Raw genomic sequence first — 72,089 nt, 5'->3', positions numbered from 1 at the left:
ACTGCTCGGTGTCTGTCGTGGCGGCGACAGCCAACTCGTATGCTTTGAGTTTTGCCTATCAAATGTTTTCTGTATCTTAAGTTCAGGATCTCATCTGGTATGTTTTTGTCTGTTTGTTTGTATTTTCTTCTTCCAGAGCGATGCTCAAACTCAAGCGCTTTGCGCTTTTGCATCCCTCTGCTGCATTCTTCCGGAATCTTTCTGTCTCTGATAATAAACTTTGTGTGTGTGTGAACTTCGTCACATTTGCATGGGCACCAACACTACCTCTCAATTGCTCAAATTGCTGGTCAATTCGAAACTACAAAACAAATTTACAAACTTCAAAACTACAAAAACTACCGTATATATACGTCAAATCACAATTCCGGCGTGACATGTCTCGAAAACAGGTCACAGGTCAAAGGTCATTGGGTGCAGGGTCTTGATTTCTTTTTGCTATGCAAAACTGATAAACTCTGCTGCACTGAATGCTTCTTTTCTTTGCGACCAGCCGGTATTCACGAGAGCTATTAGCAAAAAACAGAGGGTGTCCATCTGACCCCTATAAGTACGAGGGTTAACCCGCTCCCCGTAGGGGGGGGGGGGGCTAAACGGCCCCATCTCCCTTTCCGTCGATATCTCGTAAAGTATAGGTGCAGATATCGTCACCAAACTTTCAGAACCCATCCGGACATCAATTTTACATCTTGTGTCCAAAAATGTCCAGAGTCTATGATAGGTTGGCCTTTGAAGATGCCAAAAAATGTTCGAGACATTAACCCGAGGTCTGGCAGGTTCCACGTCCTGTTGGGGGAGGGGGGCCAAACGGACCCCTCGTATCTCCGGAACCAATAGCCGAATCGAAAAAAAAAAAATCAAACGGCATTCTGAAGAGCTCATCGAAATGCACAAGATAGGATATCGATGACCTTGGTATTTGAACTGTGACGTCACAGGGAGCCGGGAGGTCAAAAAAGGTCAAATCAGTCAAATTTACAATGACGAGAAATCGGTCATAGAAATAAAAGCTGAGCTTCAAAAATGAGTCTGGATATGATGTATATGATAGATCTGGCATGTGGATGGTCACCTGAGTGGATGATGACCTGTGACGTCGCAACAGAGGTTAACCTCGACCAATCAGAAAACACTGTCGTGAATCGTAAGGAAAGGCATGTTAAATTGTGAATATTCGAGTCTTCGAATTCTAAACATATGTCATATATGTATATGCAACCACAGAAACCTCATTGACCATTTTTCTTGGACCTATGATGTCACAGGAGGGTCAAATAAGGTCAAATTGTACCGGTTTACAACAAAAACAATTTTTTACGTAAAAGTGACTTTACTCACGTAAAGGATCATATTCAGTCAGTAAAAGGTTGAAATGATAAGTATCATGAATATTACTCCTGACTGATTTCAAGCACAAATAACGAAAATATTGTGACGTCATAAGCACAGTCGCTACTTTTTCAGTCATTCAAATGGCTATGTCTCTGGCAGCTTTAAAGATATTTTGTTAATTTTTGGCATGTGTAATAGAAATACAATATAATTAGGGTAGTGTTATACGTGTTTATGGTCCATTTTACATTAAAAATTCAATGATGTGGCCTGTGGGTCAGACGACTGTAAGGACCAGTTTAGGTCACGTTCTGGTGAAGGTCAAGAAAAAAGTCAAACTTTGGGTTTATGTAGTTCCCGTTGGGGCTATCGAACGCTGTTGGAATTTTGAAAATCACTCCGTGGCCTTCCGAGATTTTAGGTTGGGGGGGGGGGCTGAAAAGGCCCCTATACAGCTAGCAGGGTCCGCCAATAGCCCTACGGGACGTGGGAGAGCCTTCCACTGATAGGTCAGGGGTCAAGGAGTTGGGAACCACCACGGCTCCCCGTCGACGACCATGGGGCACCCAATGAGATAGCGAGTGATTGTCAGTACTTACCTAACATGACATGTATGTACGGACCCGCACTAATACGTGCTAGGATAGGACGGTCGCCACTAGATAGTAAGCGCGACGCAACTACCAATTCCGGCATTGGATCAAGTGCCCTGCTCAAGCTGTTTACCGTCATACAACAGTCCGACAGATGGGATGAATAGCTGCAGCATTTGACTCCTCTAACCATCCACTCCGCCTTCTAAATAGCTGCAACATTTGGCTCTTCTAACCCGCCACTCCGCCCTCTAAATAGCTGCAGCATTTGGCTTCTCTAGACTCTAACCCGCCACTCCGCCTTCTAAATAGCAGCAGGCCCGCAGCTGTGTGCGGCGACTGTTAGGCGCTGGGTGGCCTGTCCTCGTGATGGATTTAGCCCCGACAAGTCACCAGTGTGCTCGCTACCAGCGTGTCCTCCTACGGCCCAGATGGGACCAATGACTCCCCCTAGTTCTTATCATCCTTCCGGCTCTGCAATGGTCTCATTAGACCTAAAGGGCCTAACCAAACAAAACAAGCAAGCAAAATGGATAGGCATCAGCAGAACGAGTGTCACGTCACTATGTAGTCTGGCAAACCTAAGAAAGAACGGAGTTAAAGCGCCTGAATCAATTCGCACGAGTTTTGATCACTTGAAAGGAATGGTTCGGAGAAATTTGTGTGGAAAGTTGTGACAGAAAATATGCTCTCTCACAATATAAATGCACATGCATCAACGGCCGCAGCACTTTAAATCCATTCTTTCTTAGGTTTGCCAGACTATCATTCGATTCTTCGAGAAAAGCTACAACTTATAGCTGTTTTTTTTTGGGGGGGGGGGGGTCGACCCTCACTGTAATATGTTTTTGAACACAGCAAGAGACTGCTGTTTAGTGGCCATCATTTACACCACATTTGATAGTGTTGTCGTTGTGGTCCGAATATTGAAACACGCGCCCAACAGGCTGTTTTTACAGCCAGGTTCATTTGTGTTTTTGATGGTCCGGTCGGTTGTTTGTAACACCCTGATTTTAAATGACGGCATATTATAGAAAATGTTGTGCAGTATGGCCAGTATGACGCAAATAATACACCAGCAAATACATCAATCCAATGTGAATGCATCGGTTGATGATAACCAATGACTGAAGCGAACACACTACACCCAATCAGACAAAAATAATTAAACTCGCCGGACCTATTGGTTTTTCTTCATACTCGCCGGCCGAGGGGGTGGGGGATTGGTGCCCCCCCCCTCGGCCTACCACGTACTTGGCATAACACGTACTTTGATGACACTATGAATTGCACCATCGTGCTCTACGCCTAAAAGTACCCATAAAACATGTGTCATATAATGTAAATGCCAGGAAAAATTTAGCAATTATTCCATTTTCGAACCTATAGGCATCGTAAAGAGAAACGTATTGCACCGTTGGTGAGTCAAATCGATCTGATCTAAATGAAAAAACAAACAAAACAAACACAACATAAAATCAACGTGAAATCAATGCTGGATCGATGTCGAAAGTCGGTTGATTCTCAATGTTGACAATCAGCCTGGATTCAACCAATTTTGATGTCAGTCGGGGGAGGTTTGGTCAATCGCTGTCATTTTTAGCACATGCCATTTTTGGCAACCATGTGCCAAAAATGACAACGCTATCAGCTATTTTTGGCAACGATGAAGCCGATTTCACTGCTCAGCGAAGAAATCGCGATTTTGGAAATACAGGCACTGATTTTGGAAAAGAAGTGCTGCCACCTGGTGCAAGAAGAATAAATCAGCTTTAATATGGCCGTTGTTTGTATGGTAGTCCAACGTTGACGTATACCCTTTTTTGTGGCCTGAAGTTGGAACCTCAATTTGCAGCATCCGAAAATGATCAATATTGTTCGAAAACATAACTTTGATGAAAAAAAGAATATGATAAGTTGAAAGAGGAGGAGAGTTCCTCCAGATGCAGTTGTTTAGGTACTTCTTGAAATTATTTTTGTTTATGACGACCGCCATGTAATGACGGATGATGCGCGGCCGTCAATTAGCAAAAATAATTTCAAGAAGTAAACCACCGCATCTGGATAAAATGACCTCCTCTCTCAACTTAACATATTATTTTTTCATCAACATCATGTTTTCTATTAATATCGATCATTTTAGGATGCTTCAATTTTAAGTTCCAACTTCAGGCCACAAAACAAACTACCTACCATACAAACAACGGGTATATTAAAGCTGGCTTCTTCTTCTTACACCAGGTGCACTTCTTTTCGAAAATAAGTGCTTATGTTTCCAAAATCGTGATTTCCTCGCTGAGGAGTGAAATCGGCTTCATCGTTGTCAAAAATAGCAGAATCGTTGCCATTTTTGGCACGTGTGACAAAAATAGCACGTGTTAAAAATGACAACGATTGACCAAAGCTCCCCCGACTGATGTTGAATTAATGTTGTGTGCTATTAAGGTTGACCTGACATTGACATGACCTTGACCCTTCCCGGCAGTTGCTGGGGTATTTCCGTATTTCGCCACCCGCCGTCTGCTGGTGGGGGGTAGGGGTGGGGGAGGGGGGCGCTAAGCGCGCCCAGCCGATAACTCGAGAACCAATAGGCGCAGCGAACCGCAAACAAATGGATTGTTCATTGTATTGGCAGTCTAACAGCGTATACCGCATGTCTATGTATATGTCCATCCTGTGATTTTATATGATTTTTCGATGATGTGCTGGTTTTTGTCGAAAACTCATAAATTACGACATCACTAAAACCTTGATATCTAAAAAGTTTATGACCGACTTTTTGAAAATTTATTACAATGAACCTCAATCAATTCCTTACAGGTACAAAAAAATTGGCGCGCCTGTGGCATGCCGTTTTTCTATAGCGCTGCAAAAAAGTGGGGGCGTTTAACGCTCCCCCAGCAACTCGCGGGTGTTCAATGTTCAATGTATTTACGGACAATTCCAAGTGCTGGCTTACTGTTTGGTCTGAGTCATAAGGGCACAAGGATAAAACAGTAACACATCATAAGATAAAAATCACTACAATACTGGTACTCATATCTTTCTGAGCTACGTGACATCACTTTTATGCCAATTTATTAACTTTTTTTGAAGGTGGGATGGTCTCTTTAAACGCCCCCTCTCGCAGTCATTGGTTTTTGTCTGAAGGCTCAGTCAAGCGCGGATTAACCCATTAATGCCCGAGCATATAAACAAGTATTCACTATTCAATCATAATGATTTTTGGGATTTTATGTCGAATTCGGGCGATTAAGTAGCCCTGAAGAAGTCATTTATTTCAGGTCAGCTCAGGTCAACCAGCAGGCGTCTTGCCGGCTATCCAGCATGTGTAACTGTCAACCACCATTGACAGCCTTGTGTCGTGTTACGTTACTTAGTAAATATTCAAATGGGTGCTTAATTAATTCGAGATCAGCTAAAAAACGAGAAACATATAAAATTAAATAAGTGGAGCAAGGTCATCAAAGGTCATTGACCTTGACATGACCCTCACGTGACCTTGTCACCCACCATAATGCATTTGATAAACATCATTTCACATATTTGAACGTTTACAAGCATAGGCAGCGGAACGGGGAGGGCACCGGGGCACCGTGCCCCCTTTTGATTAAGACATTTTAACATTAGCCCTATAAGCGTTGCATGGAAAGAATGGGACCAAAAGTCGGCAGTGCCCCCCTTAATTGAAGGTGTTCCGCCGCTACTGTGTACAAACACAAAAGAATGGAACCACGCGGTTGTGAGCTGACATACGCCGAATAGCGATTCCAGGCAAACATGGTCTCAAAAACAGGTCACCGGTCAAAGGTCATTTGGGTCAGGGTCATGATACTTTCAGGGTAGGTGTAAAATGAAGCAGCACGAGGGTTAAAAGTTATGTCACGATCCGCCGCTTTTGCGCGAGGTATTCGCGAAAAACCCAGGGGAGCGTTGGACCCCCTATAAGTGCAAGGGTTAACCCGCAGCCCGCTGGTGCTCCTGGATTTTCACGCCCTGCTAAAGGTGTCTGAACCCCCCCCCCTCCAACTCGCCCCCCCCAACTTCGCTCCACCTGTTCCGGTCACCATGTTGCTGCCGCTGAGTTTTTGTATTCTGTTGGTATCCAGGGGCCCCTTGTCGATTGGGAGCTCAGCGTACGATTGCTCATTTGTGAGCGGAGCGCTGACACAGGAACACAGTGCTGCCGACTTCGCTATTATAAAGAAGGCAGCTATACCTACATACATACAAGGCACACAGACAGACATAAAGAAGCATTTTTAGTTCATAGTCCCGTCATGGCAATCACCACCCTACTCATCTATCTTCTCATTTATTCCTGCACTAACCCAGTCCGAGGCGCTGTGATCTTCCATAGGACCAACAACACGTTCAAAGCTTCCCTGGGCTCCTCGACTTTGGCGACATCCGGCACGACATGTGCTCTTCTCTGCGTATCTTTCCAGCCATGTCCTTGTACGGGGTTTACATATCACACCAACGGTACTTGCTGGCTGTTCGGAGAAGATGTGGACGCTGGTTGCTGGAATATGATTGGTGGATTGGTGTTCACGGAAGGTGGAGGGCGCAGTTACCGAACAGAGATGGAGGCGACGGAGGAAATTACGGCGGTGACACATGAGCAACAGCAGGAAATGAGTGTGACAGGTGAGACAAGAGACAATAAGACACGTGAGACAAGAGACAATAAGACAGGTGAGACAAGAGACATAAGGCAGCCGACAGGTGAGACATGAGATATGAGACAGGTGGGATATGATATATGAGACAGGTGAGATATGAAATATGAGACAGTTGGTATATATGAGAAAAGTGAGACATGAAATAAGTACTTGCCATTTGAGACACGATATATAAGACGGGTGACACGTGACAAATAGTTAAGACGGGTGAGACAGGAGGCATGTGAAAAAAGACAAAGCTGACACAGCGTACAATAAAACATGACAAGTTAATTAAGACAAGGGGCGGTGTAGAGGGAGATTTTAGATCTCTCAGCTTATGAAGTGGGTTTTTAATGCATCAGAACCGTCTAACTCATTCATACGGCATTGACCTCGGACCAGTAAGATGTCACATTGCAGCAATATATTCCGCATTGTGTTCATGTAACCCCGTCTCCTTTCAGTAACAACACCGCCCCCTACTGCGGCGAGTACACCAACGTCCTGCGACTGTCCAGAGTTCTTCTCCGCCTGCGCGGGGATCTGTTACGAGCATGTCGGCGCCCCGATGGACCACGGCTCTGCCCAACTCCACTGCGCCACCCGCGGCGGAATCCTAGCCGTACCCCGCTCTCAGGAACAACACGACTGCCTCAGCACCATTGCACCGTCCACCTTTCTCTTCATTGGTATCAGCGATCGACTTGAAGAGGGCACGTACGTGGCAGCTGATGGGGGAGATCCCTTATCAGCTAGTTCACCTTATTGGGGTCCAGAAGAGCCCACTGATTTATTTGAACCGCAAGATTGTGCCATACTGTGGAACGGCACCTGGTCGATCGATCGCTGTGACTGGGGCTGGGAACTTGTCTGCCAGATGCCACCGTTATTCCTTAGTGAATGTCCCTGAGAGGTCAGAAGGCGGCGGGAGTGATAATCGGTTATCCTGAGGGTGGCTGATCCAAGGGGTGGTTTATCTTCAGGGTGGATTATTCCTAAGGAGATTTTATTCTGTGGGTGGCTGATTCTGGGAGCGGTTTATTACCAGGGTTGATTGTTTCAAAAACATCTGAAAGAAATCTTATCCTTGCCCTAATGGTGGTTTATTTAACCTGCGCCCTGATGGGGGGCCATTTTGGCCCCCTGTGGTTTTTCTTAAATAGCGAGAAAACGGCGGCGCGCAGCGCCGCCAAATTTTGGGTACCTTACCTGACATCAAGTTGACACCACAAAATTTCAAGTCACAGGTCACCTCAGGTCAGGAGTTATTGAGATCAAACTGAGGTCATGTTCGAGTAAAAATGAGCAAAAAACATGACATCTTGAAACGCTCACCAATTCTACAGTTAAAAAGCAATTTTAAAGTTCTTTATGTGGTTGTGTAGAAAAAGACGGTGCTACAAAACTGCTATCTCGGATTTTCGAAATTCAGGGATTTTGACAAAAAAAAGATTTTTTTTAGAAAAACTCAAAAAATTTGCAAACAATTTTCGAATTTCGAAAAAACCGGAATATATGTGATAGTCCCTGCGCTCTTTGATATACATACCAAATTGTAGATCGATACCTCTTTTTTTGGCCAAGTTATAGCGAAAAAAACTGTTCAAAAATTGATGACGTCAAATTTTTGAACTCAATTTTTAGCAATTCTAGACCTCGTAAAGCAAAACAGAGACCACCATTGAACTCCCCGTGACGAGCTGCATCAAATCGATACCCATTTTATGCAAAATATTAACTTTGAAATTTGACCTAATTTGACCTGACCTTGACCTGACCTTGACCTGACCTTGACCAACACGTGATCTAAGCTAGGCCAAAAGTCTGCCTGACCCACATAATCGCATTTGTCATGTAAAATGGACCATAAAACATGTATCACACGACACTTTCATGTTGTGACCCCCCCCAGTGACCTGACCTCTGTGACCTGACCTGGTATCAGTGACCTCAAATATCAAAAATATGTGTTTGAAGAACATTTCCCCATCGATGATTTTCAATGAAATGCATTTTACTCGATTTTACAACGCATTTCTTGAAATGCCTTTAACCCTCGCCCTGGCAGGGGGGGTCGATGCGACCCCCCCTAAGGTTTTTCGAAGATAGCGTAAAAACGGCGGCGCGCAGCGCCGCCAAATTTGGCACAGCCTATGGGGCAACCTTTTTACATATGACCTGAAAATTTCAGGTCCGAGTGACCTAAGGTCAGGTCACCAGGTCAGAAAAACCGGTACAAGGTCATGGTCAAATTTCAATTTTCTTTTTGCACCTGTCCAACTCACAGTTTTGGACTGATTTCCTTCAAACTTTCAGGATGTGCCAAGTTCACCGAGTTGTATAACATATAGTTCGGGTTTTTTGAGGTCACTGACCTGAGGTCAGTTAGAGGTCATTACGTCGTAATGTTAAGCCTATGGGAAAATACTAAATTCGGAAAATACTGGAGATATCCGCTTCATTCCATCACTTTTGTGCTTTGAAACCACAGTACTTAACAGCAGGTCACTTGGTGCTTCTTTGTTTGGTGTACTTATCCATGGGTCAGGTCAAATGAGGTCAACTGAGGTCAAATGACGTTTTTGCCAATAACTTAGCACACAATGACGCTAGAGCTTAAAAAATGGTATCATTGTGTTCCTGGTGATCAGCCGAATCGAATGATATGCGATATGATGCAATTTGGTTAACTTGAACTTAATTTATAAATTTAAGTTTACTTAAAATTTAAGAAAAACTTTAAGTACACTTAAGCAAGCTAAAAAGTATATCATTCGACGCGCCTTGACGTGCTGAGTTCACTGGTGCTTTTCTTTTTGCTCTATCTTAATTAGATCAAAAGTTATAAGCGAAAAACTTTTGATCTGTTTTTAGCGAAATTTTTACATTTATACCCCCCAAAACCCCCCTAAATATTGACCTAGAGCAACCAAATTTGCACAGGGGCGAGAACTCCAAGGGACCCACCTACCTACCAAATTTGGTGTTTCTAGGTGCCATAGGAGCCAATCGCGAGGGGGGGGGGGTCGCATCGACCCCCCCCCCCCTGCCAGGCCGTGTTATGAAAAATGCCCTGCCAGGGCGAGGGTTAAGCGGTAAAAATTCGACCTTTGACCTGACCTGCGACGTCATCGGTTTGACCGAGGTCAATGAAATTGGGTCACAAGGTAGTTGCCCGTTGGGGCTATCCAACGCCGTTTACCGCTTGTCGCTATGTTGCGTGGTTCATGCCCCCCCCCCCCATCAGACCGCGTTGCTCGGCAGACCCCATCAGGGCGCGGGTTAAAAGGTCGCAGAAGATGCTACCTTATCGAGAAGACGATACCTTAGCCCAAACATAGGTGGATAATTGTAAGGAACTGTGGCATGCGGGTGTTCGAGCGTCGCAAACCCGCCGCCCAGCGCGGGTGACCTTGACCTTGACCCCTGTCGCCTGGCGGTGAGGGAGGGCTTATCTGAAAACACCCTAGTTTTCTGAGAGCCGTGACACACTAGGAAGTCAATCAACCATCGATAACTTTTTCCAAAGGCAATATCTTTAGTGATCTCTGGATATCTCTGGATATAAATATCTCTGGATTGGCGTTTGATAACGGAATTCCTTAGACCGTGACTTTTCCTGAGGAAAAATAGTGAGTTACCGTATTTCATCCGTGAATAAGGGTTAAGTCCAATAACCCTGCAATGAACGATACTTAAGTGGCTTATCGAGTGGTGGCCACCCCTCGAGGGTTCTTTCAATCGAGTGCAAATTGGTCTGTACCTACTCTGAGATGATGCCTTGGACATGTGTCATGTATGAAACAAAAAGACTTATCTTACTACTTAAAAACTTAAAAAGATTTATTATGGAAATAAAAGACTTAATTAAATAATATCTACTATTACATATATTTTTGCGTGCTAGGATGGTGTTACTAATATCAATATCGACAAAAGCTATGAAGTCTAGCGACACCGATGTAAGAATATATCTACCTTTCACGTGTGCTTAGCAGCTTTCTGCACTTTTCACGTCATGCCCACGGCGCACGTGTAAACAAAGCTGTCTGTAGTCTGTAGATGTTCTGTGCGTAGATTGGAATGCAACTTTGTTTGTGGTCAGTATAGGAAGCGTGGATTTGTCACATCATCTCGTTCTTTTTTATTTTTTTTCTCTTTCTATGTGCATGATTGCCATCTACTAAAAAACTTGCTCATTGAAAAGTGTGAACTACTGGCCTAGAAGGAAGAAAATATGTAGATTAGTTGCACATAGGTACACGCTCATAATCGCTCGTGTGTGGCATTTCCTAGCTTCTAACGTGTGTGTGGAGGGGGAGGGGGGTGCGGGTGGGGGTCGGTTGGACCCTCTCTGCCGTTCGGCCACTGATCGAGATAAAGCTTCTCAGAAAAAGAGCGAGTTGCCCGTGACGAGAGGAAGCCGATGATACCCTATTGTAAGGCCCTAGGTATAGTTGACCTTCGGTCAGGTCAATGACCGGGAAAATCGGGACCTGCTATAACTTTACCGTTATGGTTTTTGTCGGGGTGCTGATCATGTATTTGATGTTCGTTTTGATCCCAGATGATGTCTCATGCATTTAGGCCAGGTCGGGTCAGGTCAGGTTAGGTCAACCAGAAGGCGTCCTGCCGGCTATCCATAGTAGTTAGTACCTAGGTGTCAACCACCACTGACGGCGTCGTAACATGTTACGAAGGCACTAAAACTACTTCGTAAATGTTCAAATGGATGCTAAATTCGAAATCAGCTCCAAAAAATACCCTAGAAATGTGCAAAACTCGAAAAAGTTAACCAAGTTCATCAAAGGTTAATGACGTTGACCTGACCTTCACGTGACCTTGACACCAAGCATAATGCATGGAACCAACATCACTTTACATGTTTGAACGTTTAAAATCACAAAAAGACTGGAAACGCGCGGATAATGTGAGCTGACATAGGCGCAATTCCCGCCAAACATGGTCTCCAGAAATAGGTCACAGGTCAAAAGTCATTTGGGTCAGGGTAATGAACATTTTAGAGAAGATGTAAAATTGATAAACTCGAGAGTACTGCTGAAAGTTTCGTCGCGATCGGCCGCTTTTTGCGCGAGTTATTTGCAAAAAAAAAACAACAACAAAAAACGAAGGGGTCCATCCGAACACGGTCGAAGGATAGTATATGTAACGTATAGTGTAAGAGTACCTTTACTTGTCATCAGGGCTGAAAGTGCATCAGATTCTACTCGACACTGATTTTGAAACGTCTCTGCACTCATTGATGAAGTAAACAAGGAACGGGGATCTGCGTGCTTGCTTGCGACTCGTAGCTGCCTTTGTGCTGCTTTTGACTGTGTCTTCCTTCTCACCGCGTGTGTCGGGAATAGATGAATTTCTTATTTCTTATTTTTACTCTGCATTTTACTGTGCATACTAAATATGAATTTCTTATTTCTTGCTGTGACATATTTCTCCTCTGTATCGTTACGAACCAGTTGCACAAAGTTTGCAAAGCGTCTCGTCGAAAAGACGAATAAGATAAACGTAAATCGGCAGATCGGAATTGAGAGAGAGAGAGAGAGAGAGAGAGAGAGAGAGAGAGAGAGAGAGAGAGAGAGAGAGAGAGAGAGAGAGAGAGAGAGAGAGAGAGAGAGAGAGAGAGAGAGAGAGAGAGAGAGAGAGAGAGAGAGAGAGAGAGAGAGAGAGAGAGAGAGAGAGAGAGAGAGAGAGAGAGAGAGAGAGAGAGAGAGAGAGAGAGAGAGAGAGAGAGAGAGAGAGAGAGAGAGAGAGAGAGAGAGAGAGAGAGAGAGAGAGAGAGAGAGAGAGAGAGAGAGAGAGAGAGAGAGAGAGAGAGAGAGAGAGAGAGAGAGAGAGAGAGAGAGAGAGAGAGAGAGAGAGAGAGAGAGAGAGAGAGAGAGAGAGAGAGAGAGAGAGAGAGAGAGAGAGAGAGAGAGAGAGAGAGAGAGAGAGAGAGAGAGAGAGAGAGAGAGAGAGAGAGAGAGAGAGAGGAGAGAGAGAGAGAGAGAGAGAGAGAGAGAGAGAGAGAGAGAGAGAGAGAGAGAGAGAGAGAGAGAGAGAGAGAGAGAGAGAGAGAGAGAGAGAGAGAGAGAGAGAGAGAGAGAGAGAGAGAGAGAGAGAGAGAGAGAGAGAGAGAGAGAGAGAGAGAGAGAGAGAGAAAGAGCAGAATGGAATATTGGTACCTTACTGGATCGGATGAGACTGTAAGATTCATTAGAACGGCGAGGCCTGCAGTCATACATACACAGCGGCGCCGTATACGCTCGTACATGCTCCGCGTCGGCGCTGCGTAACATTACTGACCTGAAAGTGATTCAACTCTAAGTAATTTCCTTCCCTAAATCGTCTACGTATAATGCTTGTCAAAAATGCACAAATACAGAAATAAATAGAAAACGAGGTAAGAACATCAGTATTTACCAAAATAAGTATACCAAAAATATTGATGCAAACGACGGCGCCGCACGAGCTGCACCCTTCCCTTTGCTGACAAGCCGCAGAAGGAACAGCATTCCCCACCTCCTCCCCACTCCCCCACTACTACCTCATCTTCCTCACACACCCCTGTCTCCTCCTTTCATCAGCCCATCTGTCGGTCTCTCGCCTTTCGGAGTCTTTCAGCGCGAAATCATGGTACTGACCCTATTCAGAACACTGATCGAAGGAGGGCGTGAAAGGAGTCGAGACCGTGTTGCGCCAAAATTAGTACCTATACGAAGGTCACTCTTACCACCGATCGCCGAGCACGTGCTAAAGGAGTATTCTGTAGACTGTTGCAGACATCAAGGCGACTTTAATGTGATATCGTATATTTGCAATGATTACAGATAATGTAACGTCGTCAGTGATTTGCAAGCTACTAAGCATTGCCAGTGAATAGCCCTAAACATAGGCATTGATCCTATAAAACGGATCTTGGATCTAATCCCACACTTTTTCAATGTGAATACACAACTGATTTTCTGACTAATTATATCGAACAAGCACAAGTAGAAACTAGGGAACAGGCAGGTTACAGGTAGCTACACTGTAAAACCAAACAGCTAGCTCATAAGAACACACCGAGTGTCCAGATAACAGCCCGGCTCTTGGTAAATCAGAGTGTCAATGCTCTGCTCGATCTCGAGTCCTTGTGCCGTGAATTCTGTGGTCCTACAATTCAATGCCTCATCCTTAGATTTAAATGCAAGAAAAAGCAATAACATGCTTAAAACACATAGCTCACAGCTCTTACTCAGCATGCACGGGCACATATTCTTGGTTTAACGCTGTCAGTCTGGTCAGCTTTCTTTTGGTTCAAGCCCGCCTTTTCCGCAGCTTCACCTTCCAATTTCGGTGACTTATAGTTGGCTTTCATCTTCATCCATACCTTCATTCCAGCCCATCCGACTGCAGCCAGAGCCAAGACCACCATCAGTGCAATGGTGGCCGACCGCCATCCTGCATCCACTTCTTCATTCGTAGATGGTTTTTTCCTAGCGTCATATCGCTGGGGACGCTTTCCGCGAAGAAGTTCCATCTCCTCCTCTTCATCCCAGTACTGGTCGTACTCATAGGACACGTCGTACGGATCTTTCTTGGTTTCGTTTGGCACGTGTTTTCTGATTACATGTTGGGTCGCATCTTTTGATTCAGTCTTTTGTCCTAATGTAGAATACTGATCACTTGAGCGAAGTTTTAAGGAAACGCTGTTTTCTGGATTAGCAGCATGTCTGTGATTGTGAACGTTGTAGCGTGCAATGCCACTGTCAGGGAGTTCGGTGTCAGTTTGCTCGCTGGATGCAACATCTCTATTCAGTGTTGTAGCTGACTGCCATCCAGCAGCTACGTTTTCAACCTGAGCTTCATTTTGGTCACCACTGGGACGTTTTTCGTTAGAGCTAACTCCTTCGATGATTTCTTCATCGCTGACACCACCCTCATTTGCGATGCCCATGCTTCCGGTGTCATGTACTTGATCATACTCTCCCTTTCCTTCATCTTCAGGATGACTTTCTTGATCAGGTTGGTCTTCTTTTTCCTTGGGCTTCAAATGATCTTTCTGTTCATTAACATTTATGTCGTTCCTATGGCTCTCCATAGCATCACTTGAGTACAGGCATGACGTGTCTTCAATTAGTACTACCAGTGTAGGTTTGTCTTTCTTATCACAACCTTTGCTGCATTCGCGCAGACTTCTGTACAGCTGATCAATCTCCCAGTATAGCACCTGCTGATCCGTAGCTCCCAGAATCCCTCGGGTCCAACGCTCTGGTTGGCATCTGTCCTCTTCAGACAGTTGAATGTGAAGCTCGGAGGCATCCACGTACAGGCAGCGTTGGAAAGACAACGATCCGGGTTCGGCGGCACCAACTTCAAGGGATTCCAGGCTTACTTCAGGAGTGCTTTGCTGCGTCGCCCGAACGTCTTTGAATGCGCCGGTGCGAAGATTCTCGATGTTTACACCCTTGAAAGTAAATGTGCCCTTGCATTTGACTGCAAGGCTTTTAGAGCTTAGGGTGCCGATCTGAGAATTTTCGATGATGAAGTCGCTGACCTGCACATGGAAACCATGCTCACTCACTTTTCCGATCGCGGTGTTTTGCTCTATTTTGATATTTGTAATGTTTCCAGAAAATGCCTCCTGCTTCACAGTTCCCAACATGCTGTTTGTGATGTGGACTCCACGATCTAGACTGATGCCGAGCTCCCCGACGCTGTGGAAACATCGCTTTTTGACATCCGGTATGCTGGCCGTTTTCAACGTGAGAGCGTCAATCTTGTTGTCAAAAGTTCCCCAGTGACATTGTGCCATGCTAACGTTTTCTAGTTGAAGATCTCTGATGCGGGCGTCGAAGGCCTCTGAAGCCAGTGAGAGGCTTGCGACGTTACTGATCCTGACAGTGGGTCCATCTTCCGAAGTCGCGTAGCTGAGTCCTCTGGACGCGATGTTTAGCTTTTCGATGTCCTCGAATGTGATCGTCGTTTGTGGAAGCTCTCTCCATTTGCCTGTCAAACCATGCTGGTCAACATCCAAGGACCCAATCCTCCTGGCGGTAAAATAGTGAAGTGAGTTTTTGGGATGCAGACGCAAACCACTTCTTTTGATTTTAACAGCTCCAATGTCGCTCACGGTGAAGTTGATCAGTGAGTTCAGACGATGGAAGGAGTCTCCTCCGATGGTCAAGTTGGACAGTTTGGAGATGCTCAGATCAGTGGTGCTGGCCGGAATGGAGTCGGGCGTCAGTGCCATCTGAAACCGGGCAAACGGAAACAGGCTATCAGACGAATGGTCAATCACCGCATATTTGAAGGCTGCTAACGACCGGAATTGGGCGGAGGAAAAGTTTGAGGTTTTTCTGCTTCTTCAACGTTTGATTTTTTTACCTTTCCTTATGCATAAAAACAAGCCTCAGGTAGAAAAGTACATTGAAATGCACAGGAGGGCATATCTCTCATAAAGATGACGCATATCTCTCATAAAGATGATCGCTGATGTGTTATTAGCTATTTGTTTTATCATGCAGCTGCAGTTGAAATACTGTTTCTCTCACCTCATCTAGTACCGGGCAGATGCAGTCAATGCGTTCAGCCTCGTCACAGTTGGGCACAGCAGTGCAGCACGAGAATCGGCAGATGGAAGTGTCTTTGTAGCTCAGTGTAGATGGTAAGAGTGACGTCACCACCAGGAACGTCATCAATGACGTCAGAAGACGGGTGGTGACCCTCACCGGTGCCATCTTCTTCTGTTTGCGTTGGATCTTGACTGGACTTGCACTTAATCTCAATATTGGGTAGATTGACAGTCGTACGGTCTTCTGCTGTCACGGCCTGAGTTCCCAGCTGCTAGAAAAAGCTCCCCTCGGCGTTCAGTGGGGTGCGCGAGGTGCGACCCCACCGACACTGAGCCGGTAACTACTAACGTCAAGAGCTGTCGGACCATCCCGCCCGTCGAATTAGTCATTCAGGTGTGCGATAAACAATCAACGACTTCAAGTGATAGTCACAAGACCCGTTATCGGTAGCATTCTGCAACGTACCTGCTAGGGCTGCTGTTATCTAGCTGGGTAGGGACTAGGGAGCTTTGACATTGAAACCTATGCAGATGCAGTCGGGGTACATTACAGCAATAAAATCACTGATACACCAGTATGTCTATGTGCTAAGAGTATCCCCTGCCTATACATTGACCAAATCTTGTGTTTGAACAACTGCACATATCAGTCCACAATCTAACGGTCATGGAGCGGTTTGAAGTTGAATATCCTTCGTCGTTGAAAGCAGCTGTTGTGCACTTTGCACTGTACAGTATCACACTGTACAGCGCACACTGTAGGTACAGTGCACACTGTTACGTAAATGTCGTATAAGAGGTGGCTACTAAATAATGAAAAAAAGTTTAAAGGCTTATATGACGGTTATTACGTAAAGATAATCGAAAACTCGCGTGCTTACTGCTTATGCACCTGTAACGAATGAATGACGGACTGCCGGCCCCGTAGCTCAGTTGGTAGAGCGTTGGACTCCGCGTGGTGAGAGCACGCGTTCCCGGTTATAACAGTACGGGTTCTGAGCGCGACGGGCGCTCGACATTTATGGGCCTCCTGACAGGTATGATGGTTGCGGTTCGTGGCAGGCCTTAGTCAGGCGACGTCAGTGAGGGGACCGGCCGTGCGCGGTTATGTGCGCACTGCGCACGTTAAACTTTGGACTCTAAATTCTGCCATGGAACCGGAATTGTGCGATCGGAGGGTAGGGCAGGGTCACCGTAACAAGCTTCGCTTAGCGGTGGCTCTGTCCTTGTGAATCCTTCCCATGAAAAGGTTCGGACTAAATTTATTAAAAAAAAAAAATAAAAAAATCCATGACAGATGTAAAATGACGATAATAACTCAAGTTTATGGTACAAGACAAAGCTTTCGATGCATAAAGTATCTTGATCACCGTCAATGAGATGTAGAATTGACAGTGATCAAGATACTTTATGTATCGAAAGCTTTGTCTTATACAATAAACTTGAGTTATTATCGTCATTGTACATCATGCACCTGTATATAAGTTATCAAGAAACTTCAGAGCATCTCACTGAGTGCATCAATCACCATGTCCCACATCACGTCGCACGCGCCACGCGCCACCCAACCCCCTCGATCAAACGTCGCGGCACCTCTGCGTTAAGCGAGACTGATAATTTCTGACTTGGCGTCCTCAGCTGTCGGTTGGAAGCCATGATCTCGTCCCTGGCTATATTTCTCTCATGGCAAAGCCTCACAACCTAAGTCTTCAATCGGCCGCGGTTGCGACACGCAGGGTGGATTTTCTTCGATCTTCCACGGGTACGCCAACCCCCTCCAACACTGATGGTTTTCACGGCGAATTGGGAAAAACTAAGTCGAACCAGAGCGTATAGCCGACACTTGGGTAGTATTCGTCTTGTATGACCTTTTCGACACCCAAAAATAGGTGATTGACACCTTTATTACCGTTTCCCGCACTACAATACCACATATGACTGGCAGTACGATGACTGACATGGCATGGTATGACTGGCAGTACTGTGTCCCTTACAGGGACACAGTCTACGTCTATAGTTCGTTTTTTTCTAAGTTGGACCCTCACTGTAAACATCTTTTTGGAAACAGCACGAGAATTGCTAGCTGAATTACTGAGAAAACTGGTTAGCGCACTTTGTATTGGAGATGTGAACGAATATTTTCAAAATAAGTTTCTAACACCGATGATATACTGTTACGTTTAACGCTGCGCGATTTCTTAATTAAGTCAGTTATACTTCCTGACAAGCCCTCGATCCGGTTGCAAATACCGAGCCGCGAGTCTGGGAAAAAGGAGCCAGGTAGAAATCATTTTGATACAATTGATATTCTGCGAAATCATTGTGCGCCTACGACAGGGCGTATTTTAACATGTTAACTGGGTCGGCAATTGCCGACCCAGTCACGGAGAATGCCGACCCAGTGACAGCCGTTTGCCGACCCAGTTGCCGCCCCCTCTAGGATGCAGCACGCACATGCAGGCTAGGTGCCGTCATTCATAGTGAGGCTGCTGCCCTCCGAAATGATAATGCCGCATCTTAAAGTGAAGCAGCCGTCTATAGAAAGTGATGATCCCACAACTCAATGTGACAGTGCCGCCCTTAAATCTGTTAGTAGTCCCACTCAATGTAATGGTGCCGCCCTTCTAAGCATCTGTGGAGCCCCTCAATGTGATGATACCGCCCCTCAAGAAGATGATGCCGCCCCTTTCAGTATCGATGGCGCCCCTCAATGTGATGGTGCCGCCCTCAAAGTGCCGGTGGCGCCCCTGAATGTGATGGTGCTGCCCGCCAACGAGTCGATGGCGCCCCTCAAAATGATGCTGCCGCCCCTTAAAGTGTTGGCGCCGCCCCTTATAGTGTCAGTGACGCCCTTCGAAGTGTCGGAGGAACCCACCAATATATGTAATGGTGCCGCCCCTCTAGATATCCACATAGCCCCTCATTGTGATGGAGCCGCCCCTCAAGCAGATGATGCCGCCCCTGAATGTGATGGTGCTGCCCGCCAACGAGTTGGTGGCGCCCCTCAAAATGATGCTGCCGCCCCTTAAAGTGTTAGTGCCGCCCCTTATAGTGTCAGTGACGCCCTTCGAAGTGTCAGAGGAACCCACCAATATAATGGTGCCGCCCCTCTAGGTATCCACATAGCCCCTCATTGTGATGGAGCTGCCCCTCAAGCAGATAATGCCGCCCCTCAAGAAGATGATGCCGCCCCTTTCAGTATCGGTGGCGCCCCTCAATGTGATGGTGCCTCCCTCAAAGTGCCAGTGGCGCCCCTAAATGTGATGGTGTCTCCTGTCAACGAGTCGGTGGCACCCCTCAAAATGATGCTGCCGCCCCTAAAAGTGCTGGTGCCGCCCCTTACAGTGTCAGTGGCGCCCTTCAAAGTTTTGGAGGAACTCATCAATACAATGTTGCCGCCCTCTAACTTTCTGTAGCGCCCCTCCATATACATAATGGTACCGCTTCTCAAACCATCCGTGGCGCCCCTCAAAGTGATGGTGCCGCCCCTTACAGTGTCGGTGGTGTCTCCTCAAAAGTCAAGGTGCCGCCTCTCAAAGAAATGCTGGTGTCCCTCGAAGTGTCGGAGGCGCTCCTCCATGTCATGTTGCCACCCCTCAAACCTTCCGTAACGCCCCTCCACGTCATGGTGCCGCCCCCCAATGTGCTCACGGCGCCCATATGTGATAGTAACGCCGGTCAAAGTGCTCCTGGCAGTGTCGGTGGCGCCCCTTATAGTGTCGGTGGCGCCCCGAACAGTATCGGTGGTGGCCCTCAAAGTGATGATGTCACCCTCAAACAAACGGTGGCGCCCTTCGAAGTATCGGAGTCCCTAAATATCATACCTATTGCTGCCCATTAACGATCTGTAGCACCCCTCCATATGATGGAGCCGCCCCTTAAAGTATCCATGGCGGTCCTTAAAGTTACAGTGCCGCCCCTTACAATGTGGGTGGCGTCCTCAAAATAAAAGTGATGTTGCCCCCCCCCCCTCCGAGTAATGTTGGCGTCTCTTTCTTCTCGGAGGCGCTCCTCATTGTCATTTTGCCCCACATCACTGCTCACATGGCGCCCTTCAATGTAATGGTGCCACCCCGCAACGCTCAAAGACATAATTGCGCTCCTCACAGTGTCGGTGGCCCTAAAAAAAATTGGTGGCGCGCCTCAAAAATCAAAATGATGCTGTCGTCCCTTAGCATATCTGCAGCGCCCCCAAAATGATAGTGCCTTCCCTTAACCGGCGCCGGGCTGAGTTTGTTTAAACCCCCCTCCCGACCCCTATAACTTGGCTACTTAGGCCACGTAGCGCGGTAAGCGGTATTCGAAAGAGTGTCAAAAACTGCTTGGGTTAGTTGGTTAACCGTGCTTTGGTTAGGTCAAGTCAAATGTCAAATATCAGGTGACCAGAGGTCATCAAAGGTGAAATGTGGGTGAAATGTTGTCTGTTTCAACATTTATTGACAAACTGGCGCATAACTCGGGGAAGAATAGAACTACAGCACCGCGAAAAAGCGCATTCGATAGCTCTTCAACGTTCCTATGAAGTCCTCAGACTTGACCTAACATCAACGGCTCAACCTACAGAGCACAACTTGTTTAACCCGTGCCGGGCCGGGGAGGGTTGGAGGGGACAGTGGACCCCCTGCGCCCCTCTACTGAGCTGTTTTAATGAAGAACCTTTTTACTGTAATGATTATTGACTCACGAAAGTTATGACATTGGTTTTTCAGTACTGTGCTCCTCTCGTCGTCGAGATGCGTCGAATGAACTATAATTTGACATTCACAAACGTCATTTGGGAAATTTGAGCTCAGGTCCAGGTCATGACCTGGCTGGTAAAGGTCATGTTGCATATCAGTCGATTTGTATCGTCAAACTGAAATCATCTATGTAAGGTGTTTTCATCGCTCAGGCATGTCGCATGTCTCTATCAGAAGTTATTGGGAAAAAACTGCTGGAGGCCTACCATGACCTGACATGACCTCAAGGACATAACGAGGGGTCGTGGGTGGCAATTTTCCGATTAAGTGTGTCATTTTTAATTGTTTTCTGATGTTTAAATTCGTTAACTTTGACATTTGTCTACCTATAAAAAGAGGCACATGCCCTGATTTTCTCCCATTTCCTTTTACCTAATGGAAGGGTCGCAAAATTGTCCTTACATTTGGTCAGAGACATCGCAATTTCGAGACTTACATTTAACCCTCGCCGATTGATGCAACCCCCTAAGGTTTATCGCGAATAACTCGCGTAAAAAGCGGCCGATTGCAACGAAACTTTCAGTACCCTCGAATTGATCCATTTTACACCTACCCTGCAAATTTTATGACCCTGACTTCAATGACCTTTCACCTGTGACCTCTTTTCCGTGACCATGTTTGGCCGAAATCAAGATTCGGCGTATGTCGGCTCGCATTAACCGCGCGTTTGCAAGCTTTTCGTGGTTTCAAACGTTCAAACATGTGATTTGATGTTGCTCCCATGCATTAGGGTGGGTGTCAAGGTCACCTGAAGGTCAGGTCAGGTCATTGACCTTTGGTGACCTCGGTTTACTTTTTCGAGTTTTACATGTTTCTAGGCTAGTTTTTGGAGCGGAATTCGAATTTAGCAACCATTTAAATATTTACGAAGTAGTTTTGGTGCCTTCGTAACATGTTACGAAGCTGTCAGAGGCGGATGACAGGTACTACGAATACCCGGTACGACCCCTACCGGTTGACCTGACCTGACCTGACCTGACCTGACCTGACCCGACCTGGTCTAAACGCTTAACGACATCATCTGTGATCAAAACTAACACGATATTTGTGATCAGCACCCCGGAAAACCCCTTAGCAACCACAATTTACGACTTTCAAACAGGTCCCGATATTCCCGATTTTTGGGTCATTGACCTGACCTGGAAGGTCAACCGATCAGGGTTGTGCTTGACTCATGAGTCGAGTCAGAAAGTTGACTCAACTCTGACTCAAATGAGTCAGATTTGAGTCGAGTCGGATAAAATGTTGAGCTGTTGAGTTGAGTCAGAGTTGAGTCGGACAAAAATATTAAGGCGTTGAGTTGAGTCAGAGTTGAGTCAGGAAAATAACTTTTGACATTGAGTTGAGTCAAACATTAGGAACATGAGTTAGCTGACTCAACTTTCTAGAAACAAGCTTTTCATTCCCCCCCCCCGGTTAACAACTTCGCCCTGGCCCTGCTGCCGGGATTTTTTTCACCCCCCCCCCGCTCAACAACTTTTTTATCTGAGTCAATTTTGAGTCAACTCACTTGACTCAACAAAAAATTTGAGTAAAGTTTGAGTCGACTCATATTTTCATTGAGCCGCTTGAGTCATGAGTCGAGTCAAGGGAAAAATTCAGCTCCTTGTTTGAGTCAGAGTTGAGTCAGGTCTTTCTGAAGTTGAATGATGAGTCGAGTCGGCAATTTTTTTTTAGTCTAGCACAACCCTGCAACCGATGACCTAGGACCTTGAAATTGGGTATCATTGGCTTCCTCTCGTGACGGGCAACACGCTCGTTTTTTCCTGCGAAGCTCTAGCTCCATCAGGGGCCAAACGCGAGGGGGGGGGGGGTCGTACCAACCAACCTTGTGCCGTCGAAGGACTCAAAATGGCCTGTGCCGGCGAGGGTTATATATACAGTTACACACTGTTTGTCTTATCAATCGCTGAAGTTATAAAGGGATCGTTCAGTCGGTATATCTATGGTGAGCATTTGCCTGTTCCGTGGCTCAGTTGGTAGAGCACCGGACTCCCCGCATTGTCTTCGCTTGCGTTTTGTCCGCCGGCCGAGCCGGAGAGAAAGTTACCGAGTGAAGGTCATTCAAATTTTAAAAACTCAATGACAATGTCACTGGGGTCACGAAAATGTTTGAGTAAGTAGGTATAACATTCATTAACCTGGGGGGGGGGGGGAGGGATGAATGTATCGTTGCAATACGCTGTTCATTACGCGAGTAACTAATAAATAAAAAATGTATGAGTTAATCCTTACTCCACACGCTCTCCCTCTCCATAAAAAAGAGAGTTAATTGTGTTGCATTTTATTTATACCTATGCAGAAAAATAGAGGCGTCAAAGGATATGGCCGAATATCAGCGACCCTTGCTGTGTAAGCAATGGGGTATGACAAGTGGGGGTAATGGCCCCGTCCAGCGCCCATAAAGTGGGCACACTCGTGCGACCTGCCGACCACTGTTCTAGATAGAGCCATAAAACGCCGTGAATATTTTAAGCTTGACGATACGAATCGACTGGTATGTAACATGTTTACCTCAGGTAAAATTTTAAAATTATTTTTTGTTAGGTCAAATTATAGTTCATTTATCGCATTATGATGAGAGAAATACTATATCCCGGAAAAATAAACGTAATACCGCTGAGCTTAGGTTGAATCTGAAATCATTACTTAGGAAGAGTTATAAAAGAACCGTCGAACGTGTCTTTTTTGGTCATTAAATATCAGTAGGTATGCCGCCCCCTCAGATGCCAAGTGCCGCCCCTATGAGTGCAAAATGCCGCCCCTAATTGTGATTGCCGACCCAGTGAAAATCCCTTAAAATACGCCCTGGCCTACGAGTTTTCTCAGCAATTCAGCTACCAATTCTCGTGCTGTGTTCAAAGAGACGTTTACAGTGAGGGTCGAACTTAGAAAAAAACGAACTATAGCTATATCACTCATCAGTAAGCTGGAAACCGGCAAGGAAACTTGTGCTCAGGCTGCAGTTGTATCGCCTCTTACAGGAACATACAAACCGACAATAGATCACATTTCTGTTCCTGGGTAGGCCAAACAGCTTTCGTCACCCATTACCATCTTCACGTTCTGACCAGTTGACAGCGTGCCCCTAAAATTTACCATCCCACCTTAACATTAGTTTTGAGTTGAGATAGCCAAATTGGGGTCCTTGGCTTGCACTTTCCGGTTTGGGCAGTCACAACATCGAGAATCGGAGATATTTAAGTTCAAAGTTGCAGCACTTTGATTTTGGAGGGGCTAATGCATTTGAATGCCACCTCTGAGTTTGTGACGTCAGCGCAGATCTAGCGATTTTAAAACCTTATACTAACATCTCTCTGAAGCGGTGGTGGACGGTTATTTGGGCGTGACATCTCAAGCACTTATACCAAACCAGTATAACGCCTTTTGGGGCGACTAACGGAGCGAGCGAGAGGGTGAGCCTTGCACGTGCGAAATTTCGAGGGGGTACCTCCAGCTGACTTGTGCACGGCACCCTACTAACCGGTCTCTAGCGATGTGCCAAATTTGAGCACAATCGGCCCAGCCGTTCTCTAAATCTGGAAGCGGCACCCTGCACGTGCGCACGTGCAAAATGGGTCCCAACTGACTTGTGCACGGTACCCTACTAACCGGTCCCTAGCCATGTACCAAATTTGAGCGCCTTCGGTCCAGCCGTTCTCGAGATCTGGAATCGACCCCTGCACGTGCGCACGTCCAGCAGCACCCCAACCCTGGCACATGGATATGCATTGCCTAGTGCGTGCCTAGTGCCTACCTACATGCCAGCTATCAGCGCAATCGGCCAAATAGTTACCGAGATATTGCAACAATTACAAAAGTAACACCTCTTCGTTTTGCACGTGGCACGTGCATAAGGGGTCACCCACATGCATCGGGAATAGTCCAATACTTGGTAGAAGGAATAAAGCTACCCTACAAAAATTACCGCGTGTAAATCGGTCAACTGGTTGCTGAGATATAAGCGTCGCAGAATCGTGACCACGGTCGGCCGGCCGCTCATACTCAGAAATTTCCGTTAATCTAAGGAAAGACTACGCTCGCTTCGCTCGCTCCGTAACCAGTATAACGCCTTTCGAGGCGACTAACGGAGCGAGCGAGAGGGTGGGCCTTGCACGTGCGAAATTGCGAGGGGGTACCTCCAACTGACTTGTGCACGGCACTCTACTAACCGGTCTCTAGCGATGTGCCAAATTTGGGCACAATCGGCCCAGCCGTTCTCGAGATCTGGAAGCAGCACCCTGCACGTGCGCACGTGCAAAATGGGTCCCAACTGACTTGTGCACGGCACTCTACTAACCGGTCCCTAACTGTGTACCAAATTTGAGCGCAATCGGTCGAGCCGTTCTCGAGATCTGGAAACGACCCCTGCACGTGCGCACGTGCAGCAGAACCCCAACTCTGGCACATGGATATGCAGTGCCTAGTGGGTGCCTACCGGCTACCTACATGCCAACTTTCAGCGCAATGGGCCAAGTAGTTACCGAGATATTGCAACAATTACAAAACTGACACCTCTTCGTTTTGCACGTGGCACGTGCATAAGGGGTCACCCACATGCATCAAGAATAGTCCAATACTTGGTAGAAGGAATGAAGCTACCCTACAAAATTTACCGCATGTAAATCGGTCAAGTGGTTGCTGAGATATAAGCCTCGCAAAAGCGTCCGCACGGCCGGCCGCTCATACTCAGAAATTTCCGTTAATCTAAGGAAAGACTCCGCTCGCTTCGCTCGCTCCGTAATTATTGCTTCCCGTCTCCAGATGACGTCGTAGGAAAAGCGAAGGCTCTGAAAAATATACAAAAGTAATTGTCTATTTTCTCAAAATTTGGCTATTATTTTTAATCAAATTTGGAAGCTCTTCATTTTTGCTCACTCTGAACCATGCGCTACCACTTTTATGCCAATGCATTAACTCTTTTTTTAAGGTGGGAGGGCCTCTTTAACAGCTGACGCAAACGCTGTCTCTACGTCCCAGCATTTTGGTGATATCAGGTGTCTGTGTGCACCTCAGGTACTCATTTGCACATTTTCTAAAGCAGAAACTACGGCATGATGGTAGCAAATATAGTGGCGTCATGCCAGCAGGCACATTAACACCCCTCCCTTTGTCCTTCGCACCCCATAGCAAGGGATCTTGTTGCTGTGGCGAGGCTTCAAACTACTTCAAGCACATGGAATCGTGATTTCATACACTTCTTGCAAGTTTGGATTTCACTATTGCATCGTTGACCTTGAGTCACGTTATTTTTGACGTCACTAAGACAATAAGAGTTTTTCGTCAATAACTCCCCTATTCCGATCAAATAATTCCGATCGAATTGAGCTAGCGAGTTGGGAAAATCACAAATGCAGGTCTCGGCAAGACCTACCAGATTGAGTGATATGCGGCATAACCTCCTTTTATGACCTGAGTGGCTCTCTCCTGACCTTGACCCAAGGTCAACACCCTAAATTGACCTCACCTGGACAAAACTTTATATAGGTATGATTCGACGCACCTGAGCATGGAAAATAGAATACAATGATGTCCTAATTGCAGCTCCGCAAGTTTTTTTTGCGAAACTATTAAGGTACCAAAAACCAGTCCTGTACCTTTTCGTACTTGACCTGACCACAGAGGCAACCGCTTGACCTGAGACCTTAAAATTGGGTACCAGTTGCTGCGTCATAACTGGTTTCACGCTCATTTTTTTCCGCGAGGCTTTAGCTTAATTAGCGACGAAACAGCGACGTAGTTCGCACCCCCCCCCCCCCCCCACTGTCTCGGCCGGGATGCATGGGGAAAATGAATGGGTGCGGCGCGGATTTATGTCCTATATGGCTCAATGCCTCGCTAGTTCAGTTCAGGGCTACCCAGCCAGACAAAGGCAGCCCTAGCAGATGCGTTGCAGTTGCAGAATGTTACCGATAACGGGTTTCGTGACTATCACTTGAAGTCGTTGATTGTTTATCGCGCACCTGAATGACTAAACCCGACGGGCGGCAGGGATGGGCAGCTCCTGGCGCAAACAGTTGCCGGCTCGGTGTCAGTGGGGTCGCACCTCGCGCACCCCACTGACCGCCGAGGGGAGCTTTTTTTAGCAGCTGGGAACTCAGGCCGTGACAGCAGAAGACCGTACAACTGTCGATCTCCCCAATATTGAGAGTCAGAGCAAGCCCAGTCAGGATCCAACGCAAACGGAAGAAGATGGGACCGGTGAGGGTCACCTCCCGTCTTCTGACGTCATTGATGACGTTGCTGGTGGTGACGTCACTCTTACCATCTACACTGGGCTGCAAAGACACTTCCATCTGCCGATTCTCGTGCTGCACTGCTGTGCCCAACTGTGACGAGGCTAAGCGGATTGACTGCATCTGCCCGGTACTAGATGAGGTGAGCATTGAGAGCAACAGCATTTCAACTGCAATTGCTTTACTTGACAAGTAATTGTAACCTAATAATGATGCTCCTACCAGCATCATGAACACCTCATAGTCATAAGATAAGTTGGTGGTCATTCCGTCATTTTCCATCCTCAGGACAGCCAAATCCTTTTTCTCCACAACTCAAAGGTCAAACACTCGTAATCCGGGTTGGAGCGTGGTCTTGATCCCGCAAGGACCCTCTCCAGGAGCACTCCTCCAACTGTAGGCAGGCTCCTCTCCAGAAGCAGGCCATGGCCGGGTGCGGCTACCGTTTGCGGAGCCATGGGTAGCTTGTGCGCGTGAGGGGCGGAGCTCCGGTGGAGCATCAGGGTGCCCACCCGACCAATGTCTTCCCCAAATTCCATCATACTCCCGGCTCTGCAATAGTCTCGTCAGACAAAAAGAGCCTAACCCAGCAAAGCAAATAAAAGAGATTCAGGGAACAATCAAAAACATTACTTATGTCCTTAGCAAATCATCGCTGGACTAACAATTTCATACACTTTAAAAATCAGAGGAGGTATGGCCACGACTCTTGAGTGGTTCATAATTTATCGGTGGAGTCGGTAAACTTCAAGTCTGAAGTCGCAACCAAATGGGTAAGCTGATAAGGGTTGTCCCTTACTATGCAATATCTAAACAAAATAAAAGCATAGGATAACTTAATTACAATAAATACGACGGATAGTTTTCACATCTTATCTTGCACCACGTTTGATACGAAGAAAAAAAGGTGTGCTGGAGCATTACAATAATTTCGGTGGCGGATCTAGGACTTTGCATGCCTTGGAGGTGGGCCCACACCCCAAAAAGGATGGTTCCCGAAGAGTTCTCTTTCGCTTGTCATTCGCTGCAGTGCAGTTCAAGACCTTTGTCATGCAAAAATTGTTCATTCTTCTTTTAATCTTATAACTGGTGGGGGCCGGGGGGGGGGGAATCGGCTCAACCTGTACTTTTTTTTTGCTCTCGACGGGGAGCCACTTAAGCTAGAGGCTCGAAATTTAGTGACTTTTCTTTACTATTCATTGAGCACATTATGTCAAATTCTTTAGTTTCTAGCTTGCGCAGAGGCGTCTCTAGGACGAGTTTATCGGGGATAATTTTGGTCCAGCTTTGACTGTTCCGACATTCGCCGCTAAGCAGCGGCTTGCTTAGGTTTGTACTGGTGATGTGGCACCACCCGTCATATATGTGCACCTAAAGACTATGTGACGTCATTTCACATCATCATCATCATCATTCTTTATTATGCACCGCTTTTACAGCGACAAATACAAATATATACATGTTTGTGGTCACAAATGATGGGAGCCTGAAAAGCTGGTATCTCAGGTATAGGTGCTCAATGTGAGCACGTGAGGAGCCTCAATAGGCGCCTGGATGCCTCACATGTTCCTTGAAGGACCAGCCGAATGCTATCCGCCAAGCCGTCCTCCAACCGCGGAGCCCGCACACGGTCAGGGTCCACGGGCCCACCAGCCGCCAGCTCCATTACTGCTCGAAAGTCCCTGTTGTACATTTCAAACACTTGTAGGAGGAATGAGCCCTCAAGTTCTCTGGGGCACATGGCCAGCTTTGCTAGGGAGGTGATCATGGTCTGTTTTAAGCGGTGCTCCGCTACCATCGCTGACCTGAGAGCAGAGAATATTGCGCCTCTCAACAACTCTCGAACCGGCGCCAAACCAGCGGCCGTCAGGAGGGCAGAGTGATGTGCGAAGCGGGGCAGCCCGAATGCCGCCTTCACACATCCGGCTTGAAGGGCATCCAGGCGGTCCACCTCGGATGGACGAAGAGGAGCTGTGCTACACCCGTACATCAAAGTAGGGAGGACAACAGCCTTCCATAGGTAAGCTTTGTCAGCCGGGCTTAAGCTTTTGGCCAGTATGCCAGCTGGTGCTAGGCCATAAAAGGCAGCTCGAGCCCTTTTGACACGCTGGTCGACGTGTCGGGAAGCCGTGGAGCGGGCGTCGAGCGTCACGCCGAGGTGCTCGGAATAAGGCCGTATTTGGAGCGGTTGGCCAGCTAGCTTCCACGTTGGTGACTGCGCCAGAAGCTCGCCTCCGAAGACGATGCAGTGGCTTTTTGTCTTCTGATGGTCTGGATGGACGAATTCTAGTCGCCAGTCCCGCGCAAAGTCACCGACCTGGACCAATAGTGCACTGAGATGAGCGGCGTTCGTTGACAGTAGGAGCAGGTCATCAGCATAACACACTCCCGGCACGTGGTGCTGATGAAAGTAAGCGCCGTCGCCGCTGCGGTCCAGCGTCGCCAATAATGGACGCAAGAACACATTTGCAAAGGTCGGCGAGAGGATAGCGCCTTGCCTGGTTCCTCGTAAAACCTCAAAAGTTTCGGAGCTGGTGCCACCAAATGTAACTCTGGCGGATAGATGCCGATACCAGTAGACGATCAGGAGCCAGCAGTTGACGCTCATATGTTCTGTGAGTCGGTAAAACAGTCCGTCATGCCAAATCTTGTCAAAACATTTGCGTGCGTCCAGGTTGGCAGCGAACACAGGGAGACCAGCGCGCCGGTTATAATGTACGGTCTCTTCGACGAGCATAGAAGCTTCCGCTGTGCCACGATTAGGGATGAAGCCAAACTGCAGGTCGTGCGGGTGAAAAGAAGACTGCAGTTCCTCCAAAATCAGCAGTTCCAGGAGCTTTGAAGCACACGTTGTGATTGAGATGGGCCGGTAGTTATCAAGACAACTGGGATCGAGACGACTATTCTTCAAAAGCGGCACCACTATACTCTCGGTGAAAGAAGCCGGGACAGTGCAGGAAGATAGGCAGCCAGTCAATAGGCGAGCCAGCGCGTCTCGAAGAGGGGGAGAAGAGCCGAACATCAAGTGCTCAGCTGACACTCCATCCACACCAGGTGCCTTGCCAGGATGAAGGCGGTTCAGCAGATGAGTGACCTCATCTGGCGTTACAGTTCGGTGGGTGATCTCCGCACGAGCTCCTAAGACACGAGCTTCGACAGCGTCAGCAATGAGCCGCTGCTCGTCGCTGAGCTGCTCCCGGCTGTCGTGGTGGACAGTCTTGAAGTGGGTATAGAAATCAACCACAGAGCAGGCAGAGCCGACCGCAAGGCCGCCTCGCCGGGCCAGCTGGACGCGGTGCCAGAACTTGTTCAGCTTGCGATCACGACGCAGAAGACGGAGTAGCCGCGCCTGCTTCTCGATGTGTGAGGTGGCGGCCTTACGGCGTGCGTGACGATACGATCGTCTAGCTTCACGGTAGCAGTCGGCGACAGGAGCTGAATCTGGGCGACCGGCACAGACCCAGAGTCGGTACCAGAAGCGAGAGCGATCCCGAGCCGCTGCAGCGCTTGCAGTCCACCAAGACTTTGGCGAACGGCGTGGCTTCGAGCATTCGGCGATGCGAGCAGCATCATGGGCGCATTGCGAAATGGCTGCGTCAAGGGCATCAAGGGAGTCGTCGCAGGCTGGAAGAACTTCAGACAGCAGCCCGCTCAGTACTGCTCTGTAAGTTTCGTTCTTTTTAGGACAGCTCCAATCGAGGATGTCTGGATGCTTTGCAAGGCCGACATCCTGATGCAGTAGTGGGTTCCTGCTAGCAGGGGCAGAGACGGCCAGCCTGCAGATGAGCGGCAGATGAGGACTCAGGTTGTTCAGATCTGGAGGCACAATCTTGCAGCTTAGCACTTGCGGCATGAGAAGTTTGGGCACAGCGACATGGTCAATGTGTGACCGATTGCCAGCGCGTGAGTATGTATAACTAATCGGTTGGTTAAAATTGAACTCAGCAACCGATAATTCATGATCATCCAGGAGCTCCTGCATGGCCATACTGTTCGGCGTGTAGCCTCGAAGGCGGTGCCAGGTGGATGGACGAGATTCTCGAGGCAGCGGGCATAAAGCACAATTGAAGTCGCCGAGCAGCACTACGGGCGCGCTCGGCCGAAGAGAGGAGAGAATTGCGGACAATTTCCCCGTGACGTCAGCATATTCACCTGTATTAGCGCCGGACGAGTCCCAGTAGGGCATGTAGCACCCCACAACGCTGAGTAGCGGGCGGTCGTCAGCAATAACGGTGACACCACAGAGGCGCGAATCACCACAGTCCACAGAGCGGTAACTGAGACCTGGGCGACGGCGGCAGATCAGAGCCACTCCACCCCGCGGCCGGCCCTCTCCGGCACGCGGGGGTATCTCCATGGCAAACTGCTGCACGCAGTAAAAATCAGCAGGTTCTAGAGACGACAAAATGGTGGGCAGGTATGATTCCTCAGCACGTGATAGCCAGACTTCTGCCAGAAATAGAATGTCGCACTGGGACAGTAATTCATCAGCGATGTAATGCGCTGCTGAGAGGAAGCCCTCGCAATTATATGCGCCTATAGTGAGACTGCTGCCGGCGCTGCAGTTCTCCATTACCGGGCCGCTGGTCCCAGTACGTCTGCTGTGCGTGGCCTCTGTTGTTGCCGTTGTTGCCGATGTGGTGCTGTCCTCGGTTACGGCGGTTCCTCGCAACTTGCCACTGGCCGTGCTCCTGTCCGTATCCAGTGACAGCGTCCGCGTACGTATGTTGGCGCTGGTGAGCTGCTGTAGAGGCGGCGGCTCTGCGCAGTCCTCCGTCCTCCTCGTGGATCTGATGACGGACAGGCCCCGCCGGCGGCCAGGCTGCGGGGCTGCGGTCGGAGAAGGTCGGCTCTGAGGTACGAAAAGCACGCCTGCGACGCCGCCGATTCAGTGGATGTGTACGAACTGTGAGGCCAGCAGGCCAGTTACACGGGTCCATAACACGGCCTGCCTCATCAGCGTTAACTTCGATGATGTACGCTTTAGGTGCGCCATCTGTGCCGTGACGTGGCAGCTGGTGGAGGCTGTGCAAAATATGAACAGCTCCATGCACCAAACCGAGCACGTCTCGGTCAGAGACATCAGGTCGGAAGCCATCCAGCATAAACCTCTTACGAGGCTTAAAACGGGTTGCAGAGCTCATCACCAGAGCCGATGCCGTCCCAGCACCTGTCACTGAAGTAGGGCGTGCAGAACCAGTCGCACGAAGTTCCTCCTCAGGCTGATCAGCATCGGTTGCGACATGCTGAACACCCACGGCTACACCCAGTGCACGGCCGGAGTGACCGGCACGACCGTGCTGACCGCTCGGATGACCAGTCGTTGGCGCAGGCAGATCCGGCTCGCTGTCGGCGTCGGAGTCGCCAACGCGCCACTGCAGCGCGTCCGCGATAGCGCCACCCAGTGCACGGAGGTCAATACCAGCAGCAATGTCCGCTGCCAGACTGGCCTCCGGGTGAGGCTCAGGAGCCCCGCTAGCGTGAGACGCGGCGGTGTTTGGGGAGGACCTGTTCTGTGGCTGGGCTTCTCCAGCCGCGTGATCATCACCTGCAGTGCGCTGGGGTGGTAAAACCACATCCCGGGCAAGAAGATTCTCCACCAATGCCACTAGTTCGGCAATGCGTGTATCGCGTGCCGTGCATTCTTCGCGCAGTCTAGCAGTCTCTGTCTCCATGAAACGGAGGCGAGTATCAACGCTGGACTTGTTGCGCCTGAGCTCGGCCACCTCCCGCTCAAGGCTGAGCTGCATGGCAATGATTGCCTCCATTGAAGCCGTTGCTTCAGAGCCACTTGACGAATCAGTAGAAGGCGGACGAATCGGACCGGGAGGAGGCAGCGGATCACGGCCGGCCGACTTCAGAGTGTTGCTGTCTGCGCGTTGGGTCAGCACACCCTGAGCCACAGAGTACCCGAGGGCCCAACAGTCCTCAGCGAGAGCGCTGGTGTTGCCCGACACCCGGCGGCTGAGCTGACGCCCTGCGACGGCAGGCATGGCGGAGCACAGCGCGGTGTACAGCTGCTCTCTCAGTTTTCGCAGGTCGCTCTCCTCTAGAGTCAACAAAACTCCACAGACCTTGGCGGGCTCATACCGACCGGAAAAGATATCGTTTGGCGCCGATAAGATGGCCGCCTTCTCAGCGGAAGAGGCCTGGGCGGGGAGTAGGACGTCTAGAGGAGTCAGAGCCTGACCACTAGACTCTAAATTGTGGCTAGCATAGATGCTTACCGGCTCCTGTGTTTCCACTCTTTTCGGAGCTGTCTCTTCCATGGCTAAACTAGGCCAATGAACTAATTCAAAGCACCGCAGAATCGCAGTGATTCGACTTACACGTATTCCGAGAGAGAAGTGTCCAAAATTAGCACGAGAGTCACTGAAGAAAATCAAGAGCAAAGTCGCTGAGCGGAAATTCGAAAATTCGGTAACTGGGTCAAAAATTATCAAACTTTACAAGCTTATAATAGGGTGTTTTTCATATTAAATTAGATGCGAGTAGACCCATCTTAATCTACGTTAAATTAGGAGCTGTATGATATTAAGCACATATCACAAGGCGGAATAGGACCGCAAAAATATGCAAAACCATAGAGCACTTCCAAACACGTCCGACCCGGACCACAATCCTTCATTATTGTTCAAATTGCAGTAATAAGCATGTGAGGATAAAACCATTCGTCTGATGGGCTGTTTCGGTTTGTACGGTTTCAGATGATACAATGAAAATGTTTGAATAGGCGGATCCAGGTACCTGAGAATGTACTGTAAATGTACTATCAATGTACTGTCCCCGTCTTAGCGTGCCTGAATTCGCCTTTGCTTAACGAAATCGTGCATTTTGTGCTCACGTTGCATATTTCACATGATATATCACACATCATGTCAAAAGACACATGACCTATTAAGACAAAAAACATCATCCCAAGTTAGCTTACCTGAATTCGCCTATGATTTTTGAAATATCCAAAATACTGGAATATATATGAAGGCCCAGTTCATAAAGAAGGGTCCCCTAAAGTTTCCTCAAAATCGGTAAAAAAAAGAAGTTATAGCTTTTTAGTAATGAGGTGTGAATCGTTATTTTTTTTTTGCTTCCAGGAACCCCATTTTGACCTTTTATAGTCAATCTGATTTCTGAAAGTTAACGATGAAAGCAATCAAAAGACGTTTGTCCCATTAAAGATCAGGCATTTAGCTTTTGAGATATCTAAACGTAGTCTAGAGAGCCCACCATTAGGGCTAATGCAAGGAAAACGTCCACATTTTGTCAATTTTGAGGCTGCTGGAACAATTATAATGTCCAAAATGTTCCGTTCTCGTAGTTCCACCAGTAATAAGCATGTGAGGATAAAACCATTCGTCTGATGGGCTGTTTCGGTTTGTACGGTTTCAGATGATACTGACGCCCGACTCCATCCCGGCCGGCACCACTTCTCTAAGCATCTCCAAAGTGTCCAACTTGACCATCGGAGGACACTCTTTCCATCGTCTGAACTCACTGATACACTTCACCGTGAGCGACATTGGAGCTGTTATCATCGGAAGAAAAGGGATGAGTCTGCATCCCAAAAATGTGCTTCGCATTTTCATCGCCAGAAGGGTTGAGTCATTGAACGTTGACGAGCATGGTTTGACAGGCAAATGGCAAACCGAGCCTGAACAGACGACGATCATATTCGAGGAAATCAAAGAGCTCAACATCGCTTCCAGAGGACTCAGCTATGCGACTTCGGAGTCGGACGAAGGGCTCACTGTCAGGATCAGTAACATCGCAACCCTCTCGCTGGCCTCAAAGGCGTTTGACGCCCGCATCAGAGATCTCCTTCTAGAAAACGTTAGCATGCCACAATGTCACATGGGAACTTTTGAAAACAAAATCCACTCACTGGAGTTGAATAAGGTCACAATACTGGATGTCAAAACGCGATGTTTCAATAGCGTTGGGGAGCACGGCAACGGCCTAGATTGTGGAGTCCACATCACAAACAGCACGCTGGGAACTGTGAAGTCGCAGGCGTTCTCCGGAAATATCACAAACATCAAACTAGATCAAAAAACCCTGGTTGGAAAAGTGAATAAGCATGGTTTTCAGGTGCAGGCCAAGGACTTCATCGTCAAAAATTCCAAGATCGACACCCTAAGCTCCAAAAGTCTTTCGGTCACTTGCAAGAAAACTTTTGCAATCAAGGATGTAAGCATCGGACGTCTTCGCACTGACGCATTCAAAGACGTACGGGCGGTGCGGCAGAGTGTCCCTACAGTAAGCCTGGAGTCCCTAGAAGTTGGTGTCGCCGAGCCCGGATCGCTGTCTTTCCAACGCTGCCTCTGCGTGGATGCCTCTAAGCTTCACATCCAGCTGTCTGACGAAGAGAAATGCCCGACAGAGCAGTGGGCCCGCAGGATTCTGGGAGTTACGGATCAGCAGGCGCTATACTGGGAGATTCGTCAACTGTACCAAAGTCTGCGTGAAAGCAGCAGCGGCTGTGATAAGAACGGGGAACCTCAATTGACAACGGCAGTCGAAGACGAGTCGTGCCCGTACCCAGACGACGCAGAAGAGGTAGTGGAGAGCGGCGTGAGCGGTGAAGAAACCAGCGAAGGTGTCATCTCTGACGAAAAACGTCCCAGTGGTCAGAATGAGACAGGTTCGAGTGGAGGAGTGTCTGCTTGCTGGAAGTGGGCCGCCATAGTACTGATGGTGGTGGTGGTGGTGGCGGTGGTGGCGGTGATGTTTGCACTGAAGATGTGTACATTTTAACCCGCGCCCCACTGGGGTCTGCGTATAACACTGGGGGGGGGGGGGCTATTCATAGCCCCCCTCCTAACTCCGAAACTACTGGGCCGATCATCAAAATTCAAACGGCGTCTGATAGCTCCGGAAAAACTGTCAAGCGAAACCTAATTTCATTGACCTCGAGGTCACTGATGACGTCACAGGTCAGGTCAAAGTAAAAATTATTAGCATTTTGGCTTCTTCACGTTTTGGGCTCTGGCCGCCGTCTTACAAGTCAAATCAGGCTCATTTTTGGTTCACACACTCGTGAACAGATGCTCTAGATACTCTGAGGGTACCAAACTTGTACTTTGTTTTTCAGGTCAAGGTCAGGTCATCACAGGTCACGAAAATATTATATCATCCGTCGGTCACGTGACACATGTTTTATGGTCCATTTAGGCCAAACATTTCGAATTTGATGTCGTTTGTGTCATTCGAGGTCATTTTGAGTCAAATTTAGCTTAGGCCAGGTCACTTTCAGGTCAAAAAAGGTCAAATTTCGAAGCTATAATTTTTCAACAAAAAAAGGTATCTATTGAATGCAGTTTGAGCTCAGAAACACGATGGTGCTATTTATATTGGCGTACGATGTCAAATTCGTGCTGAAAAATTGATTTGAAAAATTAATAATTGTTAATTTTTTGCAATAATGCGTATAACTTGGCCATTTTTGAAGATATTTAGCTAAAACTTGCTAGAGTTAGTCATAATAAAGCGTTCTATCACATATATTTCGTTTTTTTTGGAAAAGTAAAAAAAAAAAATTGAAAAAAATGTAAAAATATAAATTTTGAATTTTATTATATACAATTTTCGACATTTTCAACATTTCGAAAATCCGAGATAGCAGTTTGATAGCGCAGTCTATTCTGAGTACTCTCATGCAAAGAAATTGGATCTAGCTTAAAAACTGAGCTCTTGGGAGCGATTGCCGTGGTTCAATGTTTTGCGTCGAAATCGGCCGAACATGACGTCACTCTGACGTCATTTCCGGCCGACCTATGGTAGATACGAAGTTCAAATTTTGACACAAGGTGTCAAATTGATGCAGCCGAAGGTACTGAAAGTTTGGCGTCGATACGTCAAGCGGTTTGGAAGGTATTGCAGAAAAACGGGAGGGGGGCTATAAATAGCCCCCCCCAGTGGGGCGCGGGTTAATACATATTAAGTGCTCTTTCTTGTAGTTAACTCAGGCAAGGATGCGGCGTTTACCCCGCGACCCATTGGGGGAGGGGGGTAAAGGGCCTCCGTGGTTTTTCGCAGATAACTCAGAAACGGCTACCAATGGGGATGTTCGGCTTATTTCCTCACCAGGTGGCAGCACTGCCTTCTTTGGACACAGAAACTGTGGCGGCGAATGCGCCACTGTGTTTTGCACTGTGTGGAGTCCGTGTCGGTTCGAGGGACTGAATTTCGGTGAATTTGATAGCAATTGATTTGAATTTTGCTCAGATGGGTTGTGAATTTATATTCAGCAAGTGTCACAAACATGGAAAGGCGAGTTAACAAAGGACAGGAGACTTAGAAAGGCTTCAATTGACGTAGCCGAAGAGAGGCGAGAAGCCGAAGATAGACCGACACCAAACGGTAATTCCATGGATTTGCCATGGATGTAACACGTTTCCAGACATTTTTTTTTTGGTGAGCATGACTAAGAATATAAATAGTCTTACTTAACTCATAGCTGGATCTTGTATTGCGGCTATTGCCCATATGAAGTAATTTACCTGTATAAGTTTGTGGGCATATCAATATAGGAAATTGACCTGCCCTTTGAGAAAGGCATTGAAAGATGATACATGCTGCTGAGAATGATCATATAAATTCAATGCATTTTTATAAGATTCATTGCAAGCATTTTTAGCAGTGTTCTACTTTGTCTGGTACCAAAGATGTTGCATGCAGATAAAGGTTTTGATGGAAAAAGACAAATAGTATCTATTTTGAGTACACCAGCAACCAGGAGGTAAATGTAATAGAACTTTAAGCTACCTACTATTTATGAATTGTTACAAGTATTGATCATCCTACATGGTGTTACAGGTGCCCAGTGCAGTCATGCTTCTGGTGCGGTGTCAGTTTTAGACCACTTCCATTTACGGTGAAGGATCGTTGCCTCATGGGTTGATGGCGAATTCAATGAACTTTGATATTCTATATTTGCGATTTCTTTCTTTCAAATATTTAACAAATGAGAGCAAAAAATCCACTAAGTGCGTACTCTTATACGACTTCACCCTATTTTTCTTTTTTAATGATTGGCTCGTAAAACATTGCGCGTGTGCGCCTTACGAGTTCCTATTGACTAATTATCAAGTCCCGGAACCGTTCTAGAATTAGAACAAAAGTTCCGTGCAGGGAGACAGTGAGCTATTAACATTACACAAACACCAAAATGCTTAATTCACCTACAAGAAGCACACATATTACTGATTCGTAATACACTCTCAACCCACCAAATCAATATCTTCTCAACTACTGTTCCACTAATGGTGCTGGTATGCGATTATTCTATCGGTTAAGCCGGAAGATCGTGGCAAAATACGGTCTGACTCCTGCAATGTGTTATCGGTATTAAGTGGAGGGGGGAGGGGGCCACCGATAAAGACTATCACACAGGATGTAAAGAATATGCACATTTATTACGATAGCAAATGGAACTGCCATTACTTAGTTCGACAATACAGACGTAACACATAAATAGATGACAGGATTGGGCAGGATAGGATGGGGTGGGGATAACATGGGGTAAAAGTTGAGTGGGACGGGGTATAAACATGGAGTTATAAGGATGAGACAGGGTAGGCAGAGTAGAGGTGGGGTGGGGCGGGGGTAATATTGGGTAATAAGGATGAGGCAGAGTCTCACAGAGTAGAGATAAGGGTGGGGATAGCATGTGGTAATAAGGGTGAACTAGGATAATGCAGAGTAGGTAGAGGTGGGCAGTGTAACACAGGGAGGGGATAACGGTTGGGGTTACGTGGGGTGCTATTAATGGTGGGATAGGATAACGCAGATGGAGGTGGGGACAGAGTAACAGAGTGGAGGGGTGTTTGTGGAGGAATGGAGTAAGAAGGTAAATTGGGTGATGTATGGAGGGTAGAATAGAGTGAGGTAACACGGGGCATGAGCGATGGAGTGGGGTAACTTAGAATAGAAGGGATAGGGAAAATGTGGGGTAACATGGGGTTAGGAAGGTGTAGTGGGGCGGTATAACATAGGGTGGAACACTTTGGGGTAACATGGGACTGAATAGTGGTGAGGAGAAGTAAGAGTAAGACATGGTAAGATTTGTTACTGCGAGGAACGACGGGTTTAAGTTGCGGTAGGTAGGGACAAGGTCGGGGCACAAAAATGATGGCGTATTGCGGAGCGCATTTCTCTCTTCTCCCTCCTCTCCCACTCTCTTTCTCTATCCCTGCCTCTTTCTTTCCCTCTCCTTACCCTATAGGTATCTCTCTCCATCTCTCTGCCTCTCTCTCTCTCTCTCTCTCTCTCTCTCTCTCTCTCTCTCTCTCTCTCTCTCTCTCTCTCTCTCTCTCTCTCTCTCTCGCTCTTCTCTCCCGTTACCAGTGTGCTGGAGTGTCACCATCATTCTGCATCCTCTGTTGAGTGTTTGATTCGAGTGTAAGAAGACGGGGAAATCAAATTCGTGTTTCTGTTTGTGAAGAAAATAATACAAAAAAAGAGAGCGAGAGAAGGAGAGAGGGAGAGAGATAGAGAGAGAGAGAGAGAGAGAGAGGAGTGGGGGTAAGAGAGGCTGGCGACCACTACCCACAAAGACAAGACGGCACCTTCACAACAACAATATAGTATTAGCTGCATCAGTACATTATTAATCGGTCTGATTCAAAGACCTGCTCAAAGACAGACATACAGGCATGCGAATATATACAGGCGCTCTGTCGGTGACGTCATAACATCACCGACCATACGGCACAACACATTGAGCAACAAAATATTATAGTTTTAGTACCGAACGGTAGCTGAGGCCCGCGACTGGCAGAAGAAGAAAACAAAACCGACATGGTCACGTGACATAGGAAACTTTCTCAGCCTCTGGCTGGCACACGCGTTCGATTCATCGAACCCGAAGTGAACAGTGCTCGCAGCGACCGGCCGCGGCGATGCCAGATGCGAGAGTTGCCAGATTCTCGGCCCTGGCACAGATATATCAATTATCGAGGACATTGGTGACTAGATCCACATCGCGGCGAACAACGCAACCAGTAGTTGGCGTTCTCGCCGCCAGAGGCGCTACTAGCGCGTTGCATCCGCGCCAGGCCGTCTAGGAGCCACGCCGCATTCAAATGAACTTTGTACAAATATAGGAAAATATCTTCCAGCGAAAAGATATTTCAGACACCAAAAAACATGAGGCCAACATCACATCCCTGCAAGACACCGTCAATGGTTTGGCCCACCCGGCCATACCACCCACAACTCTAGCATTTCACCACTCACTAAAAATACTCATCTCACACAATCTTCCGCAAACTTCCTTCCCTTCACTTCACACCTCTCACTTTCAACTAATAAATATCACTTGCGGTACGCATCACCGTGCGTCGAACTTCCCATTCACTTAGTCATGGAATTCAAAATAGAAATATCCTTGGTCCTGCGAACGTGCTTCAACCACCACTACCACCTCGTCTCACGCATGGCCTAATGACTAAGCAAGCCTCTTTGGTATTGACTCATCAGGGCCGGTCACCAGGTCTAGAGTTTGCAGAAGGACATCCAGTTCCTTCACACTCTTTTGCGTTGGTAGCGACACAGCCCCGTCGCGGGCGACATCGGAGCCGGCGGGGGGCGCCCGACGTAAGTCCGTCGAAGACGACGAGGACAGTTTCGTCGTTTCCGACGGCGGCGACGGAGGCGGCGAGAGGTCGCTGGGACGACTGACCGGAGTGGCAGCCGGGACCTGCCGGGACAAAACGACAGTGTGTTATCCGGGGGCTTCAACAGCCGTTAGACGGGCGTCAGGGGCAGTATGTGAACTCAGGGAACAGCAGCCGTTAGACGGGTGTCAGGGGCAGGATGTGAACTAAGGGAACAACAGCCGTTAGACGGGTGTCAGGGGTAGGATGTGAACTGGGGAACAGCAGCCGTTAGACGGGACAGTACCTACATACGTGAAATGATGAGGGAACAACAGTCGATAGGCGGGAGTCGGGTTCAGAGTAACATGGGGACCGGGAGGACCAGCAGTATGCGACCTAGGGACCTGCAGACGAAACAACAGTAAGTGACCTGGAGGTACAACAGCCGTTAGACGGGTGCCAGGGACAGTATGTGACCTCAGAAGTCAGAACCTTGAAAACAGCGGCCGGGATCTGCGGGGATGAAACGGATTTCAGGGGGGGGGGGTTGAGGGACAGAATGGGTTCCCGGGGACCAGCGGCGGGAACCTGCGGGCAAAACCACCATCAGAGGCAGTAGCGGCGGAACACCTTCAGTTAAAGGGGGCACTGCCGACATTTGGTCCCATTCTTTCCATGCAACGCCCAAAGGACTAATGTTAAAATGCCAAAATCAAAGGGGCATGGTGCCCCGGTGCCCTCCCCGTTCCGCCGCCTATGATCAGAGGGGTGTCAGAAACAGTGAGACGATAGAAGCGACTTGAGGGAAACGTAACGACAATTTTATACATACAATGAAACGCTTCGATTTAAACAATTGAGCGGTTGGAGAGAAATGTCCGTGTCCTCGTAATTATGTGACGATGTGACGCAATTTTCCGAACAACACTAGATAGGGGAGCATTGAAAAGACAAAGCTGAAAGGGCTGAAACGACTAGTCAAAGCGACAAAGAAGAACGATGCAATGGTACTGGGAAAACCTCTCTTCATTTTCAAAGTTAGTTAACAGTAATAAAATTAGCCGCAAGAAATTATCAAATGGTGAATTAGGCTCAAGAAAAAGAGCACGCGAAATAAAAAAGAACTGTTGTCATGACAACCTGCGCGCTGACCTGTTCGCTTCGGCCCGCCGGCAGCTGAGGTGGCCGTCTCATCGACGTCGGTGCCGCCTCCGCCGGCTTCGAGGCTTCGTCTGTTGCCATGGCGACCGTACCGTTTCCCGTTGCCATGGCGACCGCACCGTTTCTGCATTGGGCTCGACCCCGCGGTCTGAGGCGACAGAAGAAAAGAAGAAAAATGTTATTAAAAATACATAGATAAGGCGAAATTTACAGGCATGGGGGCCGCTTGTCTTCCAGAAAAACAGCTTTAACTTTTGTGGAAAGGGAAGTGACTCTAGGCACATTACAAAAAAGCTCTTCTTTTGTCACAAGTTAAACAAGATGGAAATAAATTATGAGTATTTTTTAATCATTTATATATAATGCCAAAACAAACGGTAAAGCTCTAATAAATATTAAATGAACCAAACGTTATAATTGAAATAATCGTCCTTCCATCAAAGGCGTCAAACGACTGTATCATTCCTCTAATGACGTCAAACATCTGTATCTTTCCTGATTCCTCCAATGACGTCATAATACCTGCTGCGGCGTCGCCAGAGTACAGCAATCAGTAGAAGCAGCAGCAGCAGCACGGATAGCCCGCCCAGAACCAGCACCAGTGGCTGAAACTGGCCCGCCTTCAGCAGCGGCTCGTCCGGACGCTCTGGAACATGCATTGTGCGCATGCGCGTGCAGAAGTTAGCAGGTTAGCTGGGGTTAGGCGGGTTAGTGGCAGGCGTTAGGTGTGTTTGGTGTAAATAGTTGTTGAGTGGAGTTGAGGGTTTGACGTGAGAATGTAGAGTTGGTTTAGTTATTTGGGATGAAGTCCTGTGAAACGTGATTGTTTTTTTTTTTTTACTCAGGCGTTGTTGTGCGTATACGACGGTCGTTAATCCTATTTTGTCTCTGCGAAGACTATGCAATACAAATTAATTTATGGCCCAGACACGAGGTCTAAGTAAAAGTGTTAACCAACCTAGGACATAGGGTAGAGTGGGGCAAAGCGCCCAGGGCGGGTCAAACGCCCACCCCTCTTTTTTATGAAATGCTCGACTTTTTGAAGAATTCTCGATAGCCATTTTCAAGAACGAGCAGGAATCTACTTTTGCCCCCTTTTTCGGTTCTACAAGTGGGTTGTTCTGGACGTAAGATAAAGATTAGTTTATTTCAGACAATTTTTAGATATTACATGTTTCCATACTACTAAAAACTTTGTCTGATAGAGATTAAAGTAGGCAATGAAATTTAGCTACGTAGAACTTGCGGATTTAAGCTATGTTTTGAGCATTTACTGGTTTGCAACACAATCGTCACACGCTTAATTTTGGTGGACTTCGTTTTGAATGTGCTGTTGGGGTAATACGCCCACTTTGGTGTGGGGCAGAACGCCCATCATGGGCGTTTTACCCCTAATGGGAGTTATACAGTACGGGTATTTGCGAGCATTTTTGGCTGAAAGTGAGTGTCGGGATACGTTTCTAATGCTCAGGATTCTTATGAAATATGCAATATACTGGTTAGTATCGCCTGGAACAATTTATTCGCACGAACTAATCTCCGCTCACCAAGGCGGTGACAGCCCGTTGACTGAATGAGGAGTGGGGTGGTAACAACAGTGTTCAAGATGTGTTTAGTGGTGTAATCTATCGATTTAAAGTCAAACAAAATGAGAATGGATAAATACTGCATTCTTTTGTCAGAGTACCGAGCGTGTAATGAAACGTTCAGGACTGGGCGTTATGCCCCACTCATATGGGCGTTATGCCCCATGGGTGGGGCAAAACGCCCGATTTGTAGTCCTCTCAATTCGGATGGCATATCTAAAAAACCATGCATGCCACTTGTTTCTGATGTGTTATTCGAAGAAAGCCAAGGTAATGAGCTACCAGATCAGCTGCCTAGTTGTCTTTCAAATTTGTAAGATAAAGAGATACTGGGGCTGGAAAGTTAGGGTGGGCGCTTTGCCCCACCCTACCCTATCCCGAAAGATTTTTGAAGATCAGTCAATTCATTCGAGTAAAAAATATGTTTCTGTTTCACACATAGATCGGGTGTGGGAAATTGCTTATGTATATAGCTGGTAATTATACCCAAGCCCTACATAATATTTATTGCGTGTGCAAAACGATATTTTATGTAAGAGAGCCGCTCAAGTTATCCTGAAATATGTGTTGTGTGTATTGCTTTCTACTTTTACGAAATGTAAAAGCGATCACAATCACTATTGACAGGTAAACTGAGCAAGCTGCTCCAACAAAAATTAATCTACAAATATCTGGTCTAGAACAACTAGGCAAAACCTCGAAAAAAGACCACGGGAATATGCATGCCAACTAAAAACGATGTGGTTCGTTGGGTTCCAGGAAAAGTAAGCACTGTTGCTACCAAACGAGCCAAAATTGGCCGTCTCTTAGAACAAATAATAAGAGGCAATGCTATCAAACAAAAACTAGTCAAACCGCTCTACTGGCTGGCTTGAACTCAAAAGTCACGGTTAATTACAATAGCGCACAAACAACCAAACACCAGCTGGTTACATGTAAAGCTCTGTCACACCAAAACAATCTACAAGTTTATCTAACACCTATCGCATTCGACGCTTTGGCCGCCGGCGATCTACACATCAACCACAACGTGAAAAGCATGCGCCGTCGGTGGGATTCGAACTCACGGTCGTTAGCCCCAATAACCGGCCAGAATACGTCTAGTGGCCGCCGGGCCTAAGGTGTGGCCCCGTGACAGTACTGTGCGCACATACACACAGACAGACGCACAAACAGGGCATAAATGTCAGCTGTGACGGGCACACTGCCTTTTACGAAGAAATGAGTTAAGGGGACATAATTATGCCCCCCATGAGGGTAGTGAATAAGCATATCTGCAAAAAGCTCTTCTTTTCTCAAAAGTCAAACAAGATAGAAAGATAATATGAGCGAAGACATTTTTATAATAGATTTACGCGAACTTAAGGACTGCAAACGCAAACTGCAAACACCATCTGAGCCCACTTACTGGGTTGGAAAACAGCGATCCAATATGCCAGCTATTCACATTATAGTTTACATGACGTAACCGCAATAGAAAACAAGTAGTCAGATTTCACGATTTTTCTTACGATTTACGACTAATGAAAGATGTAAGTAAGCTCGTTGAACGCCAAACCTCGCACTTTGTTCTCAATATTATCACAAAAATCTTGACAAAATCGGCCTCGCTAACCAAAAAAAAAGAGCAGCAATTTAACGTTAAACACTGTATTCCAACGATCAGTTATACGATCAAATGTATGATCAACTGTTATTACCTGAGTGGACCATTGTTGGTTCCTCTCCCTCCATCTAGCAGCATGTAAATATACGGCATGGGCTGATTTTACGCATATGCACCTCTTCCCTCATACCTACCGGTTTTCAGATAAAACATTTCACTGGTCTCATCAGCACAGTATTGCAAGATACGTGGAAGAACATGTCTCTCTCATACTTCACTGCCTATCATCAGCCTTCTGGACACGATAAGATTCACTATTTGTACATAGTCAAAGAGGAGCTTGCATTATTTTGAAAATGATGGGTGTTCGATATAGTTTAACACGACTTAGATGCAGGTTTGACGGACAGTGACGTGACTTTTTGTGGTAAGAAAAAAGGCTCCATTTTAACATCCGATGGGTCCTTGTGGTTGACAATACAGTGAGCTATAATAGTGCTGTGAACAGCCTGTGTTGCACTTCTATGTATGAATGAGGCATTGCCAGAATGATTTATAAAAAAGATACAATTGCATCAAAGCAAACACGTTTATATAAGGAATGCAGTTTACGAGAAAAATGCCAATGCAGAAAACAATTATAATTAGGTTCAAAACGTATGCATTGTAGTTGCTGAGCGAAAGATTTAAGAGTAATGGAATTTATCAAAGTTGTAGAAAACAGTAAAAATATTGAGGCAAAAGAAAAAAGAAAGAGTAGCATAGATAGGTATGAGAAAGTAGGAGAAACGTAGCGACAGAAGGAAGAAGAGGGAAGGAAACTCAGATAAAACAGTGCAGAGAGAGAGAGAGAGAGGGAGAGAGAGAGAGAAGAGAGAGAGAAGAGAGAGAGAGAGAAGGAGAGAGAGAGAGAGAGAGAGAGAGAGAGAGAGAGAGAGAGAGAGAGAGAGAGAGAGAGAGAGAGAGAGAGAGAGAGAGAGAGAGAGAGAGAGGGAGGCAGAAGGGAAGAAAGTTGTTATTACGTTTGCGTTAGGCTAGTACTTTTTACGCAGCATTTTCCTTTAATCCCGTTTGCCATGCTTATTATTATCACCCTCACCAGGCACCAGTACTTACGTTTAATCGCGTACACAGTTTTTCTTTCACATCGTTTGCCCTTGAAGCCCTCTGCGCATCTGCGAAAAATCATGAACACGTTAGACGAAGTAAGGATTTTGCACTTTATCGGATACTGTAAGAATCAAAATACAAATTTTAACCACTCACGGTAAATAAACGGTGATGAGGAACGGATAAGGCTTGTAGCTAATGCAAATGATTTAGGTATGAGAAATACCTAATTCACACTGCAATACTGTATGATGTGAGTGGATTCCAAACAACTGCTGTTGATGCAAAGTTTTATTAAAGATAGAATAATAATAATTTGAGTTCAGCCATATTGTGATCACATGATATTAACCAAAAGTGCACACTTAAAAGTCTTGTAGGATCCCATGCATAAAAACACAGCAGCTGAGCATATTCCATGTTTGTTTCTGATCTCTAGCTTCCTATTTTCGTTTTAAGCACTGTTTAGTGTTTACAATCAAAACATACTCACTGGCAAACGTACTCCATGACACTTCTATAGAGCGTACAGGAGCCGCCATTGAGGCAGTACGACGGTATGTCGCACGCTTCAGCTGCTCGCCACGAGTCCGCTGTGAAACAAACGCACACACACGTGACGTCACAAGATCCAGCCAATCAGCGTGCTGGGTTTGATAAAACACCGCATAAAACATTTTCTGTCATGCTGTTTGAATGAACTGATATAAAGAAATCGCACAGATTACACTTTTTAGATGATCTAGGCACCAATCCCATTTTTATTTTCATAAGTTTCATAAAAGCCATGTTGTAAAAACCATCCCTCGGTGAAAACTTTGACGTCAAATGCTCTACCAATCATCGCGTTCCATTTCGCCACCTGTCACCAAAGGGACTGACTGATTTTTCGTTTGAGTTATTGGCAACGGAAATTGACGTTAGTTCATCAATTGACGACACGTCAGACGAATCCAGATGAAGCGTCATTTTGGGCTTGGGAAGCAGCCAAGAGGCATCCGGGACCTTTCCCTCCCTACCCCACATAGGGAGTGGGCAGGGTCACACAGGTCAGTTAACCACATCATTCCAGCTTAATCTTTCTCCTTATCCTATCATATCAACGCCCATTTTGGTTTAAATAAACTGAAATGACCTAACGCGACAAAAGCAAAACAATACTACCAGCATTTCTGTTACTTTTGTAATTTTTTTGTATTATAAAAAGGTAAACATTCAATGACATGATCATTATGCAACAATGAAATCACCATTCCCTGCTTATTTTATGATCATGCCAAACAACCAACGCATCCCACACCCCAAGACTCACGTGGTTTTGGTTTGTCAGGTCCGGTCGGTTTAGGAGTCGGCGGCGGTCGTACCCGCCTCTGGAATACGGCCACCCGGGCTCGCTTTGAGCTCTCGCCGGCTCGGTTTTTCGCTCTGCACTGGTACGATCCGGCGTCACCCGGCAGGACGCGTCGAATAATCAGAAAAGACTGGAGCCGCCTCTTCTTCCTGGGGACGGATAGAATAGTTTAGCGCGAGAGCGTAGGTTCGAATCCGAGGATGGGATATTATTTATGGTGTGAGTGATGACGGATTGAAAATTGGCTTGCTTCTCATTACAGCAAGTAGTGACATTATCAACAAATGGCATTGCTTGAAGAAAAAGAGGTTTATTGTTTTATTCCATTTAATAACTATTGTTGATTATTTATTCCCTACATTTTACAAAAATACCTTCCAAATGCTTGTTTGAATAACGGACAGCTTGTGCGTTACATGGTAGTAATCCCACATAGCTGTCATTTGGCAAACTACCAGTGTCTGTCTTATTCCATCATACAAGGTAACTACGAATTACGATCACTTTTCGGCCTGAACTTTCACTCTGAGAACTAATTAATAGTCATGACGTCGGACAACCCGAGACGTTCTCACTAAACCAAACTGTCTAGCTAAATTTATTGAAATCTATGGAATCTCACAATACTGAATAATTGTCTTACTAAACCAATGCGACCCTGAATATCCTGTGTAACCTTGTCACGGATAGTCCATTAACGAATACATTCATAACGTATTCAACAGCGAACACCTGCCTTGCTTCCGCAACTAAATTAGATCACCCTCGCTGTTATTTGTCCTCACAAAACACTCGCCAACATTAATTTTCTAGATCCCAGCGTATGACTACCATTTATCACCAGAAGGAAGCAAATTTGACATCTTGGCTGGCTGCCAAGTAGCCCCCGGTCACTTCATGAAACTGGTGTGGGATTTATTCTCAGAAAACATTACGTCAATAGCTGGCGGCAGTTGTTGATTCTAGTCAGCGTTACGACATCAAAGGGCGCAAGATTGAATGGAAATCTGTTGGCATTTAGCGTTAGTGCTTTGGTCAACAGGTGAGGTTTCCGGCAGCTGAACCGCCATTGTCTTGGTCTTGAATTGAGCATGAGTTTTTGATGGACGATCTAAGCCAAACATATAAGAATACTACAATACGTGTTTTATAATAGTAAACAATTGTATTCTGAAGGAGCGAGGAGGCATGCACATATAATGGCAGATGTGTTCCCACACAAAATGTTATCATCTGTCTTCACCACTCTGCTCACCTGTGCCTGTCTCCCTCCCCCTTAGACGCTCTCTCTCTCTCTCTCTCTCTCTCTCTCTCTCTCTCTCTCTCTCTCTCTCTCTCTCTCTCTCTCTCTCTCTCTCTCTCTCTCTCTCTCTCTTTCTCTCACTCTCTCTCTCTCTCTCTCTCTCTCTCTCTCTCTCTCTCTCTCTCCCTCCCCCTCCCTCCCCTCTCTTCACCCTAGCACAAATACTCACTTCTTAGTCCTGAACCGTATCCTTCTACTGGCGTTCACGGGCCTCCCGTTGTGATACCAGGATACCCTTGGTAACGGAACACCCCGTACTCGACACTGTAGCCGCAGGCGACGGCCGGCTGGTAGTCGAACACTCTTCATCTTGGCGATACGAGGAGGCGAGCGACCTGAAAACGAGGGAAAGGGTGGTAAGCAAAACGAGGGTTAAATAAGTCAACGGAGACGTTGAAGGGTGGTTAAACAAGAATAAAAAAATGAAAGAGTAAGGTCATATATATTTAATGAGATATTGAGGCAAAAGAGAGACAACCGTGTTAAGTCAGTGACAATAGGGAGTTGCGACACAAAAAATCGCATATCTATGACATTTATTCAGTTCTTCAAATTTAAAAATGTTAAAATAACACAGCTCCTTCCAATTCGTCATAATGTATCAAACGACAATCCACTTCAATATTACAACTCCCTTGCAAGCCACCAGGTGAACCCTCCTTTAGCCGAGCCTCTGTCAACCTTATCGCCAACTGCTAAAGCGGGCGGCACTTCAGACAGACAGACATCCACCAGCACATCAAATCAGGGTCAAGGTCAGCACAGGTCACGTGACCTCACGAGCGAGCGGGCGGCCGGGCGGGCGGCAGGATCAAAGGATGTAGGTCAAAGTTCACCGCTGTCGCCGTCGAGGGTTTGCGGAGGGTCGGTTTGGAAGGGATCGGTTGGATTTGGCTGGGAGTGGAAATTGCCTCGGGTGGAGGTGTCGAGTGGAAAAGGTTAGGACGAGTCTGACAAGAGGTGTGGCGCCACTAAGTGGTTTCTTGGCATGAGCTGTAGCGAACCCGGCGCTGGCGACACTTCAAGATAGACTTGAGCTGAAAACATAGCGAAGGTGTACGAGCGGGTTGATATGGTGAAATTGTAGAGTTCGTGGGAAAAATCATGAGTTTTTGTTGGGATAATGCAGTGAGCTGTAGACAGTGTTTGTGCTCGATATAATTACCTTTTCAAGTAGTGTGATTTTGTGGTGTCGACATCATTTGTAATTGCAAGAAAGTTATGGTTTAATAATCGTGTCTTTTTTTGTCACATAAAAAACTCCTTCACGTGTTCATGGATACCGTTTGTCTTAACCGCGTTTCCATGACAACCACTCATCTCGGCCGTCTGCTCGTCTCCGGAGAGGCGCTGGTGGCGGCGAGACGACTGATATTTGTATCAACAGACCAGCCGCCATGTTGGTTTTGGCTCCGAAGGCGCCCGACTGTGGCGAGGTTTGAAACATGGACGAGTCCACTTGGCGCAGAGGGGAGGTCACAAGGACAGGTGCCTTTGGCGCATCGCTTGCTGATATTTGTGTTACTCAATTGTTCAGTGGATGATAACTTACTGCAGACAGCAGAGACATGAGCAGAGTAATGCCTTCGAAAAGGCGCGATTGGGGACAGTGTTTGGCATAAAATTCGTTTCAAATTTCAATGCATGTTTTTCCAACTTGGTACAATTATCAGTATCCTAATAGGTAGGCATATCTTTTGGTCACCTGAAGGTCACGTCCAGGAACTGTTAAAATCCTAATTTGCCGGCTAATAGACAATTCACATGTTAGTGATCGGAAGACCCAACGACTCTGTTTCTCCAAAGGTAACAAGGTCTGAGACATGATGACCTTTGTCGAGTCAGAGTCACACCTCCTACCACTGAGTCATCACGGATGATTTGACTCTGTTGACTCTCCCGGTGGTTTGCCAAAAAATAACACCTGAAGACACATGGAAAGGCCATTATGTCCACAAATTTCACCACCAAAATACTCTGTCTGGTCATCTGATTCTACATCAATCGCGACTCCCGGTAGTCATGTCGACTCGGAGTCAATTAGCGTCGACTCGACCGGATTATATTACTTATTAATGTTGACTCTGGTATCGTGACTCCGAGATCAAAGCGGGACCATGACTCTGTGTTTGCCTTCATAGTGAGAATATAAATAAACATTTCGCTGGCCTTCGATGCAAGCAAAGATGTATGGCTAGGTGCATTATGGATAACAAGTGCAATAGATGCGTCAATAAACTGTTGGTTTACATGAAGTGTTTGAATTGCATTCATTCATTCACGAGATAGTACACATAAACATTAAACGAACCGATTGGAAATGCGTGAAAACAGCCTCGAATCAGGTAATTGATAAACATAAACATCGCAGTTTTTAAAAAGTCCTAATAATATCAACACTGCTCAATGGTCGGTGATTGTTAACAGTTTTGCATGACTACCAGCATCGATTTTGCATCTGTTGTTACTATTTCCTTTTTTGTGAGATTTCAGAAAAGTCTAAGATTCGCCTTTCGATCTCATGCTCTCGCATCCGGTCCAGGTTGACATTTCGCTCATATATTATCAGTTGCATCAGACTGCCTGTCGCCTACATAACGTTCACACTGCTGATGTAATAAAGAGTGACGTCACCACGTCATGACGTCACCTTAGACGTCAGCTGGGTCAGGTGCCTTGGGAGGAGGCTGGGGGGGGGGGGGCTGGGGTTCAATGGTTTGTGGTCTTTCTCATAAATATTTGGGTCTTGTGAGATTTATTTATCTATAGATAATATTATTCATGTTATCTATGATTCATCGCATGATGAGTTCCCCCAAAAGTTGTTTCTTTGGGCTATTCACAACATCATGAGCATATTTCGTTCCACCCATTGCAGTTTCAAACCATTTCGGCCACTGAAGTAGCTTCAGACGTGACACCGTCATCCCATTTAACACCCAATGAACAATGTCACTCCTAATACAACACGACAGGTCCCCGTCTATAGCCACAGTGACGTCACCACTAGATGACGTCATGACATAGCAGCTTCACGCGCCCAGGCCGCTGAGGAGTGCCGTTCAAGCATTATTACGAGTGAGTGATGACTTCATGACATTGCTTACGTTGTACTTTTGGCTTGTTGAAGGAGTGTTTGGGGCGTACTTTGGACAGAGCTCGTTGTAGAATTGTCAGTGAGTTTGTCAGTTGCCAGGGCCTGTTGTCATTCTTTGAGTGACAAGGTGATGTCTTCATATATGTAGATGAATGAGTAATGCGATGACTATAGCCGAGACCTTTTGGGTTTCGCTGGCGTAGAAATGTCTAGAAATGTATATATGAATTTCAGTTCGTTGATGTGATTTGTAATAGCTAGCGGATATGACCACTGCCTGTTACTGGATTGTAGGTATGTAGTTGTTGGTTCAAAACTAATATATCAAATTGTGTGTTTTAAAACAACCATTTAGCTTGATCTATTTCCGCATAGTTTCTACATGCTTTGATGGCGTGAGCTACAAATAATTATCTATTCCTTAGCGACATTATATGACTTTCGATGCGACATGTTATCTACAAAATGCATATGACACCACCTTTGCCTATCTTCCAGCTGTTCTTTCCCATTACGAGTTGTTTTCGACCTCCAATGATCCACTCAGCACTCCACAGATGTACGCTGGGACGAACGCCAACCACCATCGAAAACACCGTCCGGTGCCAGCAAAACGCAGGCTTCTCATCGGAAAACACGCGAGCGAAACGATATCGAGACTGGCAGAGCCCGGTCGTGTTTTTACTACATGTCCTGTGCGCTTTCTCAAGTAGCAGCCCTCGGTTGGGTTCATTTTGTAACATTTTCCGGAACGTATTTAGGATTGGGAAGGTGTCGTAGCTATACAATATCGCATATAATGCTAAAAAATGTCATACAGAAATTTGCTGCACATTAACAACACAAAAAGTTACCCGTATTTCGGCAAACGAATTACGGTACGCGCCGGCCGCTATATAGGCAGATGTCATGCGGCACAGTCTACCTTCAGGCGCTGACACGTAACGCCATCTATGGACAAGACTTTCATATGCACTGCGGCACAGTATAACCTCTCCGCACGCTGCTACTGCCATCTATCCGCAGAACCACGAACATTGCTAATAAATATACGCCCGCTGAGTATGTTTCATGCTAGTTCTTCCCGTATATCGCGGCTAGGACCGGCACTGTTTTCAGTGCGTAGCTGACGTTTCAGGTCTGAGTTCTTACGATTTTCGGCCGACTTAGCTCTTGGCACCGAACATGCCGCGTCAACAGACCAGCCGTCATTCGATAATCGGACACACCTCGACCGAGACGGCTTCCTCTACCACCTATCACTCTCACACCCTCGGGGGGGGGGGGGGGTCACGGTCACCAGACGCCGGTCAGTATGTCCCCGGAGTCACTGACCTCGGGGTATCTGACTCAGCGTGTCGCGGGCGAGACGTGTCCGTTTAACGAATGACTCCGTCGGTAGTTGGCAGGCGAACCCGGCAGTCCGGTCCCGGTCCCGACGGACCACCGGCCCTCTCTCTCCCTCTCCCCTCTTCCCCTCTCTCTTATGCCTGCTCTCTTTTCTGCGCACTCACTCGTCTCGTCGACATCTCTTGTCACTTCTTTTATCAATTCTTATTTATCCTCATTTCTTTACGCTTTCTCTCTCTCTCTCTCTCTCTCTCTCTCTCTCTCTCTCTCTCTCTCTCTCTCTCTCTCTCTCTCTCTCTCTCTCTCTCTCTCTCTCTCTCTCTCTCTCTCTCTCTCTCTCTCTCTCCACAACATCTTCTGTCTCTTCACTTATCAATGTTTCAATGCATAGTTCAACTCACCAGTAACTCAATTCATCTTCATAGCTTCAACCTATTCAATTTCATTGTTCTTCAAGTCTTCTCCCTTCCTCTCTCCTTCCCCTCCTCCCCCATCCCCACCTCTGATCTACGTTGCGATATGCTCCCAGTAACCCCATGACCTCCTCATGACCCCATCCCTCTCTCTCCTCCTCCCCTCTCTCCCCGGTCAAATGTAAACCGGTGCACCGCCTGGGGCTAAATATTATCATCCTGCGGGCAGGGTGTCGGGTCATCCCTAGAGGTCGCTAGCGTCGCCACAGACAACTGCTGCGCCGGAGTCGGGACATGCATAGCGGGGGAGCCAGACGATAGAATGCAGGTGGCCATGAAAAAAAAAGATTTACCGTGCGAGGGAAAGTTTTCCGATATTTGTAACTTGGCTTGATTTAGTTTCAGTCAAAGCCAGTATGTTGCCTTGGCCATGTTTCAATCGCGTTTGAATGTGAGTTTCAATGCCGGAATGTCACTTTTGGTAATTTGATGGAGTCAATGAAAGCTGAAAAATAAGGACATGCGTCCAGGAAAACGTCACATACTATCATTTCAATATGTCTGAGGCTTTAATCGATTCAGACATAATTATATGAGCCAGTAATAAATATAAGATACCTACCCATCTTATTAGAAATATCAGCAAGTTTTAGATGTGCTTATAAACGTAAAATATGGCCAGTTTAAAAACATTTTCTCACAACCCTTTCCATCCGACCGCCATATTGGTCTGACCTTCCGTTGATCCCATTAGCCAAAACACGTTACACCAAGCCAGCAGGAAGTGTACTGTAAGACATGACCTTCATCCCCGTTTGACTATTTCTCAACATCTTTAGGAACTGCGCAGTAGCCGATAGGCCGGGTTGAACATGGGTAGCCTCTCACCGGGGGCATGTAAACTCCCGGTAGGGCGCCTTTACACGGTAGGCACCCTTGACGATGGGCCAGAGCCAGACTCAACAGATCGGGGAAGAGTTGGAGATCTACATAGTAGCTTAACCCGCGCCCTGCTGGGGGGGGGGGGGGTGTTTGAACACCCCTCCTTGTGGTTTTTTGCGAATATCTCAAAAACGGCGGCGCGGAGCGCCGCCGTTTTTGGTACACCTTATCATACATCAATTCTACACATGTTGTGAAAATTTCAGACCAAGGTCATTCAAGGTCAGGTCACCAGGTCACTTGAAGTGACCTCACCTCATAAAAAGTTTCAATGTCTGCCATAGCTACACCGAGTGACCGATCGCTTTGAAACTTTCAGCGATTAATAAGGGTAACAGTATCTATCAAATGTATATCTTGGAATTTTGATATCGGTGACCTAAGGTCAGGTCAATTTTGCGACCTCCCCATTATAAGTCAATGGGAGAAAATTGAAATGCGCCTCTTTTGGACAAAAGACATTATAAACACTCCCAAACACTGAATTACAAGTGGCTTAGACACACTGAACATGAAAATGGTGTCCGTGACCCCTGTTTATGCCCTGAGGTCATCTTAGGTCACCAATGGTATCTAACAGTTTTTCGCAAATAACTTTTGATAGAGGCATGCTAGAACGATGAAAACGCCTTAGATGTCTTCAGCTCGACGATACAGATTGACTGATATGCAGCATGACCCTTTCCGGTCAGGTCATGACCTTGACCTGAGGTCAAATTTTCAAGTTGACCTTTCAAGGTCAAGTTATAGTTCATTCGATGCGTCTTGACGAGAGGAACACGATGCCGGTAAAAGTAAGCTCGTACAAGGCTTGGGTCAAAAGTTATTGCAGAAAAACTGTTTCCGAAAAAATCGGCTATTTTTGCAGTTTTTGCCCCCTGCAGGCAAAACCGTTGACGATAGGTCAAATCTGAGAGAATTGCTCAGAAAGGGCGTTAATAGGGCTATCGAATGCGCTTTTCTGCGGCGCTGTAGCTCTATTGGTTCCCGAGTTATGCGTTGGCTTCCTGGAAATTGTCGACATTCGACCTGAAAATCGGCGAAATTTTGCCTTCAATGACCTCTGGTGACCTGACCTTTGACCTGACCAAAAAAGTGACCGAAGTGATTTCGTCATTATTTTTGGCGCTCTTTCGAACGCCGCCTTCCGCGTTTCGCTACGTGGCCCAGGAGCCGAGTTAGAAGGGGGGGGGTGTTCAAACACCCCCCCCCCAGCAGGGCGTGGAAATCCAGGACCCCCAGCCGGGCGCGGGTTAAACTTCATGTTGCTAACTAGCTGTTACGAACAAATATTTTACTAATGTATGTTTATGAAACTAATACGTATAGGTATTTGTTAGAGACGTTTTGCGATAATTTCATGGACATTTTCATAAAAATTCAGAGAAATTAGTCTTAGGAACATGTTTCGGGTCATATATGTTCTGGAAGGTCTGCTGTCTTTTTTTCGATACCTGTACATACTTGAACTATGAATAGTGGGAACTATATCTATTATCGATTTTATGTGTAATGTAGTCTCACATCATTCTCGATCCGGTTCATACAGCTCAAAACTCCTTCTGCTTTTCGTCCGCCATCAACATCTCACACACGGTTCTCCGCAGCCACAGCCGCCCGATATTTCCCCTTGAACTCGGCCGATCTGAAGCGGCCTTTAAATATTTACCTGGGCGGCGTTTACCGCAGATGTCGCCACTGTCGGACCGACCCGGATACATGGCGCGTCTGTGTTTACGGTTGTCTGGAGGACGCCAGGTAAAGGTGGCTTCACACCGGCGCCTGGATACAAGCGTCCTGTGTGAAAACTGCAGCGCGAGATGGTTCCACGAAAGCTCGGTAGCGTGGCTTTTGTTACAAGAATTCCAAATCAAGCCGGGGGTATTTCGACTAGTAGACGAAACAATGAGGGCAGAGAAGACAATAAATGCCCGCAGTGTTGAGATTAAACTTTTACAGGGTTGGCTGCTCGGAAAATGGTATCCTGGAGGCATCCTCTGTTTAGGCCATGTGAGCCCGTGTCGATGAAATGAGCCTTTAGTTCCATGTTTAGTGTTTTTATTTAGCACCCAAAACAATGTGGTCACTGATTATCATGTGATACGAAGAAACTTTCCATGGCGTGCTACGACGCAGCTGGTTTGATTTATTGACGAGCGCCCTACATCGATCGGCTAAGGTCTTATCTGTCAGACAAACCACTGGGCTGGTACAAAATGTTTCGGTAAGAAGTGAATCACGTGATGCATCGGTACCCATGTCGATGCAACATGCTTCAGTGAAAAGTAGTATCTTTGAGTTCAAGCGATGTGCGAATGACGATCTAAAATGTGCCAGTTGGTAGATATGAATATTAGGATCTTGTCAGAAAGCAAAGTATGTAGTGTGACTAAATGATGAAAACCTGAGACAACGTGATGTAAAACTTGAGAACATTACGCTTCATTTTCAATGCGTGAAGCATAATATGAAAAACACGAAAAGAGACTTATACATATGTGTGAACTTGACTGCTAAAGGTGTTAATCACTCGCCGAACTTCATTCCAAAGGCATCATCCTCATACAGGACCTTGCAAAACATTCTGCAGGTCAATCTTCAGCCGCACCTCATCCCCATTCGCTCAACCATACCCAGCAACCACTCAACCATTCCATCCATTCCTACCACATTCCCAGCTAGCCCAGTCATGTGACCCCTCTCTCAGCTAGCGCTGCATGTGGCGCCCCCTGTACCCTCACGCCTGACAGACCACCCTCGTGTCTAACAGATGGCCCTCCAAGGTCCCCAGACAGCCCAGCGGGCTCCAAATTTGCGTACATACGCATCAGACGATCGTACATATCATTACGGAATCCCTGAAGATCGCGCGTGAGGTCGTGTAGGCGCCGCGCACTGCGTGGAGATCTCACACGAAGGCGTCAGTGCAGCGGCGGCTTTGAAAGATCGACTCAAGGGCGACAGCGGTGGTGCAGAGTATTGCAAGGTGTGGAAGAGAGCGATGTAGGTGGTGCAAAGCATTGCAGAGTAAAATGATGGCGAAGTAAGGGAGAGCAAAGTGTGCAAAGTGTACAAAGTGAAATAAGAGTGAAAAGGGTAGTGCAGAGTATTGCAAAGTGAAGATGAGAGCGACGTAGGTAGTGCAAAGTACTGCAAAGTGAAATAATGGCGAAGTAAAGTAGTGCAAAGCAGTACAAAGCGAAATAAGAGTGAAAAGAGTTGTGCAAAGTATTGCAAAGTGAAGATGACAGCGACATAGGTGCAAAGTATTGCAAAGTGAAACAAGATTGCAGCAGGTAGCGCGAAGTGACGCTGGGCGAAAATCCAAGTCTTGGAGAGGATTCGCGATTGAGTCGTTTAGTGTGAACTATTTGAATTTGTTTCTTGATCACTTGAGGCAAAAAGTGGTTACAAGGTTAAAAATGTACCCTCAATGACACATTTTTGCAACAAAAGTGCCGAACTATGTCTGGCACGCGCTGCCGCCATTTTGTGTGACCTCCGCCGCTCTATAATGCAGCAGATGTGTGCCGCATAAAGCCCAGTCTAAAGCACAGGTGGGCCAATCGTAAGCCAAGGTCAGACCGTTGTGCAGCGGTTGCCAGACGCAGGTTGCCAGATCGGCCAATGTCAAGAACCCGGAACTCTGCTGACGGCCCAGGCAGCGTTGCCGGAGATCGAAACAAGTTTGGCGGTTCTGCTAACGACATGTGCATGAGGTGATGAGTTTGAAAAGTCTCAAATTCAAGTGTCAAATGTTGTACGTTTTCTTGCTAAGCGTTGTCAAGGATCAGAATTTACATTGAATGGTATCATCACGTCAAAGTCTTGAATCGCTCAGCCGAGGAATGTTCATCATTATTTGACATCATATCTAACTCGAACTAACAAACTCACATTTCCCCCCAAAATGTCTCACATGAAATCCTCTGCAGGTCTACTCTACCACGATATCCCCCAGAAACAACGATCGCTGCATACACACCACACCAACAGTCGGTGACATCAATTGCAGAATGCACGTCAGAGCCGGTCGCATACCAAACTATCCAGTCGGCGCAGAGGTCAGATCCGTTTCGGGTTTACCGCCGATGTGATATCTTTCTTGGACAAATGCTGCGGCGGTTATACAGATGCCAGCGGCGGTTAGACAGATGCCAGCGGCTGCAGACAGACTGTCTGACTGTAGACTAGTGATGTCAATTACAGAAAATCGGGATACCGATACCAAACCAAATATCAACAATGATCATGGGGAAATACCGAAACCGAACCGACTTGGGAATATGAGGGAAATACCAACTTTTCGCCAAATTTACAGCCTCTTTTACATAAGTGAGGATTACCAACAAAATACCAAATGTATTCGCCTTGAAATACCAAATATCAAGCTGGTATCGGTTTGGTATCGGTATACCAAACCGTTACATATAAAAAGTTGGTATCCGATTGACATCTCTAGTGCAGACAGAGAGAAGTAGACAGCTAGATGCCGTTCAGATGGGGTTCAGGCAGTGGGCTAGACAGGATGATTGGATTGCCGAGCCATTGGACTCGGGAGCCAGTCAGAGCTTGACTGACAGTGACCCACAAAGGATGCAGAGACTATCGATCTGTTCTCCAGTACCAGAAATGATGCAGACAGCGAGGAAAGATTCTCAATCCGTGCTGTCTTGAGACAAAGCTCGAGTTGTACAGGTCGTACGGACAAAACGAAGACTTTTGCATAATTCTTCTTCAAATTAGAGATGCAAATGGCTAAATGTTGAGACATTCTGCGCCCACATTTATAAAATGTTTGATAGTGCTCAAACGTTCATTCCTAGCATAGCGACTTTGAGTGCAAGATAAGCTACGATCTCTGTCATAGGTATTCCTGCATAAATGTGTAAAGACAAATCGGAACAGTGAGCAATCACCTGTTGGTAGAGACCGAACATAATAGAACACATCGCTAGTCCAACCCCCTTTTCCCAGATAGGCCCCTCTAGACAGCACCATGATCTCACCCACCAACCGACGATCATCTCGATCTCCAGGCACGATCACGGCACGATCCCGATCACGGCACGATCACCGTGACAGTTTAACCCCAGAATTACCCTAACTTATAGCTCCTGTCTACGTGCGTGACAGTTTAACCCCAGAATTACCCTAACTTATAGCTCCTGTCTACACAGCCTCCGCAGCGTCACGACAAGAAACGTACCCTTCCATCGTAAACTACTGGATGATGTCAGCTCTTGCAATGACTTCAAAACGGATTCAGATGTGTTTCTAATACACCAGCTGTAGGTAGATGATCTTTCTCAAGGGAAGATGATCAGAATATCACTGAATACATCCGGGTATTGTGTTAGCAATGGAAACACAAACGGTATATCTATGGAAACACAAACCGTTACAATCGAATGGGGGCGGCAGCGGCGGCGGGGCGGCAGACATCCTGGGCGGGGGCGGCAGACATTCTGGGCGGTCGCGGCGTGGCGGGGGCGGCGGCTGCAGGGCCGTTAACGGTTGATAAAACAGGGCCAAGGTAAAACTATTGGAGATCATGGCTTGAGTGGGTTGACCAGCTTTCTACAGATCGACGTGATGCAAGTGCTCGAGGTTCTGCCAGGTGTTTTCAGGTGTTCATAGATAAATCTGAAAAACTGTCGTTAGGTAACAGCACACTTGGACTTCCGAAGTCAAGTTTCCTTCCGTTTTAGTGTGTACGTTGTTGGAGAAGAGAGCACGAATTTAGCCCATCGATCGAAAGCAGGACTCCAATGCAGTTAAGTACCCACATCCCAGCCGCCGAGCGGTAGGAATCAGTTTGAGTTACCGCAGAATGGTGACCAGATCCTGAACATGCCGTTTCCAGGGCGCTAGACCAGCGAGAGACGCTCCCAGCAATCCCAGGATAGAACAGCACACTAGTTGCAGTCATTCGCAGAAACAGCGATAAAGCGAACATTCCATCCTGCTTCATGATGCATGGTTTCTGACAAACTGTCGATTCAGTCCAGTCACTGTAAGCTTGGGTAGGCATTGATTTGAGGCGCAACTGGGCTGGAATGGTTTCACTTTGCAAGAACATCCGTGTCGAAGCTTTGGTAAGCATAACTTTGACAAGTTTGTCGGTGTTTCCATAGGAGTTATTGTCTGCTGTCACCAATGTTTATTTACTTACATGACTAAATCAGCAATGCATTTTCTAAACCCGTGACACTACGCCACATAATCACGTGTCTCCATTTTGTTGTGCTTGTCTTTGGGAATGATCAGAAGGCAGATAAGTTACAACAAGTTGTTGGCTACCTTCCGCAAGGAAATTAAATAAACCAGTATAGCGCCTTTTGCACACAGAAAAATATTGACACCGTTAGCGGTGTAATTGCACAGTACATATCTGAGCACTTGAGGAAAGTTAATTTAGTCCCTTCCCCGCTTAAATTACTCGCGCTTCCAAATGAACAACAGGAAGAAGGTAATAGAACACTGTTAGGAGGGTTGGGTGTTTTACTACATGTAGCAAAACACCCAACCCTCCTAACAGTGTTCTATTACCTTCTTCCTGGTGTTCATTTGGAAGTGCGAGTAATTTAAGCGGGGAAGGGACTACAGGGTGGAAAGTAATTACGCGAACATGTATTTTCTTACAATTTTGACCGTCAGTGGAGCATTTTTATGAGTACGGGCTGTCATGGAACATAATTGGTCGTGTTTGTTGTCGCCTCATCTACCAAAAGTGACCTAACTTTGAACAATGACCTGGAAGGTCTTAAACACCTCTCGACTTAAAATGGTGCAGACACCATACGCTGCACAAGACCGAAATGGGCAAAGAGCTCAATTTGGAGCTGCCAGGGAAAGCGTTTGTGATTATTTTCGCTGGACTGGCGGAGAAGGGATTCGTAGCGGTCTCAGCATCAGCATTGCACAATTATACGTTTTTTTTTAAACATAATAACACTTGAGAGGACTTAAAAAGCAAAGCCGTCTGCGGCAGCAACCCCTCGGCGAATTCTGTCGCCAGGCGGGTGGTCACCATGTCGGCGACAAAACGACGCCAGTCGACCCGAAAACTGGCAAAATAGCTTACTCTGGCCGGATACCCGATCTAGGATATCACGATTCGCACATTAATACGCAAAAATTCGAAAATTAAGTCGTACAAACCCTCGGAATGACCAAAATTCACGATTTAACAGCAGAATTGTTAATTGAAGCTTTTCAAAGACAATCGAAGATGGACAGAGGAGGACAGGCAGCTGGATTTGTGGTTGGGTGAGACATCTGTGAAACTGTTTCATCCGTCAAACCTGCAGAACAACTGCTCTGAGGGCTGCTGTTGCGTCCTATGTCCCGTCCGTCCCAACCTTCAAACATCCGGCAAAGGAACACATCAGTGGGTCACGAGCCCCCGGGTGGTGTCAGAATTGCGTGTAGCGCTAAAAAAGGTCACTAAAAATAAAGTATACAACCGGTGGAACATCCTCCAAGACGAGTGTCTCTGTCTAATCCACCGTGCAACGAAAGGGGCAAAATGACTGAGCGCACTTTTGTGCCTCACGCAAAGAAACTGCTCTTCGTGATTGGTGAAATCCTTACTTTCGCGGCCAACAAAACGCAATACTGGTGCTGTGAGAACTTGTTTTTCTTCAGGACATACAAAAGCTGATCTGGGAAACGCCTGGGCCTCAATTCGATTAAAAATCTCCAGATGACTCCTCAGGAGACCGTCTAAAAGCTGCAAGGAGCCACCAATACCGATTACCTCACTGGACAGCTCCATAAGGTGTGGGCTGAGCTTTGGCCAACAGATCTTCACATGCTGATGTAAATCATGCCGGAACGCCTATGTCAATGCATCGCAACTAGATAAGGATAAAGTAAAACATATATTTTTTATGTCACCGCCGTTTTTTTTCATTACTAGAAGACAAAAAAGTATGTTCGCGTAATTACTTTCCACCCTGTAAATTAACTTTCCTCAAGTGCTCAGATATGTACTGTGCAATTACACCGCTAACGGTGTTAATATTTTTCTGTGTGTGGGGCGACTAACGGAGCGAGCGAGAGGGTGAGCCTTGCACGTGCGAAATTTCGAGGGGGTACCTCCAGCTTACTTGTGCACGGCACTCTACTAACCGGTCTCTAGCGATGTGCCAAATTTGAGCACAATCGGCCCAGCCGTTCTCGAGATCTGTGTATTGTGTATTGTGTATTGAAATATACCGTCCACAGGTGCACCCCATTTACAGACGGAGTCACAAGCATAAATATACGCCACATTTTCACACACCTACCTATGTCTAACTAACACATGTATAAATAAGGTTACAGACTCGATACGAATGCCTTCACCTGACTTCTAAACGCCGCCCGGGATCCGAACAGGTCAGCAGTGGGCCGTTTCTCACATAGACTGTTCACAGCTCGTGGCAAGCGACAGAACAAACCGTTTCTGATTGTGTCAACCCTTGCTGCAGGCACATACAGCACAGGCTTGGAACGAGTTCGCGATGGTACAGCGAGTGAAAACATCGCAAGAATGTCACCGGAGTCGATCCTGCCGGTGAAAACGTTCTGCACGAAGTTCAAGTCATTCAGAACAAGCCGCTGGTCAATTCGCAAGACACCAAAATGACGAAGCAGATCAGTATAGTCAAGAGAAGCACATGGACTGTTTGAATGCCTGCCCAACCACATCAGGAACTTGTGTTGGATACGCTCCAATCTCGCAATATGAGTTTTTGCTGCTCCGCCCCATATCACGCAACCGAATTCCATGATTGCACGAATGTGGGCATTGAAACCTGTCATTATAGGTCCTGGCGGTAGCCTACGGCCGGCGGGAGCTCGATAACTCTGAAGCGACCTCAAGTGCATGCCCAAGGCGCGGTTTACCTTTCTTACAAGTTCATCAATGTGGGGGCCGAATGTCAACTTTGAGTCAAGCAGAACACCAAGATCACGCATCTGGCTCACACGTTCCAGTGCAGTACCGCCAATGTGGTAGGTTGTATCTAAAGGCTTTCCACGAAGTGTGAACGTGATATTTTTGCATTTAGATGGGTTCAGAGCTAACTTCCACGTACCTGACCAAAGACACAATTTATCTACGTCTGCTTGAAGAGCCAAAGAGTCACTAGCAGTTCGAATGCGACGGTACAATTTCAGATCATCTGCATACATCAGGCACCCAGAAGATATGTCGAGAGGGGCGTCGTTGCAAAATAAGACGAACAGGATTGGCCCACATATGCTGCCCTCCGGCACTCCTGACTTCACACGCACCCAGTCAGAACACTTGCCGTTCAACACTACACTCTGCTCTCTCCTACTCAGGTAAGAACGGAACCAATTGAGAGCGGCACCAGACAAATGGTATGACTTCTGTAGCTTATGTAAAAGCAGAGAGTGGTCAACACTAGTAAAAGCCGACGAATAGTCCGTATAAACTACGTCAGTCTGAGCCCCCTCGGCTATCGAAATCTGGGAGCGACACCCTGCACGTGCGCACGTGCAAAATGGGTCCCAACTGACTTGTGCACGGCACCCTACTAACCGGTCCCTAACTGTGTACCAAATTTGAGCGCAATCGGTCCAGCCGTTCTCGAGATCTGGAAACGACCCCTGCACGTGCGCACGTGCAGCAGCACCCCAACTCTGGCACATGAATATGCAGTGCCTAGTGGGTGCCTACCTACATGCCAACTTTGAGCGCAATCGGCCAAGTAGTTACCGAGATATTGCAACAATTACAAAACTGACACCTCTTCGTTTTGCACGTGGCACGTGCATAAGGGGTCACCCACATGCATCGGCAATAGTCCAATACTTGGTAGAAGGAATGAAGCTACCCTACAAAAATTACCCCGTGTAAATCGGTCAAGTGGTTGCTGAGATATAAGCCTCGCAAAAGCGTCCGCACGGCCGGCCGGCCGGCCGGCCGGCCGCTCATACTCAGAAATTTCCGTTAACCCGCGCGGGGCTGGGGTCTCCAGCCGAACGCGCGGGGCTGGGGGGGGGGGGGGTAAATTTTACCCCCCCCCCCCTGTTATCTCCCGAACTAACGGTCCGATTTGGAAAATTCAAACGCCAATCGAAAGCTCTCATCACGAACTACTAAAAACATGTACTTAATTTAAAGTTTGAGGTCAAGGTCAAGGTCAGGTCAAGGGTACAAATTGCAAGTTTCTACAGTATCGGCCTTGCACCGTAGTTGCCGAAGAATGGAGTCATGGACTGAGACTGATCGCCCAAAACGTGTTCTTAGGCTACCAAGACAATATTCGTTGCATACAATATCATTCAGAGGTCAAGGTCAAGGTCAGGTCAGGTCAGGTCAGGTCACCAAAAAACAAAATATAGAAAAGGGCATGTGCGACACATGTTTTATGGGTCATTTTACTCATAGAATTCAATAGGCACACTCAATAAGTGATATGGACCACCTCTGGATGAATTTCAGGTCGAGGTCAGGTCAAGGTCAGGTCAAGTGAGGTCAAATTTTGAAGTTGGTTGTTAAGGCCTAAAAAGGTGTCTATCTGATGCAGTTTTTCACGGCGAATCGAATGGTGCTATTTTTGTTTCCGTACGAGGTCCAGAACTTCCAAAAAAGTCATTTTTCAAAAAATTTGTGTGTCGTGACGTCATAAAATTTTGAATAACTCCCACATTTTTGAACCGATTCTTCTAAAATTTGGTATGTAGGTGCACATAGACCACTTCTCTGACATATATTCCGGGGGGTGGGACTAAATGCTTACTTCGAAATCTAAGCTACGTTGCGGCATTGGCGGTTATGTGCGGCGTGTATGCCGCATGATTAGTAAGCGGCGACCACTAAATTAAAGACTCAAACGCTCCGACCGGTTCTCAATGAATAACACTGCATACCAAAAATGCCAACCGCTCTCGTCATAAGATATTCAGCTTTAAATAACTAGGTTATCTACATCATCATTTTGAACCAAATTAATACTTTCAACTTAACTCTATCATTTCTTCCTTTGTTGTCTCCAAACAGTCTTTCGATTGTCTGAAAATCGTATGCTAAATCCCGTACCTGTATGCGACTGGTGCATATAAAGGCCGATAAAAGAATTTGAATAGGCTCTGGCATGCGATTTCCTGGCTACCCAAAAAAGTCTGTTTCAGTCTTGCTATCAAAACATGACCTCGCCCGCACAGGGGGGGGGGGGGGGGTTGATGCAATCCCCCTAAGGTTTTTCGCGAATAACTCGCTTAAAAAGCGGCTGATCGCGACGAAACTTTCAGTACCCTCGCATTGATCAATTTGACACCCATCCTGAAAATTTCATGACCCTGACCCAAATGACCTTTGACCTGTGACCTACTTTTCGAGACCATGTTTGGCCGGAACCGCGATTCAGCGTATGTCGGCTCGCATTAGCAGCGCGTTTGCAGTCTTTTCGTGGTTTCAAGCGTTCAAACATGTGATATGATGTTGCCCCCATGCATTAGGGTGCGTGTCAAGGTCACCTGAAGGTCAGGTCAGGTCATTGACCTTTGGTGACCTCGGTTCACTTTTTCGAGTTTGACATGTTTCTAGGTCAGTTTTTTCGAGCTGAATTCGAATTAAGCAACCACATGGACGTTTACAAAGTAGTTTTGGTGCCTTCGTAACATGTTACGAGGCTGTCAGAGGCGGTTGACGCCTACTACAAATACCTGGCAGGACCTCTACTGGTTGACCTGACCTGACCTAACCCGACCTGGCCTAAATGAATGAAGACATCATCTGTGATCAAAACTAGCATGATATTCGTGATCAGCACCCCGAAAAACCCCATAGCAGCCACACTACGACGTTCTAACAGGTCCCAATTTTCCCGCCTTTTGGGTCATTGACCTGACCTGGAAGGTCAACCGATGACCTAGGACCTTAAAATTGGGTATCATCGGCTTTCTCTCGTCACGGGCAACACGCTCGTTTTTTCCGCGAAGCTCTAGCTTGATCAGGAGCGAAACGGCAAGGGGTTATACCTTATACGTTCGCGGCTGAGTATTCATTTGGTTCAAAACAATGATGTAGATAAGTTAGTTATTTAAATCTAAATATCCTATGACGAGAGCGATGGACATTTTTGGTATGCAGTGTTATCCATTGAAAACAGGTCAAAGCTATTGAGTTTTTAATTTAGTGGTCGCCGCTTACTAATCATGCGGCATACACGCCGCACATAACCGCCAATGCCGCAACGCAGCTTAGATTTCGAAGTAAGCATTTAGTCTCACCCATATTCCGGTTTTTTCGATAGACTCAAAATTTTGGATTTTATAATGATTTTCCCAAAAAAGTCAGTTTTTTGAAAAAATGTAGGCCAAAATCCAAAATTTTCAAAAAACCGAGATAGCCATTTGATAGACAAAGTAAAATTACGTATAACCTTTTTGTTACGTCTTGATTCCTTTAAAAATGAAGATGTTAGCGGCGTTTGAACTTTTGCCGTTTTTGAGGCGAAAATGACGAACATGACGTCACTAAAACGTCAATTTATCAAAAATTTTCCGACGGATTTCGCTCAAATTTTCAGGGAACGTGTCAAATTGATGTCAGAAAAGGTACTGAAAGTTTGGCGGCGCTGCGCGCCGCCGTTTTTGAGATATCGCAAAAATTCGCGAGGGGGGTAAAATTTACCCCCCCCCAGCCCCGCGCGGGTTAATCTAAGGAAAGACTACGCTCGCTTCGCTCGCTCCGTAATGAAATGATAATCCATTAAATGTGCAGACACTTGACCCAGTCCTAGACCAGCAGCCAGAGGTCACGTTCCCAATGAACTTTCCAATATTCCTCCAAGATTATTATTCACTATCACCTCCCTGCGTGTAAATTTTCGCTCAAAACCGAGCCTTGCGTCCATTGCTGTCAAAATATCACCTCACATCTGACTTGGGTGAAGCCTTCTGGAACCAGCTAACGAGGTGATTGATAGAAGTCGGTCGGGTTTGAAATATCCGAGTTGTGGCAGCTATCGAGACGGGATTTCCTGCCTAAGGAGTGCCAAAGCATTATCAAATCAACTGTCGTGGGTACGCAAGAGGTCACCGCCACTAAATTAGCACTGCGCCGCTTGGAGACGCGACCTGCAAGAAAACCAGGCTTTGTTCACTCTAATGCTCATTTTTCATTGGTTGATTCCGAGTCTAATTTCAGGGAAGGAAGAATAAAACGTGGGACTGTTACTCAAATCAGAACCGTCCACATTGAGGTACCCATTTCTCTTGAAGAGCTAATAGCCCAATCTATGCAGACTATTGAAGAGGCATGCAACAGGTTCATTGCACACATCACGATTAAACAAGCACTTATGTCAACTTCGCTATGCACAAATGCAGATACAGCCTCACACCAGAGGCAGACCATGTCATGTTCTTCACACCGAGGTGGCCCCGAAGACATAACACGTGGCGATAATCCATGTACCAAACGGTATAACAGCGCAGCACCCCCGGGTGGCATAACTCTTCGAGAGTTATCCGTTTATACAGCACATGCGACGTCTTAATCGGACACTGGAGGATCCCGCTCGGTTCAGCCCTCAGCCGTCTCCTCGGCGGTGGAACCCGGGACCCGGACCTGGCCGGGTTATCAGATGTAGCTGCGGCGGACGGACGGCCACTGTGACAGCAATGAGACTCCATTAGGATATCAATGGACAGCGCTGACACGGCGGACACGAGCGCCGGCCGACGGAGGGACATTCCATTGCGAGAGCGCGCCGCACGACCCGGCCAGAGACGGAGCCTCGTGTGATGGAGCCCCGCCAGAGACCGAGCCCCGCGGGACGGAGCCCGCGGAGCAGCGGCGGATCTAGCCAGGGAGTTTGGTGAGGCGCCGCCGCCGCCACCGCCGTCGCGGGATGGAGCCTTGTGGAGCTGCAGTGGCGGGTCCAGCCAGGGGTTTTAGGTGATGGGACACCTGTCGCATGGCTGAGCGCGGGAGACAGAGCCTCGAGCTGCACAGGCGGATACAACTTCAATGGAAACGGGCAGCCGCACAACCGCTCCACCGCGAGAGCTGTAGCCCCATAGAGCTCGCGAGGCGGATCCAGTCAGAGTTTTTAGAGGGGTGATAAGACACCTGTTGCATGACCGGACGAGACGAATCCCTGCAGCGTTGCATAGGAGGATGCAGCTTCATTGCAAGGGGTAGCTGAAAGATCTCGCCATGCAACTGGCGCGCAACGGAGCCCCACCTCGTTGCAAGGTAGGATGCAGGGATATTACAAATATGTCTGCAATGTGGGAGATTTGGGAAGCCACAGAGGCAGCTCCAGGTCCACTGTAGGAGGACTACTGGAAAACCCGGCGCACGAGCAGTGAAGACTCCATGGAGGTAAGGGGCCGAATGTTGGTCCACTGCAATGGACCTCTGCATTGCAACGCCAGAGAGCTGTGAGTGTGACCTTTATTTCCGTGCCACTCCAGACAACACAGAATCTCCCCGGAGGCGACGTCACCTTTCACCTTTCGCCACCGCACCGCCTGGGATTCCCACACAATATCCCAGACCCAGACGCTTGCCAGACACTTGCCAGGAACTCTCCAGACACTCTCCAGACACTTGTCAGACGCCAGGCAAAGGTGTCAACGAATTCTTCGTCGGAGCTGCTGCTTCTAAACGCCGACTGCCAACAGACGTTGTTGCTACTGCCGTGCAGTTGTCGGGAAAGCCAGAAGAAACAGACGCAGAAACAGAAGTGGTAGAAGCATGCAGTTTGAGTAGAAAGTTGTGCCAGTAGAAACAGAAGCGAAGGCGGTAGCGGTAGAATCGAAAGGTCGTAGGGTTTCCATGGATACAGTGGCATCTGATGAATGTGAAGGAATAAGTTATGACTGACCGTGGTGTAACCTAGCACGTTACTCTGCCAGACACCATGTCTAGACGTCCTCTCCAAAAGCAACACTGAACATCTGCGCAATGCAGCCTGAAGGTGTTGATTGTTTGAGACAGTAGATTATATTATCTCATATAATTTCGTTTCTGCTCATGTAAGCTGCATTCTGTCATTTTCCATACCATTCCAGAATGTTTATTGCGTATCAGCAGCCTAGTAAAACGATCAAAAAATGAACATTGACTGTCACTGCTGTTACCTACGTGTCACAATCAAACTCTCATGTCCTTTCTGTCAGACATGACCATACTGTCATTTCTGTCACCTACGATGCTACATCCCTACTGCTGTCAAGTGTCAACTGGACTACTGTCATTACTACCAACCATTGACAGCATCTTCCAGCGACGCAGTAACGTTAAATCCAGCCACGATACTAAGTCCAGTCACGACAGTCGACACACTAAACCAAGTCACGACCCGTTTAATATGTCCATGCGTCGGAGTGGAGGTTCGCCCGGGTCGCTTCTAGAACGTTCCAACACGATTTCCCATGTGGGTACGTTCACTGCGCACCAACGCTGCCCGATCGGGAGGTCTTAGTCCGTAGAGGAAACTGTTTGGGTGAGCTGGTTTTAGCAGCTTTCAACAAAGGAAACATAGGGAGTGACTCGGCAGATTTTGATGATGGTGTTGGCAATGTTATTACCTGCGCAAACAATTCATGACTTCATCTAAACGTCTTCTTCAATTCCAGTCTTCTATGCTCTCTAGGGTAAGCGTTAAGGCGTTCTTCATGGAAACAAGAGCTCATCGACGCGCCAATTTTCCTGAAAGCCTACCGCACGGTTGTGTCGTTACGCCCATTTTGTCGTGTCGTTACAGTCGTTACAGAGAAAGGTACGCCGTGTCGTAACCTCACGTTTGGTGTCGTAACAACCACCGTCTGCTGCCGAGCCGTACCGTTAGACAGCCGTTAGGCGTACCTTTCTCTCGCCACACTGAAAGGCTGCCGTTTTATTTGCAGTAGCAGCAACGGCGTTTCCGACATTCTTATGATGGCAGCGATTCCGCATAAGCAATCTGGTTCCAACATTTCTTCAACATAGGCTGTTTATTCACTCCTAAAGTTCTCCCGAAAGAGCTTGAACAATTTTGTATTAGCAACTCATAAAATACGTCACATCAAGGAAGAACACTTGCCAGTGATCACAATCCATTTTCCAATCTCCCAAGTCACACTTTGCTGAGACTTTTGATGTTACAACGTTGAGCTGTGATCTTTACGTTTCTCTACCGAGCTTATAACTAAAACAAGGTAGAGGCCTACAGGCAATGTAAGAAAAACAATGCCTTTCACTTTCTTCAGGTCGGAATCCGGCATTCCCTCTCGTTTCGCTCGAATGGACCGGACTGTAGTGGATTCTCGGGACAGTTCGATACAACCATTGTCTTTGCCTCATATGGAGCACATACGGTCTAAGGAAATACGTTGCGAGATATGGCGCCCATAGCGGGTGCTCTGCGCTGCCATATGGAGCTCGCTGGGCTGCCATTTGGAGTTCAGATAGCCTAGTAAGCGGCTTGGGTGGGCCTGCGAACCTAGCGTACGTTATGTTGTGTTTGAGAGTGGCATACAACAGTTCTGGGGGGGGGGGGGGAGAGGCCAGGAAGACGATGCAAAACTGGTCTCATTGAAACGTGCCTGAAGTTGAACAAGACATAAGGGTAGCTCCGCTTAGAGATATTTTATCTTATCGATGGTTTAGCGTGAGATTTTCCTTCAACAAAAATATGACTCCTGAATGGAAGTCGTGGCCTAACTGTGCAGTAGGATCGACTAAATAAAACCATGCATTGCAATGAGCACTATTACATTCGGAATTGAAAAAAAAAATGAAATGCGTAGCCGTGGATGAGTCGTCTACAGGCGTATGCCGACGCCTAACGATACCTGACACGAGGATTACCAGTTTGCAGCAGATCTGGTAGCATCTGGCAGCTGATCAACTCACCTGAAATGAAAGAAAAGTCTGGCGTCAGTACGGCGCAACAGGTGGTGTGACGGAGCGCGGGGCGAGGTCAGAATTTTGGCGGACGAGACGGTGAAATGTTGGAGTGTGTCTGCAGAGGTTTGGTGGTGAAGAAAGTCAGGTGTGGGAGCTACAACCGTTGGCGATGGATGCACAAGGCTGACATTGAACAATGCGTATCTAAAAATAAACACACATGTGCCCTCAAATACAAAAATGATAAAACACAAATACGATCGCGTTGGCTCGATGAGAACTTTGTGGTACCTACAATTATAAAAAGTGGGAATCAAAGTTATGAAGAAAGATGTGTCTGTTGGCATCTGCAGATGGTGCACTTCACGTAGTGAAAACTAAAAAAGTACCGATGGTAGTGTTCCATGGCCGTAAAATGAGTGCATTGAAAGGGTAGCAGTTCGTGAGTTACGAGTATGATGAATGCATTACTCTGTCACAAGTCATCATTACGCTCACGAAAGCAAGGTTTGGGATTCATACTCATCATATAATGTCTTTCATCTTAGCGACATCTGTTCGATCATTTCCACGGTCCGGTCCTCAAGA

At 46.9% G+C, this 72,089-nt stretch overlaps 2 protein-coding genes across 2 annotated transcripts; one reads left to right on the top strand and one right to left on the bottom strand.

The window, feature by feature from the left end:
• Positions 1 to 26,895: 26,895 nt before the first annotated feature.
• On the top strand, positions 26,896 to 38,573 carry LOC122370499. Its single transcript, XM_043346151.1, has 2 exons — positions 26,896 to 27,262; positions 34,510 to 38,573. Exons 1-2 carry the CDS (start codon positions 27,077 to 27,079, stop codon positions 35,872 to 35,874), a joined length of 1,551 nt encoding a protein of 516 aa, XP_043202086.1. The 5' UTR covers positions 26,896 to 27,076; the 3' UTR covers positions 35,875 to 38,573.
• Positions 38,574 to 39,687: 1,114 nt separating this feature from the next.
• On the bottom strand, positions 39,688 to 49,167 carry LOC122370498 (pro-neuregulin-2, membrane-bound isoform-like). Its single transcript, XM_043346150.1, has 7 exons — positions 49,005 to 49,167; positions 47,494 to 47,681; positions 46,675 to 46,774; positions 46,188 to 46,246; positions 42,402 to 42,525; positions 41,871 to 42,027; positions 39,688 to 40,819 (listed from the first exon to the last, which is right to left on the bottom strand). The coding sequence occupies exons 1-7, from the start codon at positions 49,142 to 49,144 to the stop codon at positions 40,568 to 40,570; spliced, it is 1,020 nt and encodes a 339-aa protein (XP_043202085.1). The 5' UTR covers positions 49,145 to 49,167; the 3' UTR covers positions 39,688 to 40,567.
• Positions 49,168 to 72,089: the final 22,922 nt, after the last annotated feature.

Source organism: Amphibalanus amphitrite, unplaced genomic scaffold (genome assembly GCF_019059575.1).
Source record: "Amphibalanus amphitrite isolate SeventyFive unplaced genomic scaffold, NRLGWU_Aamphi_draft 001137F_arrow, whole genome shotgun sequence".
Lineage (NCBI taxonomy): Eukaryota > Metazoa > Arthropoda > Thecostraca > Balanomorpha > Balanidae > Amphibalanus > Amphibalanus amphitrite.
Note: the sequence above shows the minus strand (reverse complement) of the source record. Positions and strands in the feature narration are given on the sequence as shown.

Bases quoted from the DNA above. Each gene is read 5' to 3' on its own strand.
- LOC122370498 (XM_043346150.1), bottom strand. From the start codon at position 49,144: ATGAAGAGTGTTCGACTACCAGCCGGCCGTCGCCTGCGGCTACAGTGT. The intron at 46,775-47,493 runs GTGAGTCTTGGG...TTTGTTTCACAG, and splicing joins ACCTGACAAACCAAAACCAC to CGGACTCGTGGCGAGCAGCT. The intron at 40,820-41,870 runs GTCAGCGCGCAG...TTGTCCCGGCAG, and splicing joins CGGCGGGCCGAAGCGAACAG to GTCCCGGCTGCCACTCCGGT.
- LOC122370499 (XM_043346151.1), top strand. From the start codon at position 27,077: ATGGGACCGGTGAGGGTCACCTCCCGTCTTCTGACGTCATTGATGACG. The intron at 27,263-34,509 runs GTGAGCATTGAG...GTACGGTTTCAG, and splicing joins TCTGCCCGGTACTAGATGAG to ATGATACTGACGCCCGACTC.